Below are 72,089 nucleotides of genomic sequence, written 5' to 3' on the forward strand. Positions count from 1 at the left end.
AATCCCTGACCAAAATCTCAGTGAATGTACCCTAGAGATTTATAAGATATACACAGAGGCTTGCTTTTTTTTTTTTTTTTTTTTTAAAAATCATTTTAATGGTTTGATTCTGGAAAGTAAAACTTAAAACATCTTGTCAAGTAGTTCTATGATGGTTATTACAAATACATTTGTATATCAGTGTAGATTTAAACCATATGTTCTTATTTGTTCCCAATAGAGCATTAAACTAGTATTTTGCAAGAGACAATCAAAATTCAAAAAGCCACAAGAGAACTCTCTTAAAAATAGTTTCATATGTTTCTTCTTTTAGCATGAAGTGACACTTTTTCCCCACCTGCCAGTGCTGAGCACACCTGGAAGGGTTTATATTTAGCTAAAACTTAGACCTCATAAAACCAGAATCATATTGAGACTCGGCAGGTTTTTATTTGTTTGAATGAGGACTGAGAAGTTAGAACACTGTGTTAAATTTCTTTTGGGCGTTTTTCTTCTTTTTCTTTTTTCCAGCTATTTAAACAATCAGAAGATTGGATATCAAGCAGCATTTATCTAAGTATGTTAAAACTGTGCCAAAATAAAAGCTAATCATTTTGTAATCGTTTTGTAATCAGTATGCATAGAAGAGAAGAAGCAGCAGTAAAGCAGTTGCTGCATGTTTGCTGACAAAATATTTAATCCAAACATTTAATATCAATCTGCCACTGTTCTCAGTCAGTATAATTACTTTAAGCAAATACCATGTTGGAAAAAATGGTCCAAGCCACTGAAATGTAAATAATACAATATAATCATCACCACACTTAAATTCATATACTATAATTTATTTGGATCAATTTCATAAACATGGGTGTAATAAATGTTTAAATTATTATAAACATGTGGATCTAGGCAACGCTTATAGGAGTTGATTTACTCTTTCTTGTTGGCTACACATACCTAAAATAAAAAATTGCTAACTGAGACAAATCCCACGGATCTTCTTATAATATTAATAGGAATGAGCAAAATTAGTTTTATACCTTTTTGTCATTTAGACAAACTATCTAATTTACAGGAATTGGCAGAATCATTGATCTAATGTCTATTTGTTGAATATGTTAAATATGATATGTTAAAAATGATAAATATATTTGAAATAGGTTTTTAGAAATATATATGTATATATCTATGATACATATGTTTTAAATAAAATTTTCTAGAAATGTTATAGAAACAACAGATATAGTCTCTACTTTAAATGGGGTTACCAGCAATAAAAGTGTTAATTTAAAAACAAAGATCAATACAGTGTGACAGTATGAAAATAATAGATTATCCTAGAGCGGGGCCTTTATCTTATTTATCTTTGTATCCCCAGCATCTACAAAATACTCAACACACAGAAGGTGGAGGGACAAGATGTGCCCATTATGGAGCCCAATCTGCTCTCAACCATTCTTGCTGAATCTGCCCTACCCGCCATTCCCTCATAGGCAAGCAGTATTTGAATATACTTTGTGAAAGACAGATTAGTTATTGAACTAGCATGCCACCTGACTCGGGCTAGTCAGGAACCCACAAAATGATCTCATAAACAGGGCTTCTTCATGGAGTTCTGAACCAATTGGATAAGGTCCCTCTAACCTTAACTAAAATAATGATCAATAAATACTTGTTCCATTAATTAAAATAGTATACTTTTAAAGTCTACTTAAAAACTAAAACTGTTAAAATCTTATTTTGATAGTTGAGATTTGGTTCAAAATAATACGTGAGCAGTGAAATTAATAGATATTTCAGATAAAACAAAGTTGGTCCTTTGTTGATAGTTCTTAAAGCTGATGATGGGTTTATAAGAGTTTATTACACTATTCTCTCTACGTTGTACATTTTAGATAATTTTCCATAATAGAAAATTTTAAAAGTCTATTCTTACACCTAGAGTCAGCCCTAGCTCCCTGTAATGTGGGAACCCTTCTTCTCCATAATCTACTGAATTATCTGTTTGTATAACATTCCACTATCTCCCAAAGCTACCTCTGCTTTTATATTTCCCTTTATCATATAGTAAAGAGAACTGTATTAGTGCTTTCAGTTGCCTGTAACAAAACACCCAAATAAATGTGGTGTGTACAATAAGGACCTTTATTTCTCTCAAAATAAGATGTCTGGAGATAGATATTTCTAGGGACGATTAAAAATATTATCAAAGACATCTTACTATCTTTGCACTTTGTCATCCTCAGTGATATTTAGTCATAATTTAGGCCTCATAAATTTGCACTGCTGTATCAATTTCTCAAGTGTGAAATTCCTACCGTTGTAGTAGACAATCCCAGATTAAAGAAGAGAGCATTTTCCCCCAGGTTTCTCTTTTTGCTAACTAAGATATAAATAAGTTGTAAAGATAGCACAGGGAGTTCCCATATAGCCTTTTCCCAGGTTCCTCTAACGTTGTCATCTTACATAGCCATAGTACATTAAGGAAAACTAAGAATTTAATATTGGTATAATGCTGCTAACTAAATTACAGACTATTTAGCTTTCATCAGTTTTTCCACTTATTTATTCAATTTTTTAAAGATGGGACATCATCCTGTGTACTTAATTTTTGTATCTCTTTAGTCTCTTCTAATTTATGACATTTTCTCACTCTTTCCTTGCTTTTCATGATCTTGTTCAAGGGTCAACTGTATGGATATTAATGTGTAATATGCGAATATACACATTCATGAATATTTATTTTATTATTTGGGTTGTAATCTAATATTATCATCCTTTATTTTATTGCTCAAATTGTTATAGCTTTGGCCATTGGGAGTTCTCCTAGTTAAGCCCCTATGTCCTTTTCATATAGTTTTATCACTTTTTTTTAGTGTTTCCTATATGACTTTATGTTGGCACTTTTTTTTTTTTTTTTTGTGGTACACGGGCCCCTCACTGCTGTGGCCTCTCCCATTGCGGAGCACAGGCTCCGGACGCGCAGGCTCAGCAGCCATGGCTCACGGGCCCAGCCGCTCCGCGGCATGCGGGATCCTCCCGGACTGGGGCACGAACCCGCATCCCCTGCATCGGCAGGACTCTCAACACTGCGCCACCAGGGAAGCCCTGTTGTCACTTTTTATTTAGCCTTTTAATGGGATATACTATTACATGATGCAAAAATAAAAACCATATACATATTATACGTGGGGAATATAATACCAATATAATATATATATTATTATGTGATATATAACAATAATTTTACTAGAACTCACATTCTCTGAAATTAAGATTATGGCTTAAAGTAAGTCATTTTGTATTCTCCTTGTTTCCTTTTGTATGTTTTCTAGGAGAAGAATTTGAAAGATGCTGACATAGACCCCTATGTTCACACTGGGTGCCTTTACATGCATGCCAGTCTCTTCCACTAGCAGGGACTCTCAAATGTGGCAGTACTGACAATTCGGATCAGATGCTTCTTTGTTGTGGGACCTCTCTTGTGCATTGTAGGATGTACAGCAGCACTTCTGGTCTCTACCCACTAGATGCAAGCTGTAATAATCAAAATTATTTCCATATATGGCCAAATAGCCTCTCAGAGGCAAAGCTGCTTCCAGTAGAGAACCACTCTACTACACCAAAAACCCAGTGAGAACTGGGGTGTCTTCTTTGTTAAACTTCCTGTTCCCATTACCTAGCATAGCTTAACCCATAGTAAGAATTCAATAGTGATATATAGATGGAATGAATGACTATATAGTGGAGAGAGAATCATTGAATTTAATTGCCCTTCTTAGGATCCTCATGTATTAAGAAAAAATACTTTATGATGCAATCATATTTACTGACTGTATGCCTTTCCCTAGTGAAAATATACATGGAAGCATAACTATGATAGAAATTTTGAGATGATCTAGTACAAAGCTTTTATTTAACAGATGAAGAAATTGACACCCAGAGAGTCTATGATTTCTTCTTTATTACACAGAGATTTAGTGGTAGAGCTGGGACTAACTTTCCACACATTAGGGCTTTCTCAAAAATACTATGATGTATTATCTTATCGACACTACACATATTTAGTAAATACACAGACTGAAACCTCTGAAAAACAGAACAAAATGAAATAAAACTAACACCTAGATTTACAATTAGGAGAATGTGATAATATCATAGAAAAATGCTTTCATTTAGCTTATTAGAAAACACAAAGCACCCTGTACTTTAAATATGCAAAATTGTAAAGGAGGTAGCAAAAACAGAGTAAAAAGTCTGTAATCTTTTCTAAGGATCTTGATTATTTTGATAAAGCATGAGTTCTCTTTTCATAAAGTATCTAAATTTGGTGTCACTAAAGAAATAAAAAAGTTGTCTGGGAACAATGTATAGAGTAGTGTATTTTAAATGATAATGGATTATATCACCGGAAAATGCATTAAATTAAGAAACTCTGTTTTAAAATATTTTAAAAACATCAACACCAAAATGGCCTATTGTACTTTCAGAAGCGTTTCTCTCTGTTACTGATGTGAAATGGGACAACCTTATGCCCAGTTAGGCAGGCTGGCTGGCACAGGTATGACCAGGTAATATGTCAATACTCTAACATAGTTTATGTAATATATATCATTCATACTTTCCTACATTGAACAGTTGGGGGGATGAGGAAAAGATAGAACCTTTTCAACAAATATTGACTTATTTTTCAATTATTGATTCATAAAGAACCCTTTTTGGACAACATCTTCTGTGGAAACCGCTATTGAAATTTAAACCACTGAGTGTAACTACTTATTTCCCATTGATTCACTTGGTTGAAGTAGGTAAAGTTTGGGACACTCACAAAGTCAGTCTTTCACTGAAAGCACTGTATAAATGGACATGGAACAATTCCTAACTGACAGAATTCAAAATTTGCTTATAAATGATGCCATGCTTGAGAACAGAAACTGCAATGTTTTGCTGAATTTTAATCATGACAAAGACACTGAAGGATTCATAGGAAGATGAACACACCAGATGTCTTATCAAAAGACAGTAATTTCTAGGTTGAGGGGAAATGTTAATCTTATTAAGGATGAAATGAGTAGAAATGGTGTGTACTACAAAAATATAGAAACAAGTCTATGAACTATATAAGGCAAAAATTATGGTCAATATAAAGACAACTATTGCAGAAACAATGCTAAAGTTTTGAGGTCCTTGAAGGGAAGAACCCTGTTTAGGGTGCCTTTGTGTCTTTGATGACAAATAGATAAGCTGCATTTAACAGGTATTGAATAAATGTTAGTAGAAAGGAAGAATGAATATGCAATTAGGTTGTTATAGATTTCCAGTACCACATTTTCAAAGAGAAAATACATTCTAAGAGCAACCTCATTTTGAAGTTCTTTGACACAAATAGTGTACTTTCAGTATAGAAAAGTTAGAGATTGCAAAAAATGAAATAAAAATTACCCGTATCTTATCATCTGGATATAAGCACTATTAACATACAGACATATACTTTTCTAGACATTTGTCTTGTTACAACAGGCTCGATAAGTGCTTCAAAAGAGATGAAAGAGTTAGAGGAGAAATAGGTTGTCTTGAACACCTACTGTCATTCATTCACTTGGGGAACGGTTAGGTTGGGCTACTGGTGAAGATATACTCTGAAGAGAATATAATAGTTAAAAGAGAGACTATGCACTCTGCTGCTTCCTTGGTAGACTTCCTCAATGCCCACCATCATGATGGTTTTTTTCTTTTTGGGGAGAATTTAGCCTGATTTGCAAGCAATACAAGAAAAGAGAGGGAGACAGAGAGACAGAGGTAGAGATAGAGGACACAGTTTTTCTAAAAGAATAAGGACAACTTCAATTTAAATTTCTGGTTTAACATAATATTTTGCTGAGAAATAAAATAGTATTCATTTGCCCTAAGTAAATCAAATGGAAAATATCTCTTAAAACTTATTGCCCTCGTTAGTTATCAAAATTAAACAGATTTTACCCGATTTCTTTGTTTTCTCCTTTCAGCAAAACTGTATCTGAAGCAAGCTTGGGATTCACATCTCATAATGCCAGATATTGTAGAGTCAAAAATATGTGAATAAGCACAACTAGAAAATATCCAGCATATGGCATGAAACACATTTTCATTCCCTTTCCAAAGGGGGAAAAAGACGTTTCAACAGAATGCAAAATATTGTGCTCTGATTTACTTGCCAAATAGAGCAGAGTATGAATTTTAGAAAGAAAATCAATGGCTAGTTTAAACTGGGAGAATGTAGAGCAACTGCTCTGTAAGCAAATAATTTGGACAAGTTAGGTGGGTGTGGGAATTTAAGAAAGAGCTTCTTAGAGCTGGCCTGATTTTCCTTTTTACTTGCTGACTGAAAGGTTTTGTCCTGGTGAATTTCACTTCTGCAGCCATCCCAGTTTCTGGAGACCAGAAAGCAAGGGAGCCAGAGTTCCATTCATATACCCTGATACTCCTCTATTATCAGGAGATTTCTGGACTCTTGTGTGTTCCTTGTTTTATAAAACACGATAGATAAAAGAGATATTCATCCCTTTGTTTATTAGCATCTGTTTCCTTCTAAACAGAATTGTGAGCATTCCCAATGTAACTGGACAAGACTGGAAGACATGAAGTATTAAACAACTCAGGCTGCACAAATCCTCAGGAATAACCAGTTTTAATTAGCTAACTGGAAACCCATCATCCAATAGTAAACGGACCAACTGAATCAAATCTATTTCAAAAGGCTGCCTTGAAGTGATGTTACTTCCAGAATTACAACGAGAATTCTCAGAAATGAAGGGTGTGATTCTGTTTACTTTTTAACCAGACTTACCTATATTATAGGTCAAGCACATGTGTCAAAAATGACTGCACAGCAATGACTACTCTTATTTATCAGATTTGTTTACATGTGTAAACAGAGTTCATCTCTCCTAAAACCCAGCACAGAAGAAAAGACTGCGTTTGCAGTGGTGAGCAGGATAGGAACAAAACCGACTAGGGCAGGCATGGTTCTATATTTATTGCTCCCAGCAGGTGTTAGATGCCATAGTTTCTTTGCAACCATCAACACCCTGGGGCTTTTTAGTTCCATATCCAAGACAAGGAAGAGAGAGGATGGCGACTAACCCCAAGGGATTAGGTAGGTACCTGAATCCTATCCCAACAACTAGCAGACTCCAGCTGGTTTTTGTTTTGAAGAATTTCTGATGCTCAGTGGTTGCTGATTACTTCCAGATTTTAGTTCTACCCCAGTGGAGATTTGCTACAAAGAGTTTATCTGTTGCTGTTAAAATTGCAGTTGCCACAGGAAATGTCCTCTCTTAAGCCAGTTCCCCAAATGTGAACTGTTACAACAGTTTAACAAACAAACAAATAAACAAAACAAAGTCTACCTACTATTTAAAAATGCATTCATTGCACTGATGGGAGAATTAGTGAGACTGTGTGGGTAAGACTGGTGGCGTTGGTTTGTGATTCTCATCTAACACTCTCAGAACCAAGATGTGATTACTAAAGTATTAATGCCTGTAAAGGGCTCAAGTATGCATTCTTTATTCAATTATATCTAAACTGACAGAGAAGATTAATTTTTGGGGAAAAATTATTCAGACTTTTCCCCCTGGAGTTTATTTAGTGTTTTTCCCTCAATAGCAAAAAGCACTCAAACACTCAGTAGTTAGTTCATAATATTTCATTGACAATTGGATCATTTAAGAACCAAAACTATTTTCAAAGATGGTGTGTGTGTATATGTGTGTTTGCGTATACCTAAGTGTGTGTGTATATATACATACATACATATTTATATATATATATATACATACCTCACTGTGTGTATGAGTGTATACACACATCTTAGGTACTTAATCGACATTTTTAGATGGGTATGAGACTTTAAAACACCCAAATGCACTAAATACATCCTTCCATGGTTCAAACTTGTTCTGAACATCTCTTAATGTACAAATGCTGCTTCTGTTGTTGCTGCTGCTATTTTTAGAAATGTGGGTTGCTAGAGATACTGCTTCTTGGAGGCCTGTTCTACCTGCAGGTTTTCTTCTAGAAACATTTCTCTATCCTGAACCAGGCCTAGCAATTGCCCTTCTGCTGCTGTCCATTCTCCTCCCAACCACGCTGAACAGACAGCTAAACATGTCTCTCTTTTGAGCAACTGGTGAGAATTTTTTTTAAGTGGGTATGGACTAATTAAGCACCACATGACAAAAGTCAGTATATTTCAAACACAAAACCGTCCCATTCCAGAGACAGACATTTTATGTCCTTCCAAAGGAAAAAAAGTCACTCAACGTACAATGGTTATTAAATCTTAAATCACCCCTTTTGTTGACTTAAATCACTTTTTGTTGGCCATGAAAGAACAAACATTTGACTAGATCTTATTCATCGAGCTTGTGACATAACTATATATAGTCTGAATTACAAAGATAAATGGAGCTCATGTCCACACATACAATGTGAAGATGAAAACTGAGGCATTTAAGCTAGTGATGATCATTCTTGCTTCTACCATTCTTCTCTGAGACGATGTAGAGAACTGAGGGAAAAGTGTGGCCTCTTTTCCTAGATCATTGCCTCAGTTAATGCTTCAGTGTCCACATGGAGGTAAGAATGGAGTCAGCTAACAACACATCTCTTCAGGTCCTCACCCTTTCTTTCTACACCCTTAGAGTGTGTCACAGTGTCCACATCTAGAGGAGCATGCTAGATAGTGCCCCCTCTCAGATACCTTCATAGCAAGCCTGTCCCAATCATAGCACCTAGAAGGGACAATGTCCTGGAAGAGCCCACTGCCCCTGCATGATAAATTCTTATGGAGTGCAGCCTATGGTTTTCAGTGTTACAAGGCTTGAATTGTCCAGAAAAGGATTGTATTTCACAAAATCTTATCACAAGCTTCTGTACTAGTCTAGCCTTGCCATTGCAATTTGTCACACTTCTCTGTAGTTTATAGCTCATTGAAGTCAGTTCTTCTCAGAACATGATGCTTGTACTAGAGAAGAGACAACTTGCTTTAAAAAAAAATCAAGAGCAGAAATAGAGATGCAATACCCATAATTTGTGCAGGATAATCATCACATTAATACCAGAATAATTATATCCATTATTACATTATATCTACAGCTCACACTGCATTATATATTGTCTCAACATTAAAAGGCAAGGGAATTAATGAAAACTTAAATACACAAATATTTAATGTTAACTATGCTCAAATTGGGTACTTAAATATAGCATTAATGATTAGGACATGGGCCCTGATTTATAGGGCTCACAGACTGGTGAAGAAGGCAGATATAGATGCAGCTAATGATCATATAAGGCAAACTGTAAGGCCTGCCAGGCTCAGACTAGCACCAGACTGCTACGGGGCATAGATGAGGGGTGAGTCATCCAAATAGGAAATCGTGGCTGGTAGCACAGAAGAGGAGACGTTGGAATTGGCTCACATAATATGAACATGGAACTGATAATTGTATGAGTCATTATCTTTGGTAGCTAGTGACATAAATTAAATTCAAACTTTCTTTGGTAAGAAAATACAAGTTAGTTACTTCACAAATTGAGAACTTTAAGGGTGAATCTGGAGATTAACGCTAAAGCAGGAACTTAAAGCCAAGGGGGATCTTTCTCCACATCTCATTTAGCTTTTCATTGTATATCAGTTTCATTCTATCAAAACACCTTCTCTCTGTGGTTGCAACCATGGCCAAGAACAGCTTGAGCTCACAGTTACCACTTTATGACCAGAGAAGGAAGTGTCTTCTCTATCCTTATTTCCTTTTGAAAAATCCAACTTAAAGCTCTTACTAGCTCAGCTGGCATCACCTACCTTTTAGACCAATTACCAAGGCATGGTAGGAAGGGTTTTTAGGAAAGACAAAAGTAACAGTTTTCCACCACAAAGAATTTGAAGAAACTGGAAACTAGATTAATTAAAAACGCTTGTGGTATAAGTCTGTAGACTAAAGGGAAGGAAAATTGTAGGAAGTAGTAAAAATACCACAGCAAATATATTTGGGGGGCAAATTATGTGGCATATTGAGTATGATTTATAGTGATTAAATATTTTCCTATAGACCATAGGGAAACATAAAATGTTTGAGGACATGATTAGCTCTGTCATAGACTGTAGATTTGGGGGGGGGGGTCACATGGAGAGGGGAGGAGAGTAAAGAGAGGGAAGTCAGGGAGAATACGACTAGAGTCAAGAAAAATAGCTTCTAGTCCTGATCTGCCAATATTTAGCTAACAGACTTTTGGCAAATTACCTCTCTTGGCATCAGGCTCCACATTTAAAGAAAGGAAATCAGAATATCTCTTCTGTCTATCAGCTAATGTTACTAAGAAAGAATGAGCATGATTGCACTTGAATAAGTTAGAAGTACTAAATAAATGCAGGGTGTTATTGGCTATAATATCAATGCCACTCAAAATTTCTTTCAATTAAAGAATGTAAAACCTGTTTTTAAATTTACCATCATGGATCTTGTCTAAATTGCAAACTTATCCAGACAGTAAATAAAGTGGAGGGGAAAAAATCAAAATATCATTGTAAATTAATAAAACCAAAAAATATCAGATATCAATATTTCATTTTAATTGCTCAAGAAAGCAAGCTATGAAAATGAAAAAAAAGTCAATATGATTTAATGGAAAGATGTTGGGCTTTGGCAATAGACGTGTCTGGCATTTAGTACTTACTCTATGCAACACTTCTGATTCCTTGGGAAATAATCTCTCTGAGCCATAAACAAATGGAAATAAATTTATTTCCACGGGTAATTAATGTTAACTATGCTCAAATTGGGTACTTAAATATAGCATTAATGATTAGGACATGGGCCCTGATTTATAGGCCCATGTCCTAATCATTATTAGGACTATTTTGCCTCATCTGCAAAATAGTAATATCTTGAAAAGATTAAAAATAACAAAAAATTATCTGTCATTCAATAAATGTCAGTCCCTCTGTAACCTTAGGTCATTATATTGACCTAAGCTTTCCTGTTCCAGACCCTCACCACAAATATTAATCAAATATGGTAAAATAAAGTTGTGCATAAAAGAAATCCATCAACTTGCAAACTCTTCAAAGATCTCTCCACAACCTTTCAAGCAAATATTATACATATGAAGAGCACTATTCTCATTGATCTGGATATGCTTATTAATAGGAAGAAAGCAAAGAATTAATAGTCATTGCAGGGAATAAGATATATAAATATAATAAACCAAGGGAAAAAAATTTAGGGAGGAATCATCCTTCCTTGCTTTCCTTTGGAAGTGAAAAACAAAACAAAACAGTGATCTATTTGAGGAAACTGTTGTATAATTTTGAAATTATAAGTAAAAGTTGGGGTTTAACTTAAGCATGTATTTTTCTTTCTGAAGGAAATTGCTATTACAAGTCATTAACATATGGTCATCTTGTTTTTAGGCACACAAGAAGTCTAAGGTAAACCATACTATTTATTAGATGGTTTCAGATTGCAATGATAGGAAAGCTAAGAGCTGAGTAAGAAAGTTTGACCTTTTCCATCCCATCTTTTAACTTTTTGATTCTGGTTTAACATTACATAGAAAATGATTGTAAAATATAATATTTTCCATTGTGCAGGGCACACAAATGCTTGCATAGCTAGTGCTTATCGCAAACTCTGCTGAACTTTTGAACTGTTTTTGTTGTCTGATCAAACTTTGGTGATATTACAGTTTTCTACTTTTGAAAATACTTTCATAGTCTTAATTGTAACTTGACAGTTTGATGATGCTGAACTCTGGATGATAAATAATATTTGAGGTCTCATCATTTTTTCCTGAATAGATGAGGGTGGTTTTCATAAACCCCTAGTAATGGCTGTCCATCTTCAAAATATAATCCCCCTGGAATAGCTATATTGACTTCTTTTGTGGTATACCACAGCATATCTCTATTTAATTCTGTGATGCAGCTATTTCTATTGGTAAGTAACACAATAAGAAAGAGGGATAAAAGTATGATATTATAGGCCTGCTCTCCACAACTAGAGAAAGCCTGTACGCAGCAACGAAGACCCAATGAAGCCAAAAATGAATAAATAAAATAAAAATTTATTTAAAATATGATACTATAATAATTCCTCCTGATTAACATTCAGTGTACTTACCATTGATGATGTTCTTTAATCATTCTATCGGATGTGGTAAGATAGTCCAATGGCAAGGAAAAAAAAGTAAAGAAAAATAGAAAAGAAAAAAAAAAAAAAAAAAGAAACAGAAAGAAGAGAAACTGATAGACTTCCAAAACCATAGCATCTGGTCTTCAGTAATTCAGTTGAGACTACTGAAAAAGAAGAGAGACTCTAGACTCTCTTTTTATCTAACCTCCCCATCTTAAATTTTGGTCATGCTCTAAATAATGAAGTCTTAGAAAAGGTTAGTTTGGGGAGAGGGGAGAGGAGAGACTCTATTACCTGCTCTTCATGATAGAATCAATAAGAAAAAAAAGAAAAGTAACTTCACTTGGTTCACAGTATGCCAGAACATCATGAAGCTCTTTGAAGTCATTGTTGAATACAGTGGGGCTCAAAAGGAGTACGAAATACCATAGTTTCTAGATTGAGCTATGAGGCAGCTGTGATGAGATGGTCCATGAGAAAAGGCTGTTCTACTAGGTCTAAGATTTGAATATTCTCAACTGGGACAAACCTCATTGAGGCACATCAAGTAGCAGTATAGTCCCATAATGGGAAAGGCAAATTTGGGGAGACAGGTAGACATGTGTTCCAATCTGTCACCACCAATGTTTGCTCATTTAACTTTCCACAAGTTATTAAAATTATTTGGACCTGTTTCTTTATTTGCTAAATTGGGGAAAAAGTATTTAACTCACAGTACCTTTGTGAGTATTAAATAAGATAATGTGTATAAAGTAGTAGTCTTATGATGGGTTCTTAATAATTGTTCATTTCTTCATGCAATTATTCTACCCAGACCCACTCTGCTGCGCTGTCCTCAAGTGTACCTACCTGGAGCCAGCAGCACAGGGTAGTTAAGAGCAAGCTCTCCAGTTTATCTGTGTTCGAATCCTGGCTCTGCTTCGGGTACTTATCTTTAACATGGGGACAGTGAGAGTACCTTCTCCAGAGGGATATCGTGAGGAATAAATGAGCCAAGATATATACATAATCCCTTTAAGGAATTAACTCATGTGATTGGGGGCCTGGCAAGCTCAACGGCTGGGAAACTTGGGCAGAAGTTAATGCTGCAGTCTTGAGGCAGAATTTCTTCTTCTCCAGGAAATCTCAGTATTTGCTCTTAAGACCTTCAACTGAATGGAGGAGGCCACCCACATTATCAAGGGTAATCTCCTTTATTTAAAGTCAACTGATGGTAAATATGAACCACATCTATAAAATATCTTCACAGCAACACCTATATTAGTGTTTGATTATATAACTGGGTACTCTAGCCTAAGCCAAGTGATCCATAAAATTAAGCGTCATGTTACTCTTAATGGACTCCTTTGCTAGAAGAATCTAATTTTTTTCATAAGGACCATGATTCATTTGTTCAGCTGACATTTACTGTTACCTATGAGAGGCATCATTATCTGATGATTAAGCCACAGGCTCTGGGGCTGCACTGACTGCATCCAAACCCTGGCATTACCACTCACTTGTAGTGTGACCTTGGACAAGTTACTTAAATTCTCTGTGTCTCAGTTTCCTATCTGTAAAATGGGGGTAATAATAGTATCTACTGCATGATGTTGTGAGTGTCAAATCAGCTGATACTTGAAAAGTGCTTTGATTAGTGCCTGCCACATGAGATGTGTCTATAAAAAGTTGTCAAATAGCGCTCGCTGGACTGTGAGGACTCACGGCCTCAAGGAGCAAAATAAAGTATGAATGACCAATTGTGATACAAATGCTATAAGGTAGATATCAGTTCTATGGGATTAGAGGAAAAACCCATTAATTTTGCCTGGGTGCTAGTGATGGGGATGTTTTCTGTGGAAGTCTGAGTACGTATGCAAACAGAAGGAAGTACAGATATGGCAACCAGGTGGGTGAAACTTGTATTTTGAGATTCTTATGGATTTCTAAAAATAAATAAGCTTTCAAAATTTTGGAAAGATAGATATACAGACATAGTTAAAAATTTCAACCTGTTAGAGCACGTTAAAAGCAAAAACTGTGCTCCTACTCGCAGATCATGTATTGATTCAAAATAATGATGCTCAACTCTATTTACATAAAATAGAACTGTATTCATTTTATACCAGGAAAAAAAAAAAAACAATATAGCAGTCCTGTCACCAATCATAAGAGATGGAATATTAGCAGGCTAGATAGGCACCCAAGACTGAGTATTAGAATTCCTAGATGGTCCAAGTTATTTAAGTCAGACATTCAAATCATGCTAAGCAAATACCTGCCTTCAGGCACACAATCCTGTCACCCACTGAACTCACCCACGTGGTCCTGAGATTAGTCTTAAAACTGCCTGTCACTTTGTCTATATGCACCACCAGTTCAAACAACCTGCCTATTTATTGGTTTATTTGTTTATTGTCAGTTTTGCCTATGCTACTGAAAGCTCCATGACAACAGTGTCAATCAGAGTTGCCAGGCCCATAGTAGGTAAGAAAGTCTTAGTTAATTGAAAGAATAAATTGATGTGTTTTCTGAAAGTCATTTTAGTAAAGTTTATCTACTTAGGCTATAGACTAGTGTTTCTCAAACTTGAGGAATAAATGAACCACGTCTAGTGACAAATTATCTTGAACTTGTGAGACTCTCTCTGTTAGACCCTAGAGGTCCAGAAATACCAGTTTAAATCCAAAGTCTTATTCTAAGCAAATATCTTTCTTTTTATTAATTATTTTGGCAAAATAGATGTTTCCTGTTTAAAACTAGCTAACAGTGTATGTGTGTGTTTTTAAATTATCACAGGAGTGAAAGTACAACATTTAGAAAGTTTCATGGGCTGCCCAAGAATATGTCCTCAGACTTCTGATGGTTCACAGACATCAGTCTGGGAAACTGTAGTGACTGAGAAAATGGAGTAAAGTGAGCCTAGTTTACCCAAGGTTAAGTGGATTATATGATTTAAATAACTTGAGAAAAATGTCTTCAGGGAACAAGCAGTCATCATCCCAACTTTATTATTATTTCATAAACAATATGGGAAAGAACAGTGGACCAAATCATCATTGCTTTTCAAAAATTTTTCTCACTTCACTGATTTGAAAGTTAACTTGATACTTGCAATTTTATGTAGCAGAGAAGCAACAAAAATTAGCCAATGCAGCAAAGCAATAGAGCAGGAAAATATCATAGGTAAAATTGAAACAATTTTAATCACCTCTAAAAGACCTAAGGAAAGTGCTTTGATAATGATGACAAAATGTTTACTTAACTAAAATTACATATCTTAATTTTAAAGAATTTAACTAAAGTTGCCTAATACCTTTCTCTATATTTATAGATGTATAAAGGACCTTGAAATATATTTGTATTTCTATAAGTTCAAAAACTTAATTCTCTAGATCAGAAGCACAACTTATGAATGAAGAGGCAGAGGGAAAAAAATATCTGGAAATTAAAAAAAAGTGTCTAATAGAATTAATAAATATTGAAAAGATAATTTTCCTTTAAAAATTTAACAAACCAAATAACTTTGTTTGTTGTTGTTTTTACTGCTATTATCTATTCAAAAAAGCTTAAAATATTCTGTTTTATGGAATATAAAAATTTTATAGGAATACAAAATGCATGGAAAAAAGCAAAATATAATAGCAGTGATAATAATTAAGAGAATTAAAACTTTGTATTTATTTAAATACTCTGTGAACAGCCTAACTGCTCCCTATAATAACAGTAAGAATAGAGAGGGAGACTGGGATCCAGAGTGGCTTCTTAGCCTATATATCATCATATTTATTCATTCAAATATTTGTTGATTGTTTACTTTTGTCAAGGTACTACAAGGTGATTTGAGGGTAACAAAGATGGATAGGATACCATCTTTGCCTTTTGGAGGGGTAGAAAAATTACTCATATTAAAAACAAATACAAGGGAAAATGATACGCGGCATTATACATGTAAAACTAAAATTCTAGGAAGTTCCGAGGAGTAGGCTGAGGAAATCAGAGAAGGCTTCAAGGAGGAAGAGTATGTGACCTAGGCTTTGAAGGATGAGTCCAATTTGGACCTTTGGGAAGGGCATTTCAGGCACTAAGCTAAGGAAACAAGGACAATATATAAAGAGTCTAGAATTTAGCATGCTGGAATATTGACTTTACATTGGAAGCTTAATGCTATTAAAACGAAAACTTTAGCCTTTTATTTAAGTTAGTACTTCTTTAATCTACCATGCTGAAAAAGTTATCTAATGCTGCATAAAAGGCCACCCTAAAAACCTAGTGGGTTATCATAATAGCTATTTCTTTAGGTCACTATTCTGGAGGCTGACAATTTAGGTTTGGCTCAAAGGAGTGGTTCTTTTGGTTTGAGTTAATCTCCAGTGATTTTGTCTGAGCTTGCTCAGGAATTTGCAATTAGTCAGCAGATTAACTAGAGGTTGACTTTTCTAGGAAGGCCCCAGTTGGGATACTTCGTCTCTACTACCTGTGACTCTCACCCTCCAGTAGGCTAACCCAGGCTGTTCACACGGCAGCCGGGTGGGTTTCAATAAAGCCAATAGAAGCCTGGGCTCCAAACTGGAGACTGTCATTTCCATCACCTTTTCTTGGCCAAAGTAAGTCCCAAGGCCAGTCTAGATTCAAGAGATGAGAAAATAGAATTAACCATCTGATGGGAGGAGCAGCAAGTCACATCACAAAGGTCATGGATGCCAGAAAGGATGAAAAATTGGAGCTATTTTGTAATCAATCTACCACACAGGCAGTAAAAAAGAAAAGTTATTCTAAAACATTTAGAAGCAGTCCATTTTTCTAGGCTAGCTACTAGATTTTAATCTCTATGCACTCATAAACATATAAACACAAACACAAGCAGTCCACACTCCTATTCTTAGAAAATTGGGTACTGTTTCTGTCTGCTGTATTTTAGAGCTAATTTTTTTCCCCAGTCACTGGCAGAAGCTGTAAAGGACTGGTCAAAGCGTTTTATTTTCCTTTTTCAATTTAGTGTCTTTTAACATCAACTGCCATTACAATGAAGGAACATCAATTAATGCTAAATTACAAAGGAATTCTTGTGGGATTGCCTATAACAGCTGCCCTGATGCCAAAACCATTCAAAGTGATAAATGTTTTACATTGAATACCAAATACACTCATAATTATTTTGCCATTTACTGAAAGTGTTGCCAACCTACCTTTGATTCTAAAGAAACTGCACATCTTTATCCACTCAAAAAATAAAATCTTGTGCTCATGAGATCTATGCAAAGGCCCTTTTATGTATGTCAAAATCATGCTTCCCCATGCCCTTTTAATATGTTTTCTCTGAAGTTCTCTGTGCTGCCCTTAGGGCTGTCCACATACTGGAGATAAGCATGTAACTTGCATAGCAAACTCCCTCCCTTCCAAACTCACATCGCAATACCGAGTTCAGTATGTCCCATAATAAAATCATATATTTTTGTATGCTCTACACATACTGCTAAGGTACTGCTTTGTGAATAGAGCCCTACAATACAGATGCAGTTTACCAGGAACTTAGCATTTAAACGACTTTCATCTTGACAATGACTGACATGTCTGGCTGAGAATATTATATATTTAGAAGAGTTTTTTTGAAGGCTCCATACTTAAGAATCATGTCTCATCATATTCAGTGAACTTCTGAACTAAGTCTTAAATGTTTAAAGAAGGGTCATGAAGCCACTCTGCTACAAAAGTCTGCAACTTGCGCCCAACTCATATCACAGAAGAAATACATGCATAGAATAATTTTTCCAAAGTTTTCTTTCCATTTAAAGAAAAAAAGGAGAACTTCCCTTGTGGTCCAGTGGGTAAGGCTCTGAGCTCCCAATGCAGGGGGCCTGGGTTCGATCCCTGGTCGGGGAACTAGATCCTGCATGCATGCCGCAACTAAGTCCACATGCAGCAACTAAGAAGTCTGCATGCCACAAGTGCCGCAATGAAGTTCTCGCATGCTGCAACTAAGACCCAGTGCAGCCAAAAAATAAATAAATCTTAAAAAAAAAAAATAATAATTTAAAGAAAAAAAGAAAAGCTCTTCTACTTTTAGCTTTGAATATTGATCACTGAGATGAGAACTTGTGCTGGAGTCCGACAAAGTAAAAGACAAACTCTAGAGGATGAAGGGTACATCACATTCTTGATAAACTTTGTAGGAATTTCTTCAACACATGCCTCTCCATTTATACAACAGATCAAGGCAGGCTAGAATCCAATTTCAAATCCAATAACCCCCATATCGATGTGCAGGATAGCTGACAGTGCACTCCCATCAACTCTGTGCTTTCTGGTGGGTAATGTGCACAGTGTAACCTAGAGTAGCCATTTGGCAGAAGACCACTCTAGTCAAACTGAAATAGCCTTTAGAGCCTTGGTTAGAACGGAGACCATAATGTATGCGTGTCATCTGATGAAAAATAGTGCGTTTAAATTAAGGGGAAAAAAATCCTGTCATCCAGATCCGAGCCTGCACAATGACACGAGTGTCAAGATCTTATTTAAAAGTGTTAAGGTACAGTACTGCTCAGCGGCACAGTTTGTAAGGAAACATGGGGTCGTGTGCCGGAGACGGAAGATGTGCCGCCTCGTACCAGCCATGCGGAGTGAGAAAATATGTTTCTTCCAGATAATTACTTGCTGCTCAAGAAAAGTGGCATTTCTAAATTCATACTGCAATGTAGAATAAACAGATTATGCCGCGCAGGTAGACACAGGCTAGTTTTTGTCAAGCGATTGGACTTGGGATCACTCAATGCCACGTAACACTATTTTTGTTTTATGCTTACAAAGCAATATAACTTCTCCAGAGTTAAGAAAATGTCCACTTATGTGGATATAGTGAAAGATTTAAACCTCAGATGGCAAAAGAAAAGAGTTTTTAAAAATTTTGACTGTTTAAAAAGTCTAAGAATATTCATGCTAGAAAAAGCTCTCTGAACATCTAGAAGAGAAGCAATTCCGTGGTATTTAGAATGTCTCAGTTTGATGAAAGAATGATTTATCTTCAAGGTACCATGCTAAGGGATTTATATACATCTTATTTAATCCTTAAAGCAATGCTGTGAATTAGGTAGTAGTATTATTCTCATTTTATAAGCAACATAACTAAGGTGAAAGGGTCTAGGTGACTTGCCTAAAGGTCTCACAGTTGTGAGGCTAGACACCAAACTCAGGTGCCTGACTTGAAATCTGTGTTATCTAATATTATACACTCAAATGTTCACAAATAGAATTATTAAGAAATGTATTTTAAGCTTGTTATCCACATATATAAGCAAAAATGCTATAAGCAAAGACCACTGGAAAAGATAACAGTTTTTCCTACTCTCCTAATAATTTTTAAAGTAGAAACTCACTACAGAACTGTGTGAAGTATTGTAAAATCCTAGTTTAAAAGATAGCCTTGGCCTTTAGATTCATGGACAGCTGCCCTAATTTTTTTTTAAAATACATCTGTAAAAATTTGAAAGGTGGAGTAAAACATGGAAGTTCAGCTTTACCAACATGGAGTACAAAATATGATGTTATCTCATTTACTATTCTAAGGAGTACAATTCTGAGCCCTCCACACTTCCTTTTTCAAAGGAAACTATTCTGAAGTTTCCATTAACGTTAAGTTCCTCAGGGTGCAGCTCGAGGAGGGGTTGGAGCAGCTGCCATGAATGGGGCCCAGAATCAGCTCCACGCTTCCAGTTCATTCCAAGTCCCCATGTCCCCCAAAACATATATAAAAGCAGACTCCACTACCCAGGTGACAGCACAGTCAGTAGTACTTGATTATACAGGACAATCCATACTCCATTCTAAGAGCTTCCTCTTGAAGTCTGCATTAGTTTACTCAGGCTGCCATAGCAAAATACCAGAAACTCGGTGGCTTAAACAACAGAAATTAATTTTCTCACAGTTCTGGAGGCTAGAAGTCCAAGATCAAGGTCTACTGTTTTTTTTGAGTCCTCTCTCCTTGGCTTGTAGATGGCCACCTTCTCACAATTGCCCTCACATCATCTTTCCTCTGTGGGTCCAAATTTCCTCTTCTTATAAGGACACTAGTCTGATTGGATTTGGCTCCATTCTAAGGGCCTCATTTTAACATAACAATCTCTTTAAAGGCTCCATCTCCAAAAACAACCACATTCTGAGATACTGGAGGCTTCAACATATATATTTTATAGGGGGAAATGATTTAGCACACAACAAAATCCATTTCTACTTTCTTTCAAGAGCACAGTTTGACTAAAAATAAACCCATTGTAAGTATCACACTTATTTGTAGCATCTACAAGATGATTTAAAATGATCTCATTTTAAATGGGTATTTGACTTATATGTGTGTAAATAAACTATCTTGATGTGTCTCCTGAAACAAAGAATGTGTCCAAATACAAAGATTTATTATCTTTAGGTGGCCCCAGCAACTAGCAACTTTCGACTGTCATTCTCTTGGGGGAAAATGAGCTCTGTCTTCATACCTTCATACCCAATAAAGGAACAAAATTTAGTTATGTGATTTGCCAGCTGCTGAGTTGTTTTTATACAACTTTATGCTGATATCATTATGTGACATGTCAATTTATGACTTGAGGCCTCAGTTTCCTCATCAACAACCTGAAAGTTCTGGGTGATGATAACTTCCAAGACAGTTTCTAACTATAGGATCCTATGATTTTTGATATGGGGCAAACGATTTGTATCTCCCTCTATGTATTTCCTAAGGTCAAGTCCAGTTAGCCTTCTGAATTGTTGCTCTAACTATAACCCAGAAAAATAACCTTGAAGATGAAACTAGCAACCTATGAAAACACACAATTTCCCCCAAATTTAATAGTCACCATTATTTTGGCTAATTTTTAAATTATTCTGTTGGATAAAACGGTTTCTCTCTAAAAAACCCAAGTTATTCTTACATCAGTTAACTTTTTTCTAAAAAATCCCCAAGTAGGGCTTCCCTGGTGGCGCAGTGGTTGAGAGTCTGCCTGCCGATGCAGGGGACACGGGTTCGTGCCCCGGTCCGGGAAGATCCCACATGCCGCAGAGCAGCTGGGCCCGTGAGCCATGGCCGCTGAGCCTGCGCATCCGGAGCCTGTGCTCCGCAACGGGAGAGGCCATGACAGTGAGAGTCCCGTGTACCGCAAAAAAAAAAAAAAAAAAAAAAAAAATCCCCAAGTACTTGTTTTCAATCATGAAAACATATCTTAGTGGAATTGATATATTTGCCTTATAAGAATCAAAATATAATGATGAGCATTCACAGAAAGGATATTCTTACCCTAATGCCCTACTCCACATCTTACCAATCATTTCTGCTTTCCAGAGGCAAACGTCTTTAGCAATCACTGTTATTTCTTCTGGTATTTACCTTGATATTCCATTTAGGAACATTTAAGACTCCTCTTAATTTTATTTTTATTAGATAAATTTTCAAATGAAAATGTAGAGAGAAGAGTATAATGAAGGTATCTACATATTTAACTATTATAACATTTTTCAGTTATGCTTCAGGTTTTTTTCATTTTTTGCTGAAGTTTTAAAAAATTAATTTGCCATTTTGTGATTTTCTAAAATTTTAAAAATATTTTGACTTTCTGCCATAGATTTTAACTCTCATATATATTCCACTGTGCCTACAATTGTTAATTGCTTTAATTTTCCATCTGCTTAGTTTTGTATATCCCAATCACCTTTTCATCCCTAAATTCTTTAATGGAACTCTATATATCTCTTCTTTATATTCAAACATACCAAATAGTATGACAGTTTAATTATGGCTTCAATCTGGGCTGGTTCTCTAGGACTCTAACATGGCTGTTGACTTAGCACCTCCCAGTATTATTATTCTGGGAATATTTCTCAACTCTTTCTGATGTTTAATTCATACCTTTCTCTTTTTTTTTTCATTTTATTTTGGTGGAGCATGCAACTTCAAAACTTTCTAGAAAAATGGTATATTGGAGGTAAATATTTTGAAAACTTGCATGACTAATTAATGATAAAATGACTTTAGGGCTTCCCTGGTGGCGCAGTGGTTGAGAGTCCTCCTGCCGATGCAGGGGACACGGGTTCGTGCCCCGGTCCGGGAAGATCCCACATACCGCAGAGCGGCTGGGCCCGTGAGCCATGGCCGCTGGGCCTGCGTGTCCGGAGCCTGTGCTCCGCAACGGGAGAGGCCACAACAGTGAGAGGCCCGTGTACCGCAAAAAAAAAAAAAAAAAAAATGACTTTAGAGTTGACTAATAATTTGAGTAGGTATAGAATCCTGGGATGGACATAACATTCCCTCAGAACTTTAAAGGATTTGGCTCATTGGTTTTCCCTCTGGCAAGACTGTAGAGAAGTTTGATGCTATTCTGATTTTTCATCATTTGCATAGGTCTGTTTCATATTCTCTTAAATTTTAGGATCTTCTCTTAACCACCAGAATAGTGAAATATCACAGCAATGTGCTTTGGTGGGGTTCTTTTATTATTCCTTGTACTGGGTCTGTTGAACCTGTCCCCTCTTGTTCTTCTAGTCTGGAAATGTGTCTCTAAATTTTTTATTGATGATTTCCTCCCTGCTGTTTCTTTGTTCTCTCCTTTTGAATTTTCCATTATTCATATGTTAGATTCTATGGGTTTTTTCTCTATTTTTGTTTCTCTCTCACTCTTGAGTTTCCTTGACTTCAGTTACCAAACCTACAATGAAATATCTGCTAACATATTTTGAATTCCCAAGTTCTCATTTTGTTGGAGGCTTTCTGCTCATCAGTATCTGCACATCTTTTATTCTAGATGGCAAATTTCTCGATTTCTAACACTGGGTAAAGTGGGTGGAGGGTTGGCATATGCTCAACATAGCCAGTGTTCTTAGAGCCAGGTAGAGTAAGGGGGATTAGTGGTCTCAAAATTCAATATGTAGACTGTCAATACTCCTTTTTAGTAAGTCTTCTTCTTCTTCTTCTTTTTTTTTTTTTTTAGCGGGGTACGCGGGCCTCTTACTGCTGTGGCCTCTCCTGTTGTGGAGCACAGGCTCCGGAAGCGCAGGCTCAGCGGCTATGGCTCACCGGCCCAGCCGCTCTACGGCACATGGGATCTTCCCGGACAGGGGCACGAACCTGTGTCCCCTGCATCGGCAGGCGGACGCTCAACAACTGCGCCACCAGGGAAGCCCAAGTCTTCTTGATTTTACTTGTGCTTAGTCTTGAAAACCCAGTTTTAAGATGATCTGGGAGGAGTGCTGACCTGGATGAATAGGTAGAAGAGACTTGAAAGCTTTAATGTTTCTTACAAATGTCACAAAATCCTCCTATTTTCTTTAATTCCTATCTTCTTAGGCCCCTAGTATCTTTAATTTCTAATCATATTCAGGATTCTGCTTTGCAAATTTGCTTGCTTTTTAGCTTCTTGCTCTTAAAGCAGTTAATTTTCAGTTTTTTCAAACTGCCAAGTCAATTATGATTCATTCACTACCATTCTATTTTCCAAAGTTGTGTTGATGTCCATTACAGAGAACAGAATATTCTGCTATCTTGTTTACCACTTCTTTACCCTCATTTTTTTGTACTTTGCCTTAATTTTTTTATTAAATTAGCAAGTCAAACAACCAAACTTTCCTGGCATTTTAGCAAGGTTTTGGAGGGAACAGAGGTAAACATACATTCGATAAGTGATACTTAAATTAAGTATGCATTTTTTCTAAGGATTTCCTGGAAATGATATCAAAGATAACCCATCATAGGCAAAGATATCAAAATAAAAATTATGCATTTAACTTGAATACATCCCTTTGGCTTTTACTGTCTCATTTAATGAATGATGCATCAAATTGTTAATAAAACAGGTTTTTTGTTTTGTTTTTGTGGTATGCGAGCCTCTCACTGTTGTGGCCTCTCCCCTTGTGGAGCACAGGCTCCAGACGCACAGGCTCAGCGGCCATGGCTCACGGGCCCAGCCGCTCCGTGGCATGTGGGATCTTCCCGGACCGGGGCACGAACCCGTGTCCCCTGCATCGGCAGGCGGACTCTCAACCAGTGTGCCACCAGGGAAGCCCAAAACAGGTTTTTATTGACATTTTCTAAGTATTTAAAAATGTATCTTCTTCCTATTATCTTTCTTTTACCCCATTTCTTCAAAAGCATTTGAGGGGACTTCCCTGGTGGTGCAGTGGTTAAGAATCTGCCTGCCAATGCAGGGGACACGGGTTCGAGCCCTGGTCCAGGAAGATCCCACATGCCTTGGAGCAACCAAGCCCAGCACCACAACTACTGAGCCTGCACTCTAGAGCCCACGAGCCACAACTACTGAAGCCCAGGTGCCTAGAGCTCTGCAACAAGAGAAGCCACCGCAATGAGAAGCCCATGCGCCACAACAAAGAGCAGCCCCTGCTCGCCGCAACTAGAGAAAGCCCATGTGCAGCAACGAAGACCCAACGCAGCCAAAAAATATGTAAATGAATTTAAAAAAGAAAAGCATTTGACACTCAGTGTCTAACTCCTTCCTTCAGCCGTTAAAACCAGAAGTCAATTTTGTATCATTTTTCTACACCCACCAATTTAAACTGCTCAAACCACAGGCCTTTTTGAGCCATTATTTTATGCCTCCTCTGAACATTTGATACCCTTCTGCTATGACTCTCTAGAAGTCTCTTCTTTTTTGTTTTCTGTGACATTCTAGTCCTGGTTCTCCTGACCACCTTTCAGTTCCTCAAGGCTCTGCTTTTTGTTGTTTACTTTTCCCCTGAGAAAATTAAAGGAAGGTCTTTGTTAAGACTCTGCTCTAGGTCCTCTAGTATCAATTTTATACTCTTATTGGTCTAAAGTACAATCTCTGAGTAAGTACCTTCTAAACCCTTTCGCTTAGGCCTTTGCTAACCGTTCACTTATGCTGCAGATCATCTTATCTGCTACGGAGTTCCTCATAAATGTTTCTTCAGAAGCTCAAATCAACACATCCATAGCTAAATCCAACCTTGCAAATTTAGCTTGTGTCATTATCTATTGTAAAGCTGGTTGTGTAAAGCTGGTCTCAACATCATGTCTGGTCATTGGGGCCAGATCTCAGGTGAGCACACTGAAGTGATTGGCCATGTGTCACCAGCATTGTCACCCAGGCTTGTTCACATAGTGATTGGTCACAGGACTCCTAGAAGCTGTAATGGGGTTTACCCCCAACACATAAACGCTCTCTCTGTTTGTGTCACGTTTGCTATTTTCCAACAATCCAAAGCAAGTCACATGGCCAAACTTAGAGCTGATGTCAGAGGAGACTATTTAAGGGTATGCATACAGGAAGGCACAAGTCCTTGGGGACTATTAATGCCTAGAGTCTTCACTAGTCTTCAGTGCTTCTTCTTATGCTTAATCGTCTTACCAGGCTCCTAATCATCCAAATGTGAAACTTCTATATTTCAGCATCTCCTCAAGCACACTGTGAACTTTCCTACCCTCTGTCTTAATTCATGATATTGGACTTGCAGTGGTTCTTTTTAAAAATACAGCTTCATGAGTCTCACACAGATCTTTCAATTCATAATCTTCATGGGTAGATCTCAGAATATCCAATTTTGACTAGGTCCTTAGAGTATTTTTATGCACAATGAAGTTTGAGTATCACTGCTCCAGTCTCTGCAGAAAAACTTTTAAAATATAACCCAAGCGTGGGAATTTTAACTTAACTTGAAATTCATAGCCTTTTAGGAGGTCTGTTGATGTTCATCAGGAAATACATAAATCTCCTAAGACTGTAAACAATGTAAATGTGGGCTCATGTGAATTTTTCAGTGTCCATAGTCTGCATCTGTCCTAGCCTGCTTCATCTGTGCTCTTATTCCTTGACTGGCTTCTCATGCTTAATCATCCATCAAATCTGAACTCTATACGAATTTAGAACAATGCTGTGGAGAACCAAGAGTTTGCTTTCATTTAAATTCCCTTCCTCATACCTTTTCTACTGCCCTCTCCTGCTGGTTCTTAAAAACAAAACTGTCTTATATTTGTAAAGGAATTGAAGTGGCAAAGTGCTTTCATGTGAATTAACTCATTTGATCCTCACAAACCTCCCTGTAAGATATTAAAGTATTTCAGAGAGTAAGAAACCGTTGTTACTAGCTGAGAATAGATTTAAAAAGAACGAAGGGGCTTCCCTGGTGGCGCAGTGGTTGAGAGTCCGCCTGCCGATGCAGGAGACACGGGTTCTTGCCCCGGTCTGGGAAGATCCCACATGCCGCAGAGCAGCAGGGCCCGTGAGCCATGGCCGCTGAGCCTGCACGTCCGGAGCCTGTGCTCCGCAAAGGGAGAGGCCACAACAGTGAGAGGCCCTCATACCGCAAAATAAAGAAAGAAAGAAAGAAGAAAGAACGCAGGTCTCCTGAGTTTGTTAACACCCGATTGCTGAACCATGGGGTTTCACTTAAGACTCCACACATCTGGACTTATGACAAAATTTTGTTTTTCAAATACAGGGAAACACGGGGGAAAACTAGAATTCTAACACTAACATTTGGCTCTTTGCCCCAAATTTGAAATAGTACACCTTGAGGAACATACATTGTCATTTATCATTTACCATGAAGGGTAGTCGATAGCAGAGGTTTCAAAGCAAAACAATTGCTACACAGGAAAAATGCATTAAAAATTTTGCATTAGTCCATAAAGTGTGGAAAAGGCTGGTTGTTTCTGAGGTTTGAAAATGTTTCTCTTCTTACACTACTAGTGTTCTGTTTATAAAAAAAGAAAAAAATATTTTCCTACAGGTGGAACTTGCTACACTGTATCTAAGAGTGTGTGAAACATGCTGTGAATTTGAATCAACTATGCAAACAATTTAAAAGGACGATGTTATACCCAAAAGGCTGTATGTTGGGCAACAAGTAAAGTTTGTAGCAAGAAGTGGGCTTGTTGGTCCTCTCTTAGCATGAAAATACACACTTTCCTGTCTGGGGGAACCTAGATATAAAATCCCATTGGAAATCATATTTCTCTAGGTTTTTTTTTCCCCAAACTAGACAGATTGGCATTTCTTGGGCTCGTGACAGCTGGACATTACATATTTGACAACTCAAAGATGGGTAATAAGTCATGTAGGAGGATAGGCACCTGGTGGCTCTACATAAACACTCTAGTATCACCTAAAATGGAAAAAATACACATCAGTGCTAGTGTTTCAACACTTGCTAATTTGTCTACTGCACTGAGATGTTAAAACTGTCATGCTAGAAAAACCACTTTGGTCTTACTATCAACAAACATTGCATACATTTTTGAGAAATAAATAGATGAGGTAGAAATAAGACCTATTTCTTATAGGAATTAGATACAAGGAAAAGCTAATATCTCGAATTCCACTGCAGGGCAAGCCACTGCCAGTGACTATTATGGGCAGAAGATCCTGGTACATAGGCCAGATCTGAACCCAAAAGGTGTTTTTACAGTATTCAGGAGGTTTCCTTTTAAAAATAATAATATCCGGCAACATAGGGTTTATGTGTCAACAGTGGTGGAGCATGAATACTTCAGTTTGCCAGAATTCCTACCCAGCCTGCCTCTCATTTAAGTTTCCCAAGCCCCTGTGGCTTATTCAAGTTTTGTTATCAGCCATGGTAAGAGTAATTTCACTACGGAAATTGGCAAACGCTACAAATCAGAGCCATATTTATTTTTCTGGAGAGTCAGTGTTAAACATTTACCAGCACACCACTATTATCATATCTATATATCTATATCTATATCTATCTATCTATCTATCTATATTAACATCTTTATTGGAGTATAATTGCTTTACAATGGTGTGTTAGTTTCTGCTTCATAACAAAGTGAATCAGTTATACATATACATATGTTCCCATATCTCTTCCCTCTTGCGTCTCCCTCCCTCCCACCCTCCCTACCCCACCCCTCTAGGTGGTCACAAACCACCGAGCTAATCTCCCTGTGCTATGCGGCTGCTTCCCACTAGCTATCTATTTTACGTTTGGTAGTGCAAATATGTCCATGCCACTCTCTCACTTTGTCACAGCTTACCCTTCCCCCTCCCCATGTCCTAAAGTCCATTCTCTAGTAGGTCTGTGTCTTTATTCCCGTCTTACCCCTAGGTTCTTCATGACCCTTTTTTTTTTCTTAGATTCCATATATATGTGTTAGCATACGGTATTTGTCTTTCTCTTTCTGACTTACTTCACTCTGTATGACAGACTCTAGGTTTATCCACTTCACTACAAATAACTGAGTTTCGTTTCTTTTTATGGCTGAGTAATATTCCATTGTATATATGGGTCACATATTCTTTAACCATTCATCTGTTGATGGACCCTTAGGTTGCTTCCATGTCCTGGCTATTGTAAATAGAGCTGCAATGAACATTTTGGTACATGACTCTTTTTGAATTATGGTTTTCTCAGGGTATATGCCCAGTAGTGGGATTGCTGGGTCATATGGTAATTCTATTTTTAGTTTTTTAAGGAACCTCCATACTGTTCTCCATAGTAGCTGTATCAATTTGCATTCCCACCAACAGTGCAAGAGGGTTCCCTTTCCTCCACACCCTCTCCAGCATTTGATGTTTGTAGATTTTTTGATGACGGCCATTCTGACTGGTATGAGATGATATCTCATTGTAGTTTTGATTTGCATTTCTCTAATGATTAATGATGTTGAGCATTCTTTCATGTGTTTCTTGACAATCTGTATATCTTCTTTGGAGAAATGTCTATTTAGGTCTTCTGCCCATTTTTGGATTGGGTTGTTTGTTTTGTTGATATGGAGCTGCATGAGCTGCTTGTAAATTTTGGAGATTAATCCTTTGTCAGTTGCTTCATTTGCAAATATTTTCTCCCATTCTGAGGGTTGTCTTTTGGTCTTGTTTATGGTTTCCTTTGCTGTGCAAAAGCTTTTAAGTTTCATTAGGTCCCATTTGTTTATTTTTGCTTTTATTTCCATTTTTCTAGGAGGTGAGTCAAAAAGGATCTGAACATACCATATATTTTTAAACAAAAAGTTGGGAAGATATGTATGAACATAAGAAAATGGGGGGTGGGGGAGCTTTTCCCTAAGGTATTAACAATAGCATTTTCTTTTTTTCTTCTGTTTTCTTGCCTTTTCTAGATTTTCTTCAACAGATATGTCACTTTTGTAATTTCTTAAACTAATGCAATTAGGTTTAAATAAAAAATATTCCCTACATAATTAACTTTCTAAAAGGCAATTCTTCATCCAGCTGCTATTTCTATATTTTATGAAGTTCTCAAATCCCAACATTTCCTTGAGAATGCCTAGGATTTAGCTATGAGGTAAAAAATCTCAAATGAATTCACATTTGCCCATAGCCCCCTAAATTTTTCAATAATGCCTAAAGTACAACAGATTAGCCATAAGGAGGAGAAGACTGTGAAATACAGAAGAAAGCACTTATCTCTCGACAGTGCTCAGGGCTCTGAGAGAGTATGGTTTTGAAAGAGTCCTGACCCCAATACCTAGAATAGTTCTGGATATCCTAGAAGTGCTGGGATTATCTGGTTTAAAGGGTTGTGGAATGTGGGCATACCAGCAACACTGGCAATGCCAGGCAAGAAAAGGTAGTTAAGACAGGGCAGGGGTGACCACTGAGATCATTTTTGCTCTGGTTATGGCCCCTTCACATTTGCTTACTCCTGACATTGGCATAGCGGTGAAGTCTGGACAGCCTTGAATGACTTAGAGCATGTTAGGTGCACGCCCAAGTGCCCAGACCTGAATGTAAATTTGTTGTCAGTTTTCCTTACACAATTTCTAAATATAAATATATTTATATTTAGAAAAAGAAAAGTGATCACAGACATCCTGAGAGGGCTTTAAAATGCTTTTAAGTAATATATCCTGTAAATAATTTTCAAAAATTTGGGGTGCTAAATTGTGTGTGTGTCCAGTGCTAGAAGTATGTAGAAGTAGAGGGGAATTGGTAGGATTTTAAGCAGGGAAAAACGTGACACATCTTTATTTAGAATCGTAATACTTTAAGCCTTTTTTTTTCTTTTCTGGCTGTGTAAGAACTCTTTTTTTTTGAGTTTTTGCTTTCACTAATCTAAATTCAACCTTCAGAGAATTAGTCTTAAATTTGTTATCCCTGAAATGGAATAGTGGCTGGCATGGGAGTTCACAGTCCTGTGCACTGGTGGTTATTAAATAACCTCAGGGAATTTTTGTTTGTTTGCTTGATTTTTACCTTTTGGCTAAAATTTCTTTTGGAAATTATTTTACCTTTCTGTATTCCCTATTCGGTTTTCATTGACTGTTGCTTTTCGCCTCTTGTCTGTAATGTTGAGTCAATTTTGAAAGTAAGCCCAGATTTGCCCTAGAGGTGGCAGAATTTCTGTGGTGGGTAACTGAAATGATTGCTCCATATAGCTTTAGAAAGTGTAAAGACCTCTGAGATGAAAGGAGCTACGTAAATGTAAGGCTGTCATTTGAAATTGCTATTACCATTTGAAATTCTCAAGAGAAGCATTACTGAAATCCGGCGTATGCACCATATTAGATTGCTTAATATCATTAAAGCATATGCAGCAAATGAAAATACCAATTTCCTCTTATATGTAGCTCGTGTTTAAGGCTGCGTTTCCAAAGCTAGCAAGTTTCACAGCTCATTCCCGCATATTAATACTCACTGAAGGAAGCAGAAGTTAACGAAGTATGAAGACAATGGTGTTTCTCTAGCCTATTGATTGCTTGTTTTTGTCATGTGCTTGTGAAGACAGAAACCGATTTCAGAAACCAAATGAAATGAGACATATATACCAGAGAAGGTTTGATACGACCAGCAGAGAAGCCTGGACAGAAACATATATAGCACCTCACAAGGTGATTTATGTTTAGCTTTGGCAATAAGGAAACCAAGAAATAACATGTATTTAAAACAGCAGAAAAGAATTGCAGGAACAGAAAAATTATCAAAACAGTGAAAATGGCCTGACCTCCAATGTGAGACCAGCTGTTCTTGTCACCTCCATTTGCAAGTTTGTTTTAGGAAGAGTGAACGCTCCGTATTATTGGAGCCACGCACACCTAGCAAGATGGAAATTCCAAGAAATAAGCAAGTGAGAGGGAGGCATCAGTGGCAAATTGGAATCTAAGGCCTTTTGTGCTTGTTAAATGGTGGAATGATTATAATTGGAAAAAGTGATGTGCATTAGTTCTGAGTGAATGTACAAGAAATGACAAGCGTGTAACTTAATGGTTACTTCACAACACTCAGAACTGCCTTCTAGTCTCGCACTGAGGCGTTCAGCCCTACAGCAGAGAAAGCCACATGCTTTCCCCTCCTATTCATGAGTATTCTCCACAGGTCACATGGAAATAACCTTGAAGTGATAAGTCTTGGTTTATGAAGTCTGCTGCTTAAGCTGGTGTAAGTCATTGTGACAAAAAATGGTGGGATGTATTTTCTCTTTTTCTGGCAAACCATCACAATCATTGGCAAGCAAATGGACAGGATCTTGTTTTAAAGGAAATAGCATATGTTTACTCTCTTGGGAAAAGGGAGGATATGAGAAAGTTTCCTGAAAATCAAAGCTAATATTCAAATGAGTGAGAGTGTGTCAACTTTCTCTTCACTGTTAAAATAGATGTCTACAGAACATGTTGATTTTATAATAGCTTAAAAATACCTCCTTACTTTTTCTGAATAATTAATTTACTGTATGAATTTTTACCATATAAAAAGTTAAATTTTAATGAGTGAAAACAAAAGTAATTTTGAAAATATTTCCATATTGAGAAACTTATAATAAATTATAAATTTTTAGAACCTAAAGTGTAAATAATAATTATAATATAATCAATAAACTTATTAACTAGAGTCAACAAACACACATGAAAGGGTCAGAATACAGCTTCTATTTTGTTTTATCTTAGAAACTGGTTCTGGAATTGCTCTGTAACCCAGACTCAGATGCAAGTAGGGTTGTCTAGATGACATTTTCCTAAAACCCAAGCAAAGTCAGAGTTTATAACAAATAATTATAAACACAGGTTAAAGACTGGCCCTGAGGTGAGGAAAACATGTTTAAGAGAGGAAGACATTATATAAGTGAGAGGAATGTATAAAATTATTCACACACTGTCATGTAAAAGGTGAAGGTTAACCCAGAGATGTGTTTAGAGCTTGTATTTAGTGGTACCTCACAAATACTTACACTGAAGTTCTGCCAGCTGTCACTAGGTGGTGTATGTTGCAGCATGGCAAAATCAGGAATGCTTTATCAAGGCCTATTTTGTGAAAATGGATTAGTCTAGTGTCGGATACTAAACAAAACTAGAAGAGCCGCAGAACTATTCTACTCTCCATAATTAAAGTTACATCTTTTTTTTTATCCACATCTTCAACAACATAGGATCCCTAAATGCTTTGCCTATATATATATATATAAATAAATAAAATTTAAATATATATATATATATTTAAATTTTATTTATTTATTTTTGGCTGTGTTGGGTCTTCGTTTCTGTGCAAGGGCTTTCTCTAGTTGCAGCAAGAGGGGGCCACTCTTCATCGCGGTGCGCGGGCAGCTCACTATCGCGGCCTCTTTTGTTGCGGAGCACAGGCTCTAGATGCGCAGGCTCAGTAGTTGTGGCTCACGGGGCTAGTTGCTCCACGGCATGTGGTATCTTCCCAGATCAGGGCTCGAACCCGTGTCCCCTGCATTAGTAGGCAGATTCTCAACCACTGCGCCACCAGGGAAGCCCCGCTTTGCCAGTATTCTGAAAGGATGTTTGCTTCTATTACTTTAAAAGGCTCAATGATATTCAGGGTAGCAAAATTTTATAAGAAGGTTTTCTTGGCATAAAGGAAAGAAAGTCCTTTATTATCTCTTTTTTTTGAAAAGTAATCTTCCTTTAGATATATGATTTACTGTGGAAGGGTTTAATAAGAGATTTTTTTCTTTTTTAACATCTATTAGTAAGATGAAGCGAAGATAGTTACAATGGAGAATATATTATCAAGACCACCGTGCAGGTAATATCCTGCATATTGAGTCTAATCACCCATTTAAGTTAGAGTTGTTAAGAATATGGAGAATCACACTCTAATGATTAGTGATGAGAATCACCTAGATAATGAAATTAGTATTGAGAAACATATTTTTAGGCAGAATGATTATCCTGGGAGATTGATTAAAAGGATAATTGAAGAACAATGTAACCTTTTTCATAGTTATCAAGTTGAACTTGTTTAAGGCAATTTATCATAATAGTGTGGCTATGCCATATCATAAAAGGACTGGTCACTGCTTAAAAAGATGTTTATTATATATTAACCCAGACATGTTGTGGTACCAATCAAATATCTTCATTAAAAATGTGGAGGATGATAAGTGTAGTGGAACAATATCTCAAGCTATCTCAATAACTTGAGAAGCAGCTGAATGGAGTCTGCAATGTATAGAAAGGTTACTAAAAAGGAATCACAGTTTAATGGCTCTGTCAGTAACAACAGAAGAAACTACTGCTTCAGTCTACCTGAAATATTAACAAGGATTGCCTGATAATAATTTCCTTCTTTGAAAGTAAAACAAAATCAAATTCTTACTTGCAGTCAGTCCTGAAAATGGATTGAGAAAGGAATTAATTAACGAACTGAAACTGGAATATAAAGATGGCAAGATATCCATTGCAAAAGTCTGCATTTTCCTGGTCCCTCTCTCACTGGGCTTTCTAGTCACTTCCATTTTGGGCTAATTAATTAGTTATCCTCTCTATGTCTCTTTTAAATTTTTATTTTTGAAATTAATATATAGTAAAATTAATTTTTGTCTTTTAATTAATAAACTTTGTATTTTAAAACAGTTTTAGGTTTACAGAAAAATTGAGCAAAGTATACAGAATTCCTATATACTCCCCGTTCTATCCACCCGTCTTCACACACAGTTTCCTCTGTTATTCTTCTACTATTAACATCTTGCATTGGTATGGTACATTTGTTACAGCTGATGAGCTAATGTACATGATTATTAACTATTAGGATTCACTCCCTGCGTTGTACATTTCTATGGGTTTTGCCTAGGACATTCAGTATGATGCTAGATTGAAGTGATGGGAGTGGGCATCCTTGCCTTGTTCCTAATTTTAGGGGCAAATCTTTGTCACTGTTAACTATGATGATAGCTTCTTTTTTGCACGGAGGGATGTAGATACTTTTTATCCAGTTGAAGAAGTTATCTTCTATTCCTAGTTTGCTGAGAGTTTTTATTTTGAATTGATGTTTAATTTTTTTGTGTGTTTTTTCCTACATCAAATGATAGGATCAGGTGGCTTTTCTTTTTTAGACTGTTAATATGGGCCATTACATTGATTTTTAAATACTGAACTAGACCTATAGTCCTGGGGAAATCCCCACTTAGTCATGATGTATCATTCCTCTCATATATTTCTGGATTTCATTTGCTGGTATTTTATTAAGGATTTTTGCTTATGTTGTAAGTGCTATTGATTTTATACTGTCTTTGCCTAGTGTTTTAGTATCAGGATAACATTGGCCTAGTTGTGAAGTGTATTATCCTCTTGTAATTTTCTGGAAAAGATGCTATAGAATTGATGATATTTTTTCTTTAAATATTTGCCAGTGAAATCTCCTGGCCATGGGGGATTTCTTCTTTTGAAAGGTTTTAAAATATGAATATAATTTAGCTAATAGTTATAGAACTATTAAAGTTATCTATTACATCTAGAGTGAGTTTTGGTTGTTTGTGGGTTTTGAGGAATGGTCCATGTCATCTATATTGTTGAATTTATGGATGAAGAATCACTCATAGTATTTCATATTTACTTTAAAAGCCTGCAGAGTCTGTAGTGATATCCCATCTTTCTGATATTTATAACATGTCTTTTCTCTTTTATTTTTTTCTTTACTAAGCTGGCTAGAACTTTACCAATTGTAATAAGCTTTTTAAAAGGTCAGTTTTGGTTTCATGTATTTTCTCTATTGTTCTACTGTTCTAGATTTCATTGATTTCTTTTCTTACTTTTATACACATTTCCTTCTGCTTGCATTTTTGCTTCTCTTTCTCTAGTTTCTTCTTCTTTTTTTTTTGCGGTACGTGGGCCTCTCGCTGTTGTGGCCTCTCCCGTTGCGGAGCACAGGCTCCGGACGCGCAGGCTCAGTGGCCATGGCTCACGGGCCTAGCCGCTCCGCGGCATGTGGGACCTTCCCGGACCAGGGCACGAACCCGTGTCCCCGGCATCAGCAGGTGGACTCTCAACCACTGCGCCACCAGGGAAGCCCTCTAGTTTCTTCTTTACAACAATTTGCTAGAATTCTGATACATAGATAGAGTCATAGACTCAAAGAATGCCAAAATGGGAAGGAAACTTGAAAATCAGCTGGCTTAATATTTGTCCATGAGGGGCACACATCAGAATCCTCTGTGGAACCTAAAACATGCAACTGAGCTCTACTCTCCAAGACTCTGATTCAGAGAACTTAGTGGTGGGGTCTAGTAGTATATATGGGAATATATGGTAGGAAAGCTAGTAGTGTATTTTGACATGCGTTCCCAACTGAGAGATTTTTTAGTGCTATAGAGAACCAACCAGAGTTAGGACCAGAACCTTAACCTTCTGATTTTGAAGTTTTTGCCACTCTCCAACCAAATGTGCATCCTATCCTTTCTTACATACCCTATGTTAAATGTGTACAAACAATGAACTTATGGTCCAAAGACTCCTATTGTTTATTTTCTTTAGAATCTTTTGATCACACAATTTTAGAATTAGAACTCTTTGCAACACCAGCTATCAGAGCAAGCAGCCAAAGAGAAGAAAAGAAAGAGATCTTGAGTAGCTCAAATAGAGGATATAAGTTCCTGGCATTAACCTCATGTATTAGGTCCCCTCTAGGCTTTTGGTCACTTTACTGACTTTTTATTTAGACCCAGTTTGGAGACAAACAAGATATACACTTGGCTGGTTGGGAAACACTTGTTTGTGAATTGAGGGAGGGGAGGAAAAATGGTTATGTACCTTCTCAAAAAAACCCAATTGTAATTATCCTTATTGGTTAATGTTCACAATGCCATTCTTATTTTAACTAGAGAAGGACTAAACATTAATTTTTCCTGAATGGGTAATTATCACCTGTGTCTGAGAATGTAAAGTAACCTAAAATATAAAGGACTTTCCATGTTGGACCAAATTCCCTAGTCTCTTTTTGGCTTTCAGTTATTCCTGCCTCTGAGAAATATGATACAAAAGCAGCTAAGAGCTGCTCAGTTCTCTGAAGCCAGAGGTAGAAGTGGTTTGGAAGACATTTTGTTTCATCTCTTTTTAAACTTCTTTAAAAATATTTCTAGAGAGAGTAGCTAATAATAAGATAGGTAGGTGGATGGCAGGGAGTTAACTAAAATGTTCAGAATAGCTCTGAGTACAATAACATTTAAAAATAGAGAGAACGGGCCAGGAACAAAACCCCACTAACTCAGTCTATCTAGTTCAGATGTAGCTGACATCCCTATTTAGCATCTTTAAGTGGCTCACACTTTCCTCACCAACCTAAGAATGTACCTCTAGCACTGGAGAGCCTGCCAAGTCCAAGGACACAGGAATGTGAATTATCAAGCAAGCTCGGGATGAAAGGTGCTGAAATCATCTTTTTAGAATATTGCCAAAAAACAGCTTGAGTTTCTAGGGTGCTAATTGCTGAAATATGTTTTAGCTTCCGAATTCACTCTGAGCTTATGACCTACTAACCAAAAGGTAAGAAGGATGTTGTAAAAGAGAGAGAAGAATGGCAGTAAGAAGGAGAAGGGTAAGGAATTGTTTAGCCCAATGACTCCTGGAAAACCACATTATATGAAAGAAAGTGTATTTTATATGTGCCATATGCTGCTGATACAATTAGATTTGACTACCGAAATAATGCAGTCCTCCACTGTCTTCTGAGCTCCTAACAGGAGAAGGTTAGCCCTAGTCTTGAAAGTGAGGTGATATAGATAGCTAATTTGAATTCATTGTCCTTTTTACTGTATTTCTTATTTAACTTTTCTAAAAACTTATTTATGCCTGTTACCACGTTTCAGCCTCCCAATGATTTGTTAGAGCAAAGCAAAATTCTCAGTAATTTTCTATATGTGAAACTGAGACACAAAGAGCCAGAATAAATTGCCTTAAACTCTGATCTTATATTAGGGACAGAATTAGGGCTGGACTGGGATCTCCACTCCCACTGTGAGAACATTCCAATCTGCTCCACTGCCACTAGCCATAAAAGTCCCTGGAACAAATCACAAAAGTAATTTGCAGAAGACTATTCTGATATTTGTGAAAGAAAGCTTTAGCCAAATTATTTTTTCTGAAGTAGTTTATTAGACAGTCTTGTAAGAAAGCAATTGTACCAGATTAAGGTCCCTTTCAACATTATGAATTTAATACCATGGAGGGATTTGTGGACTGAATTATCCAGACTCATTGTAGACACATATAGGCAGTCAGTAAATATATGAATTAATGTTCAGTTGTGGGTTGGGCAGATATATACTTAAATATTACCATTTAAATATACATAAATGCCTTTTTTTTAGTTTAAGTTTTTAGAGAAGTTACATTTTTATATGTGATATTTCTTCATAACACTTCTTTTTTTTTTTTTTTTTTTTTTTGCGGTACATGGGCCTCTCACTGTTGTGGCCTCTCCCGTTGCGGAGCACAGGCTCCGGACGTGCAGGCTCAGCGGCCATGGCTCACAGGCTCAACCGCTCCATGGCATGTGGGATCTTCCCAGACCGGGGCATGAACCCGTGTCCCATGCATCGGCAGGCGGACTCTCAACCACTGCGCCACCAGGGAAGCCCCAACACTTCTTTTTTTTTTTACAAGTTCTGGAGTATTTCTACACACAAGGTATGGTACTTAAACTTCACTTAGGGGCTTCCCCGGTGGCGCAGTGGTTGAGAGTCTGCCTGCCGATGCAGGGGACACGGGTTCTTGCCCTAGTCCGGGAAGATCCCACATGCTGTGGAGCGGCTGGGCCCGTGAGCCATGGCTGCTGAGCCTGCACGTCCAGAGCCTGTGCTCCACAACAGGAGAGGCCACAGCAGTGAGAGGCCCGTGTACCGCACAAAAAAAAAAAAAAAAAAAAAAAAAAACTTCACTTAGAAAAACACTCGTTTCTAAAACAAAACTTTTAGACCTAATTATTTAAAATGACATATAAAAGGATGGAACCAACCTTTTATTACCAATAATTATTAACTTTGTATTTTTTTAAGATCTGTGCTTAAATTTCATTCCACACATGAAGACTCTGGTCCAGCTAAAAAATGTAGGAAAAGATACCTGGCTGAGGTGTCTCTGTATGTTAACATGTTGGTCCACTCTCTCTGTTCCAAATACATGATGGTAACAGGTAAAATTTTCAAAGATAAAGCCAAAACATATACCTGTCCTTAAAAAGAAGACAAACATTTCTATGGAGGCAATGGAACAGAAATGAAAATGGCTGAGTGGGACTGAGCCAGAGACTTCCTGAATCCAGGTGTTTGGCTACTGGAGAGTAAAGTGGATTAAAGCTGTTCGTGCAAGGTAGTAAGATAGGAAGTGGGATCTGATCTCACTGCTTGAAGCCAGGGGCTTGGGCCGGAAGTCCACTGCTCCACTCATGAAATGTGGCTGGGAATAAAAGGGACTGTTGCTACTCACAGACCAGGAATAAGCAAAAGCGTGTACTGTCTCCTTGAACATGTCTGACACCTCCCCAGTAGTCCGCACACCAGGAGTACGTAAGCATCATTAAAAGATTTGGTTCTGGACCAGGAACCCAAGGAGTGTGTGGTGTCAGTTGTAAAATCACAGGAATGGGAGGTGTGTGTGTGTGTGTGTGTGTGTGTGTGTGTGTGTGTGTGTGTCAGGGGTGGGGTACAAGTTGCTTGAGGAGGAAAACAATAGATCAAAGTTAAAATAGTTTCCACTCAAAATGAGTCTGAAAACAAACATCCCAAACACATGAAGTCATCTAAGGCTAATAAAGACAATAAGGGACTTCCCTGGTGGCCCAGTGGTTAAGAATCTGCCTTCCAATGCAGGAGACATGGGTTTGATCCCTGGTTGGGGAACTAAGATCCCACATGCTGCGGGGCAACTAAGCCCGTGCACCACAACTACTGAGCTTGTGTGCCTCAACTAGAGAGAAGCCCACACGCCGCAACAAAAGCTCCTGTGTGCCACAACTAAGACCCGATGTAGCCAAATAAATAAATATTGACAATAAAAAAAAAATACCAAACAATAGATCAAAACTCTAGGACCTTGACCCTTGGACTAGAAGCATCAGCATCACCTTGGAGTTTGTCAAAAATGCAGAGTCTCAGCCTCACCTCAGACCAGTTAAATCAAAATTCATGTTCTGATATAACCATCAGGTAACTAATATGCACATTATCATTGGGAAAGCACTGCTGGAAAAGATAATATATTTTTACAACTGTCTGACAAGTACTTGAACATAACTAAGGCTGTCTCTGAGAGATGAAGGAAACAAGTTTAATTTTAAAAAGAGCAAGAAATTAAGAAAGAAAAAGAGGCAAACATGATACAGTATCTGGTGGATGAGAAAAGAAACCAATTCAAAGCTTTGAAAATAACAATTATAGGGAATTCCCTGGCAGTCCAGTTGTTAAGACCCTGCACTTCCGATGCAGAGGGCATGGCTTTGAACCCTGGTCGGGGAACTAGGATCCCGCATGCCGCACGCAAGGCCAAAAAAAAAAAAAAAAAAAAGACAATTATAGGTACTGGGAGTTGGAGGGGGGTGGGTGAAGGAGGGGAACATCAATAACTAGTATATACTGTGGACACAGGTGAAAAGAAAATTAGTAGGTTAAAATATTTTCCTAAGGTATTTATGCAGAACATAGCCTGAGCAAAAAAGAAAGAAAAGGAGTGTTCAAATATGAGGAATAAACTGAAAAGCTCCACCTTATACCCAGTTATATCAATGGCGTTCTAAACGAGACTGAAAGAAATGATAGTCATATTTTTAGATAATGTCAGTTAGTCCATATTTAGGGATAATTTTTCAGATTTGAAAAAAGAATGTTACATTGGTAATACGCCCTGGGTACCAGGCAGAATAAATAAGATGAATCCACTTTTAGAAACATTGCAGTTAATCGGCAGAACATCAATGATAAAGAGAAAATCTTAAAAACCACCAAGAAGAAAAGAGACATAACCCAAACAGCAACAATAGTTAAATATAACAGTAGGCCACCAGGAAAAATAGATGATAGAAGACAAAGGAGTAATGTCTTCCATGTGTCAAAGTAAAAAAGCTGATACCAGCTGAGAGGATGGCATTATTGTTCCCAATTCTTCTTCTTTCCCTGTAACCATGCCCTATGCCATGTAATTTTACAGTCTGCCTCAGTAAACAGAGTCATAAAATATTGGTAATTTTAACGCTTGTATCTTTTAAAGGATAAGATTGGATATTAGGATAAGATTGGACTGTTGGGTGTTCGATTGATAGAAAAAGGTTAAACTCTGTGTTGTATAAGGACACAACAATAGAAGGACAATAGAAAGTTGTATAAGAAGGACAACAGAAATATAAAATAATTTTAACTTCTTGAGGAAGGTTGAACTTAATATGTATGTTAAAATTTAAGAAAAAAATAAAAGAAATGCCACCTAATGCTTCCAAATAGATAGATGAATAAAATAAAGAGGATTATGAAAGTCTATTAATTTGACAAAAGATGTGAAAGAAGAAAAAGAATCAAACCAAGAGAATAGTAAAGAAAACACAAAATATGTCTAAAAACTGGTAAAAACATTAAGTTATCCTTTTAAAAAATCAGATCACTGGATTGTCCACTAATATGCTCAATCTCTTTAGTTAGCAGGGAAATGAACATAAATCCACAGAGATAGTAACATAATAAAACCCAATAACTACAATAAAAACCACATCTGTCACAGGCAAAAACGTCAAACACCTTAATAAAGATAATGGTAATAATACACTTAATGAATACTCACTACTTAGACTCACAGTTTAAATTCTGACAACAACCCTTAAAGGAAAATATTATTATTCCCATTCTTTAGGTGTCTCATCTAAGTTTTACTACTGGTAGCCAGTTTTGTGTGTCTAGAGTATTCTGAAGTAACTATCCTACTGAAGTGTGGAGAGAAAAAACCTTCAACTTCTCCATACACTGCCTTTCTTTCTTTCTTTTTCTTATTCTAGCAGATTTTTCTTTTTTTTACTGAGCAGCAAGACCAAAGGAGCTCAGAAAATATTCATACTTAAGCATATTTTTTTCCTATAGGTACACCAGAGGCCTATGGAGATACCATGATGCAGTAGTTGATTTCAGTTATACACTTAAGCTGAGGGTGGTACACAGTGTAACACAGTATCTTTAGAGGACAATGCAGAATCACCAATTCTTTTGCAGCTAGAGAAGTTTTCTTATTTCAAAATATGGCTATAGAATCCTCTTAGGGAGAAAACGGGATTTTGTTTTTTCTTGCAACAAGATGATAAAAGCAACAATATTTTCCTTACTTTTGACTGAGGCCCAAGAATAGGTGGCACCCATATGTATATTTCAAAACAAAATGTGAGGTCCCTAAGGAGAGCTTCCAAAGGAGGGGTTCTGAGTAAGTACTGCCAATTTTAACTGAACCCCTACTACCAGTCTTTAAATAATGTTGGACCAGATGGAAGAATGACACTGGAAAATGGAGGGAAGTTTCTTTGAAAAGGGTTACAATGCATTTCTTCTAATTCTCCCATCATGGTGGTAGAGAGGGGACCTCCTCTTTACCTTAAGCTGTGTGAGCAGGGTTTCAAGTTCATTCTACAAGGAGCTTAACTAGTGTTTCAGGACCTGCCCCTGAAAAACTTTCCTAAAGGTGAGTGTTTGTGGCTGGCTGGTTTCAGATGGTGGAGCAAGGAGAAGCAGTTCTTTCAGGAATACCTAAAATACGTGGGTGTTGAGTGTTTCCCACTGGTGCATGTGAGCATCAAGGGGGAACGTGGACTCAACTTAAATGGACTTTCCCCCTGTGTGGCACTTGGTGAAAGAGACAGTCCACGTAGAGTGGACCACAGGAAACTAGTGGCTGGCAGGGGAATACTATGCTAGACGAATCCGTAGCCTGAATTAAAAGAACAATTTTAATTTAGCCTCCTCCAGAACAAAAGGATCCTCCAAAAATTCATGAATACAACACAAAAGAAGATAAATGACTCAAGTTTAAGACATCTGTTATCCTAGATGAAACTAACGCTGAATATTTTGGGTTCCAGTCAAGCCAATCTTTCCTCCTCTTTACTTCTCTTCCCTCCCTCTACTTTTAACACTGAAAGGCCCAGAGCTATTCACTGTGGAGAAGGGCAGTGGGGTGTGGAGCCAAGTACAGGTGATGCTCCAGGCTTTCCGCCCTCATTGAACCCCCAATGGGGCCTGGGGAAAAGCTTTAATTTAAAAAAAGCTTCAAAGTATTTACTGGTAAGAGTACGAGGCAATTTAATTGCTGAACTAAGTCTCTTTCGTGATTTAAAGGTGTTGATGATAGGAAAGGGATCATAAATATTATGGAATCCTTACTAGATTTTACCCAGGGAACAGGGAAGAAAAAGTCCCTGGAGAGGATTTGGGGGTGTGGAGGGAGCTGGTGGAGCATCGGCAATGGGAAGAGAGTAAAAGATTTGTTTCCTTATCTCTTTTTGAGTCTTGCGTGCTAAATCAATTGACTGTTTAATCTGTTTGGCAAGGCTGTTTCAAAGGAGACATGAGCAAGCTTCCAGGTGCAGTGTGAGTGTCTGGGGTTATCTGTGGAGAGGAAGTAGTTAGTAGCAGAAAAGTCTGAAGAATTTTTAAGAACAGGTGTGTATAGGATTCGATTTCTGGTTGTTTCTGGTACTGTACTATGATGTAACTCCACCCCACCCCCCAATATACCCAGACATTGAGGAAAACTCTTGCCCTACTACAGTCTCATTTTCCTAACTGATTTAGGGAATTGCAAAGAGTCTGTGATGCAACTTTGGATGAGCACCAGATGGGGAGAAGAGATCAGCTGCAGGAGGTGAGATCCAAGCAACATCTAGAATACAGTGGAAGCAAGTAATCGGAGCAAGAGGTGACTGGGAAACTAAGACTCAGGAAATTCCTGCTTTTTGAAATTATTAATGAGGAGTAACTACCGGTTACTACATGCATAGTATGAGAACTTAAGTATTCGAATGATAAACCAAAGAGAGACTGAACTCAGAAAACTGGAAAATTTGGGCATATCCAAGTGACTGCCACCTCTGTTAGATATACAGAAAATATCTTATTAGTACATTAATAGGAGCATATTTTAATAAATCACTTTCTAAACAAAATGTAGGCATATTAATGGCTGGCACATACACCCAACTGATACCTTGTGCTGTTTAACATTTATTCTATCAGTCAGAAGAAAATGAAGGCAAAATCACTGAGTGATAAGGTGCTTATTTATTTGGTCTTATGCCTTATATAGTGTTTTGGCTGCTGTGCAATCTTCATGAGACTCAGAGATGCTAAGTGAAGCTAGATTACAAGTGTCACTCTTGGCAAGTGAGATATTCCTTTTATAAAAATATCTGCTAAGCTTTGACACTTAAACTGAAGTGTGTATCCACATATCTGCTATAATGTGAATATGTCTTTGTTCATTCTGATTCACAGATCCTTCAGTCAACAAAAGTGCTTTACAGATGAGCAATTCAAGACTGCGAAATCAAAGGTGGTATGTAAAGCTGTCTGTCTCCAAGGACCTCCAATCATCTTACCTTGAGAAACTAGTAGCCCAGATGTTGCTATTTCATTTCCAGATCTACGTCAGAATGTTTATGTATTGTTATTGTCATTCTCATCCTCTGAGAGAAGAAAGTTTCCTGGAGACCAGAGATAGCACCAAATTAGCCCAGCATTTGTTCTGCTAGCCACTGATTCATAGGAGAACATCTTTTTTTCCCCATCTAATAGCAGTCTGTGCAGAATATCAGGAAACATTATTTCTTTGGGGGGATTTTATGAAATGCTACATTGTGAGCTGACCTTGACCACTTTTTTATTGATGAAGATGTTTGACAATATATATTTTAAACCATAACTTGATTTACGTTCTCATACGATACTGTTTTTCATTTTTAGTAACAAAAGTAATTTCAAACCAGATGTCTATAAAAGTCCAAAACTGTTATTTATGTATTTATGTTATTTATATATATATTTATTGTTATGGTCAAGCGGTCACATGATAGAACCTCTGAATATATTTAATGATTTTTTTTCATACTTGATAAGACCAAAATGAAATTTGTGAGTCTATATGCTTTTACATTTTTCCCGTGGCATTTTTCTGGCAAAGTCCTGAGTTCTGCTAAAGCAAGGACGACTCTGGTTGGCAGGCATCATCCTGAAATATTCTTGTAAATATCAGCAAGTCTCCCAAACAAGTTTGAGATCAGAATTTTGGCTTGAGTGTCTAATCCCCAAGCAACACAGGCCATCAAGGAAACAACCTGCGTTTGCAGACACAATAGTAGGGAAGAACTCATACCTGTCGCTGAGTACTCAGTGCCTTGTGTTGCGTGTTGAAAACTATCTCTCTTCAATTTTCAGGTGACCTAGCCTAATTTAACATGTCGAAGGTCCTAATTTCTAATTTGCTAAGCAATTTATCACATATTACCTACATCCTCTCAAGTCAGATCAAATGCTACCACCAAATCATGGCAATGAATCCAGATGTGAGGAACGTTGTGATTAATTCACTGGGAGAATTTTCCATTAAATATTAGAAATATAACTTCAATTTGAAACATAAGGTTTGTATTCTATTAAGTAATTGTTTAAGTAATATTTGTGTAAATGTATGTAAAAAGGTACAGGGCAAAACCTAATATATCTTTCCTGAATCCATTAAAATTAAATTAAAAGTTATTTAGAATTTAGCTTCACATAAGAAACCTCTCGGGTTATGCATAGAAGTATCTGAGAGTACTTAGAAATTTTGCACAAATTTTTCCAATAGAAAGATGCTCTGAAACAACAGATCATATGTCTAAATTTAAGAGATAGAGATTTCCTCTTTATCTGAACTGCATAAGAGGACAAAAGGCAGAAAGAGGAGAAATTATATTCCTGTTGTTTGCTTAGTAAGAACCACTGACACCTGAAAATCACTATCTCTGGAGTCAGACAGCTTGGATTCATACCCCTGAACTGCCATTAATTATTAGTGACTTAATTTTATAAGTCCGTACAAGTGGGATAGTATAGAATGGTCACTACCTCACAGATGTGGAGACAGAATGATTGCCACAGCATTGGTTGTCATTTTTATTATTAAGCCCCAGTGACATTTATGGCGAAAAGGATGATAAAAGGATGATGTTCCAAAACCCTACAACAAAGTGATGATAGTCATCAGGTAGAAATGGTGAAAAATCATGAGAAAATGGAAATTGGATATAGTAATGTGAGAGTAAGCAAAGAAGGTAAAGTATTAATTAGGACTCCTAACAGGTAGGTATACGTCTATATCTAAGGCTTTTTGTTAGGTACAGTACAAAGCACACGGTACCAGAGAGAAAGAGTATTTTTAAAAAAATATTCACCCACTTATCTAATTTTCTCTCATGTAGTTATCTACCTCATAATTTAAAAGTAATGTGTTAATAATGGAAACTCATCAATTGCTGGAAGTATAGGTTACCCCCTGAATCTCCCTGCATAAATCATTTAGTTATAGTGTCATTAAGTCAATCTTTGAAAACAGAACTGAATTCAAATTCTGACTTTTCCTGTTGTTACTTTGCATATTATTACTTCTGAGTCTTAGTTTTCTGTCTATAAAATGGGAAATGTAGGACTTCCCTGGTGGTGCAGTGGTTAAGAATCCGCCTGCCAATGCAGGGGACATGAGTTCGAGCCCTTGTCCAGGAAGATCCCACATGCCGCGGAGCAACTAAGCCCATGTGCCACAACTACTGAACCTGTGTCCTAGAGCCCACGAGCCGCAACTACTGAGCCTGTGCCCTAGAGCCCGCAAGCTGCAACTACTGAAGCCTGTGCACCTAGAGCCTGTGCTCTGCAACAGAGAAGCCACCGCAATGAGAAGCCCACGCACTGCAACTAGAGAAAGCCTGCGCACAGCAGTGAAGACCAATACAGCCAAAAATAAATAAATTAATTAATTAAGTTAAAAAAATGGGAAATGTAATACCACTTTGTTGAGCTGTTATAAAGATTGGATGAAATACTATATTAAAGTTCTTAATACAGTGTCTAGTCGTGGTAGAAACTCAACAAAGTTAGTAACAGTTATTATTATCCCTGCCATTAATATTATTATCACTATTTTTAGCAATAAAAATGACACAAAATCATCTCTTCCATCATCAAATATAAAATCCTAAGAATTAAAGCTATTTTCACAAATTAAGGTTATTTCAGTGGCAGCAGACATTTGTGCATCCATTAAACAAATGTTATTGAACACATGCTATGTACCAAGCATGGGATGGTAAACGAAATGCACTTGGTCCATGATCTCATGGTGCTTTGATTCTTGTGAGGAGATTAAAAATCTACAATAAATGGTGATTAGTGCTACCTCTGGAGGAGTAGACGTGAATAAGGAGCACCTAACCCAGACTTGCAAGGAAAGCTGAGTCTGGATATTGTAGAAAGAGTTAAGTAAGGAAAGAGAAAGATACAATTTTTCTAGGAAAAACACTATGAAGGCTGAGAAACCACAGAATGTTATACATTCAAGTAACAGAAAAAAAGACAAGCGTCTTCAGATTCGCAGAATGTGGAAGGGAGGTAATAAATGAAGTCAGAGAGGTAATTTTGAGCCAATATTTCAGGGTCTTGTAAATCTTCAGGACGTGGGACTCTTCCTTAAGAGTAATGTACAAAGAACAAATTAGAAATAGAATTACCATGCTATCCAGCAACCACACACCTGGGTATTTATCCAAAAGAATTGAAATCAGGATTTCAGAGAGATATCAGCATTTCCATGCTCATTGCAGCACTGTTCAGAATAGCTAAGATGTAGAAACAACTAAAACATCCATCAACAGATGAATGGCTAAAGAAAATACTGTATATACATACAATGGAATGTTATTCCATCTTAAAGAAGAACATTCTGAAATATGCAACAAGATGGATGAACCTTGAGGACATGCTAAGTGAAATAAGTAAGTCACAGACAAATACTGCATGATTCCACTTATATGAGGTATCTACCGTAAAATAGTCAAATTCATAGAATCAAAGAGTAGGATGGTGGTTGCCAGGGACTCAGGGGAGAAGGAAATGGGGAGTCGCTCATCAGTGGATATAGTTTCAGTTAAGCAAGATGAATAAGCTCCAGAGAGCTGCTGTACAACATCATACCTATAGACAAAAATATTGTATTTAAAATTTTGTTAACAGGGTAGATCTCTTGGTAAGTGTTCTTACCAAAATAAGTTTTTTTTTTTAAAGGAATAAACACCGTTTACTGTTAAATTATATTTTTGACAAAGCTTTTTCAGAAGCACATTTCGTAAATCTAGAAATGCTTATAAGAAAGCCCAAGATTTGAAATCTCCCGTGTAAAGAGCAGTAATGCACAGGACACCAGAACTTGACACATCTAAGCTTTTCAGCTCTGCACAGTATAATGTTTACTTTGAAAAAAATTTTTTAATACCAAGGTATGCCAGTGGCTTTTCTAATGGGTTAAAGGTAACTTTTGTCTCCTCAGATGGAGTGTATCAGAAATAAGATGTTTTCTTTTGTGAGTTGGGCTATCACTGAACAAGGATAGAACTGTTCAGTTGGAAGCCACTCAAATGGTGACACCAAGCTTGAGCACAAATGCTGACCTCTGTCTTGCTTCTAAAATGCCGTTTCCTTTCTCCACAGCCAATAAGACCATATTTTTATTTCCTTCAGTAACACATGATAGACTTCAGTGAGAAAAAGTAATTCTGCAGCAAATTCTGCAGGCAAGGAATTGAAGAAAACGGACGGTCCTGTCCATTACTCATCTTAAGTCCAGGATAAAAGAAAACTGTGGCTTTAAGAAGAAATAGAGAAATTGGACCAAACTCATTCTGGATTTTAACTTTTAAAAGTCTCACTTTCTGCTGATTCAGTTGAATAAAGCATTTTGCCCTTTGCCTTCCACTCTTCTCAGTTCTTAATTTTTTTACTGTCATTCTATTCTACACACTGACCACTTACATTTCTTATTTTGAAACAATCATTGATTTTTACAGGGAAAAAAATATCAGACACACCATTAATAAATATCTTGAATAACTAATAAAAGTAAGGGACTTGAAATTTTGCTTTCTGAGATTTTACCTATTTACCCACCTTAGAGAACTTGTAAACATAAAAGTTTCCAAGGAATACAATTCAAATCTTATAAATTTTGCTGTTTGTATGGTATTCACACTAATCAGCTTATCTGATTATCTTAACTTAAATTTTCTTTTATATCTATTAACCCTTTTGATCTCTTAAAGATTTCCCATAAATTGTTGATACTTCCCTTTAGGCTTTAGGTTCTGTTCCTGCAATCACAGATTCGAATTAAGTCGTGAAAGCCTTTGTTAATTCAATAAGGGGTATTTCAGTAGAAAATAATGAGAGGTCCCTAAAGTACCATAAAATGTTACATTTAGATTTAACATCAATACCTGCACTGGCTGAACTCTATCTCCACAGATGAATCTTCCCAACCAAAGATATGTGTCCTAGTGTGTTGAGGATGGTCCTAGGGAAAGAGGGGTATATTCTGGGTAACAACATAGATTTGGCACATGGGAGATGCTTTCTCTCTTAGTAACTTCTGCTTTGTAGTGGGATTGCCTCAAGATTCATGCTAGTGGTCCTCGGATTCCTCAAGGTTCATTGTCTTTAGTAACTTTTCTTATCTGGCCAACTATAAACCTAATGTTTCCACTTCTCTTTGGGTCTACTCTTAAAAATTTTTTTTTAAACCTTTTTTTTGAACTTAATAAATACAACAAATAATTATTGCGTCATTCCTCAAAAATTCAGGGGTTGACAGGCCGTAAATCATAGGCCAACTAAAAAAAGACAAGAAAGAAGGTTAAACAAGAAACCACAATTTGAACAGATTAGCCTAACAAGTTAAACTGTATGCTGACAAACCTATAATGCTTGGATCATTAGCTTGTGATAGTTGATTGAATTAAGAATTGCTTATACATTAAACATTTCCAATAATGTTACAAAACAAAAATAACATCTTAAAAAGTTTTCAGCTCCTCTTTAGGGACATTTTTGTCTCCCTGTGCTGTTTCTTATGAAATACTGAAAAAACTGAGTGGCTTGCTTCTCTTTGAACTTATCAGGTGTAGGCATTTTTCACTAAGTAACGAGCCTTCATGATATCAAGTCCTCAAGACATGTACTGACTTAGGCACACTCAGAATAAATAAACGAAGAAAGAAAAAGAATTAAAGGACCAGGTGTTCTCTTGCTCACACCTATGGCAGGGAAAAAGAGCTCTAAGAGCAGACTATGAGACAGACACAGATGTGAGAACGCAAGGTTGCTACCAGCAACTGCCATTCAGTAACGTTCATGGAGATAAAGTTTATAATGCATTACACTTTCATACTGTATTCTGACATAACATGTACATAAATCACTGAAATTTTAAAAATTAGCTTGTAATTTCTTCCTTTTTTGTTAAGTGGAGTCTCTGTTGTTAACAAAAAGTGTCCATAGTTGTGTGAGCATTCTCTTGGTGTTTGGGTTCTTGTGTGTTCATTTGGTGTGACTACGCATATATTTGTTAGCGTCTGCTATCATATTCACACGGTCAGTGATAAATCGAAATTGTTTGCCCCTGAAGAAACTCAAGCAAAACAGAATCGAAAAAGAGATGGAAGAGAGGAAAAGGAAGAAAAAGAGCTAGAACGTTTTTGTATTTGTTTTACTCAGAGTGCTCTAAATTAGTAGTAATGAAATATGCTATACAACATGTTAGTTTATATTTAAGAAGGAATTGGATGAAGGTAGTCAAAAGGTACAAACTTCCAGTTATAAGATCAATAAGTACTGGGGATGCAATGTACAACATGATCAATGTAATTAACACTGCTGTATGTTGTATGTGAAGAGAACAAATCCTGAGTTCTCATCACGAAGAAAAATATTTTTTTCCTTCATTTTGTATCTATATGAGATGCTATATACTTGTGGCAATTATTTCATGATGTATGTAAGTAATTATGCTATACATCTTAAACTTATACAGTGCTGTATGTCAATTATATCTCAATAAAACTGGAAGCAAAAAAATAATTACTATTTCCAAAATAGTATTACTTCTATATATAAAGAGAAATATCTGTGACTTATCACACTTAAGGAATTACTTAACTTTGCATAGTCTGGAACATGACATAACTCTGTAAGAAAAGGCTACCCAATGTTAAAAGTAGACAAGAAACCAGAATGAGGGTATTCTGAGAGCATGATGATAATTTATAAACCACCAAGAACCTGATTATATGATTTCTTCCTACTTTAGGAAGCTTTGTTGTCAGATGGATTTCTAAATGTAAAACATTCATCTCCCTTTTGGTTCTCTAAGTTGACCTCAGTTTCTCCAAAATTTTTGGACAAAACATTTCTGATCTTTTCTCCCCCAGGTTGTTTACAATGAGGCCATCTGCTGTAATCTCTATACATGAAGTGTTAATGCCATCCTCATATTATCTCAGGACCAGTAACAAGGTGCATGACTACCTGACTTTGTATTGCCCATTATGGTTTTGAATTAACCAGGCAGGGTAGAGGAAAGGTTAGGAAGTAAAAAATGATATATTTAAAAATTAGTGAAACTGGGAAAATAGCTTAGAATAACATTACTTAGAACACTTCGTTTCACCTTTCCAAACCAAATTCACAACCCCTTATCCCAAACCTTTGGATTCATTGTGTTTCAGAATAAAGACTTTCTTTTTTTCAATTTTAGAAAGTAATATAGTGCCTTCACTACATATTAGGGAAGACTCACAGCGGGTTCTAGGACAACATTCTATAATCAAGCACATTAATAAAACTGCAACGAAATAGTTGATTAATCACACTAAGTAGAATAAAAACTATCAATAGCACATGACTGCTCTGGTCAGGTTTTGCTGCCAAATGAGTTAATTGTTTGGCTTTCTCTGGTTTTGTATACCAGATTGTGGATAATGAGTGGTAGACCCATAACTGTTCTTCTTCTAGATATTTTGAAGGTAATTCTTTCATGATAGATGTAAATATTAATACAACTTTAATAAAATCCCCCAAACTTGTTGGCTTGAGTCCTTAACATTTAGTTACTGAAATCTCCTATTTGAATAGAGGTTTTTTTTCCTCAGAATAGGAAAACATTCTTTGATTACTTCAAGTAGCTTAAAGATTACAATACAGGTGCCAGAGTAGCTATTCTCTACTTCTGAAGACAGGACCAATTAAAGTGACATAAGGCTTCAGGAGATTGGACTGAAAGAACATTTACTAACATGCTATGACTTTTAGGAACTGTAAGACATTAAAGGAAAATGGTCATAGATGCTTAGAAAATAGTCCTTTCCATACACAGAAAAAGAAAGATACAGACAATTGTCTATCTGGAATGGTTATATTCAGTTTATAGTTAAGGGAATGAGCCCACTGTATTTTTGATACAATAATAACATTTTAAAACCATGTATCCTGATGTGGAGAGACCCATCACCATCACTTCATTAATACCAGCGTTTTGCCTGTTGCCTTACATTAGTCATGCCCACCATCCAGAATAGATCCATCATACCATCAGTACAAAATGGTGACTGTGTGGCTAGTCTACTACTGTATTTCCACTTACAAGTTTTTATTTTTATTGGCTTAACATTTGGTTAAAGTGTCTTATTTAAGAAAAATATATTGTTGACAATAACAGAGTAATTACACAGTCATTGCTTCAATCTGGCTACATAAATCATTGTGATTTAACCTACAGTAGTAATAAAAATAAATGATATTGTTTTTGGTTCATTACTGCTGATCTAATAAAATGTAATGAATTAAGAAATTTCCTGAGTGAAACAGACTCATAAAAATAACAATTTACTAATGGCGCTGTAATACTCAATGTGAATGAATAAAGAAAAATAAGCATTATAATAAAAATATATCTTTAAGAAAGTGTCTTTCCCATTTCTTTCATCCCCTGTCTTCTAGTGCAAATGTATGTTTTGATGGCATCCACAGAGATCATTACCAGGAACTATAATCTCAAAATGATTGCTTGTTTATATGAAAATTATAATAAAAATTCCAGGAACTTAAGAGTTTCTGGGTAGCCTATATGAATTTAAGGAGAAAGACATATTCCATCTTCTGGGAATGCTTATGTGCCAAGAACTAACTCTTATTAATGAGCCAACATTCAGAAAGGGAAAATCTACTCCTCCTCCCTTTATAGTGTATTCTAGAAGAGTCATTCCAACTTTCTTTTATTGGGTGGCTGATTTCTAGATTAGAGTCTTCCTCTCTCTCCCCACCTCCCTCCTCCCTAACCTTCATTCCTGCCCCTTTTGCACATATACCCACAAACAGTCATAGCAGGAACACTAGGTCTTTTCCTTCTCATACGAAAGGTAAAGAAATTATTTAAAATTTATATTTCTATATGGCTTTTACTTCAAAACATAATTACATGAATTTCAGTCAGTACGGTTTAAGTTCCTAATTGAATTACTACATCCCTTGATAATACATTGCTCTTTTTTTCTGTTTATAAAAGTGATGTATCTTAATTGTGGAAGGAGAAAATAGACATGACTCAAAACCCCCCTGCTTTGTAATAATCACTCAATATTTGGTATATTTACACTCTTCAAGCCACACATTCTGATGTGCAAAAAATACTGCTCTTTCTTTTCTTTTCTTTTCTTTTTTTTTGTATGCAACTATTCTTCCTTTATGACTTTGAGTTCCCATTTCACCAGACTGGCAGGCCGACAAACTTGACTTTGGTTCTTCCTCAAATCTCCTATCTGCCCTAGGGTTCTGTCATGGTTCCTGGGTCATACACAGCATTAAGACAGTAAGGGTCCCACTGATCGTTGATCATACAGAATACTGCTGATGAGTGATCACGGCTGATGGTTGGTGTGACCACTGAAAAAGTCAGGAAGAGTGAGAGTCATATAAAATGACACACACATACCTAAAACGGTTTGTTTTAACTGAAAACAAAGACAAAGGCATAAATATTTAGTAATATCTTGACATGGAACCAAAACTTTTCCTATGACTATCTCATCCTTGAAGGTATTTTCATATAATTTGTCCTGTATGGTCTACAATTTGAAGTATTGGTTTCTTAAAAGTGATATGAAAACTTAAAGATGTGTATAATCTTAGTGAGAATTATTTTAAAATTTCACATTACCCCACATTTAAAAAATCTTGTATCACCTGTGCGTAATTAAATAAATCTGTTTTTAGAGATTCACCATTATTTAATTTTTCTAAGTCATCAGCTTTGTTTTTTTCAGAATAACACTTTATTTTCACATTCTAATTCTATCAGTTTATATAAAATTTAATTAAATTATTTAATTACAACTGTAAGTTCAAATGGCATAAAGAGATCTTTGAATACTTATGTAACTCAAGCTTAGTGAGCAGACAGTTTAAAGGATAAGAGTAGAAGTAGTAAGCCTAACAACCTCAAGCATTCTCTGTGGGGTGCAATTCTGTGACTAATTTTATGGAGGGAATAGTAGTATTGCGTTAATCCAGTGAGTTGGTTAAATAAAAGTTATCTAAGAAACTTCTACTGTGTATTACGCATTAACTCTTATCATTTTAACAGAATTCTGTTTACTCCACCTAATACTACATTATATATAAATATGCCATAGGTTGAAATGGTCCTCAGAAATGGAATTTCTAACACTTTTATGAGGTTTAACAGCTGCCATCAATACAGTTTAACCATTCCACTACTGGTTGAAATGAGAATATTTCAAATAACAATTTTACATTATTGTTAGAATAATTTTAGAAGTGTAACTATTGAAGCAGGTGGAATACATATTTTTAAATATTCTTAATACCTATTTCCAAATTACTCTTGAGAAAGCACTTTTTACATATCTACTATTAGGGGCAGAGGGTCTTTTATGGAATATTTACCCAGGCATTATTTTGTCTATTTTTAAATAATTTGGTAAGCAAAGACTTCTATTTCCCTTTTAATTTTAATTTCTTTAATTATTTGCAAGATGAAACACTGAAATATATCTAACGTTATTGATGTATTCTACTCAATACTTATTATTGTTTCACATTTTTCTACTGGAGTTTTTATTAATTTTCTTATTGACTTGTATATGCTCTGTTCATATATGGAAAAGTCTTTGTCTATTACATTTTAAGACATGTTTTTCAGAAATTTTGATTTTCTTTTAATTTTATGTTTTTATTAATGTTTAGAAATATGTTATTTTATATAGCTAAATCCATCAGCCTTATTCTTGGTATATTTTTAAAAAATTTTAATGGATGTTCAGCCTTTTGAAATCAAATACACACCCATATTTTCTTCTACTTTAATTATTAAATGATTACATTATTAAATTAATTTACTAGAATAGCAAGTTAAATATATTAAATATCGTTTATTAATTATTTAATTATTTGAGATTTTACTTTGCATTGTTTTAATTGGGCATTTCCTATTTGTAACTATAATTGTTTTTTAACCAATGAATTGTGATTCCATTACTACAATAATACACATACACTAACATGTATATACACACATATATAAAAATCAGTACTTGCTAATATATGCCTTCTATACTGAGTATTTAAAAATCTGCCCATTTTAAAAAAATCAATGATATTCTCTTTTTATGCCTATGTTCTTATTTCTGTTTAATACCTTATAATACAGATAAACATTTCTTGGACAAAGTTGGGTAATTAGAACAAAAAAAATCTCTATTATAATTCTAATTATTTTAGTAATTGGACTCTAGAGTTTCATGTTCCAAAAATTTTTTTTCTATTTGTTGTATATATATTTTATTGTACTAACAAGGGTCTTTATATTGCTTTATTAAGAACTCTTTGTGCTTGAGCATGACTTGTTGAAAGTACTATACTTTCCCCAATCAACTGTCTTGGAAATCCGGCAATTCAGAAATCTATTGCCCATAAATGTAAGGGTTCATTACTATGCTCTCAACTTCTTACATTGATCTGTATGTCTATCCTTATTCTAGTACCACAGCTGACTGTCTTAATTACTGATGCTTTGTAATAAGTTTTGAAATAAGGAAATATGGATATGCCAACTTTGACCTTCTTTTTTGTTTTTTTTGTTTGTTTTTGTGGTACCCGGGCCTCCCACTGCTGTGGCCTCTCCCCCTGCGGAGCACAGGCTCCGGACGCGCAGGCTCAGCGGCCACAGCCCACGGGCCCAGCCGCTCCGCAGCACGTGGGATCCTCCCAGACTGGGGCACAAACCCGCGCCCCCTGCATCGGCAGGCGGACTCTCAACCACTGCGCCACCAGGGAAGCCCCTGACCTTCTTTATAATGATTGTTCTGGATATTCTGAGTCTTCTGCCTTTACATGTGAATTTTAGGATCCGCTTGTCAATTTGTGTAAAGAAGACATGTGGGATTTTGATAAGGATTGCACTGAATTCATAGATAAATTTGGGGAGTATTGCCATCTTAACGATATTAAGTCCTCCAACCTATGAACATGGAATATCTTTCCATTTTTTTAGGTCTTTAATCTTTTCAACACTGTTTTATGGATTTGTGAGTACAAGTTTTGTCTTATTTTTGTTAAATGTATATCTAATTATTTTATTCTTTGATGCAATTGTAAATATTATTTTAATTTCATTTTCAGAATGTAATTGCCTGTATATAGAAAGACAATTCATTTTTGTACTCTATTCTTGTATCCTACATCTTGCTCAACTCATATTTTATTTTATTTTTTTGGTACGTGGGCCTGTCACTGTTGTGGCCTCTCCCATTGCGGAGCACAGGCTCTGGACACGCAGGCTCAGTGGTCATGGCTCGCGGGCCCAGCCGCTCCGCGGCATGTCGGATCTTCCCGGACCGGAGCACGAGCCCGTGTCCCCTGCATCAGCAGGCAGACTCTCAACCACTGCGCCACCAGGGAAGCCCTCATTTATTAATTATAATAGCTTTTTAGTGGTTTTAGAATTTCATGTATATTGGCTCACTTTGTATGCAAATAGAAATAGTTTTACTTCTTCTTTTCCAGTCTGGATGCTTTTTTTTTTTTTTTTTTTTTTTGGCTTAAATGTTCTATCTAGAACCTCCAGTACAATATCAAATAAAAGTAGCAAGAGTACACACTTTGTTTTTCCTGATCTTTGGAAGAAGTTTTTCACCTAAGATATGATGAGACCTGTAGGATTTTTCACAGATGCCATTTATCAGGTTGAGGATGCTCCTTCTAATTTGACTATTTTTTTTTTTTTTTTTTTTTTTTTATGCGTTACGCGGGCCTCTCACTGTTGTGGCCTCTCCCGTTGCGGAGGACAGGCTCCGGACGCGCAGGCTCAGCGGCCATGGCTCACGGGCCCAGCCGCTCCGCGGCATGTGGGATCTTCCCAGACCGGGGCACGAACCCGTGTCCCCTGCATCGGCAGGCGGACTCTCAACCACTGCGCCACCAGGGAAGCCCTAATTTGACTATTTTTAAAATCATGGTGTTGGATGTTGTCAGTGCTTTTTCTGCATCTGTTGTGATGATATTATTAAATTTGTCCATTGTTCTATTAATGTGGTGTATTATATCAATTGATTTTCAGGTGTTAAACAATTCTGAAATCCTGACATAAAACCCATTTGGTGTTGGTATATTAACTAACCTTTTTATATATTGCTAAATTCAGTTTGCTAGTATATTGCAAAAGGATTTTTGCATGTATATTCATAAGAAATATTGGTCTGTGGTTTTCTTTCTTGGTATATTTTTGTAGATTTGGCATCAGAGTAATATTGGCTCATAAAATAAGTTGAGAAGAGTTTCCTCCTCTTCTAGAAGTTTTAAAGTCTCTTTATCTGATATTAGTTTAGCCAATCTAGCTCATTTACAGTTTTTTTTTTTAACCTTCAATGATAATTTATTTTTTTTTAAACATCTTTATTGGAATATAATTGCTTTACAATGTTGTGTTAGTTTCTGCTGTATAACAAAGTGAATCAGCTATATGTATACATATATCTCCATATCCCCTCCCTCTTGTGGCTCCCTCCCACCCTCCCCATCCCACCCTTCTAGGTGGTCACAAAGCACCAAGCTGATCTCCCTGTGCTATGCAGCTGCTTCCCACTAGCTATGTATTTTACATTTGGTAGTGTATATATGTCAGTGCCACTCTCTCACTTCATCCCAGCTTACCCTTCCCCCTCCATATGTCCTCAAGTCCATTCTCTATGTCTGCGTCTTTATTCCAGTCCTGCCCAAGGGTTCATCAGAATTTTTTTAAGATTCCATACATATGTGTTAGCATACAGTATTTGTTTTTCTCTTTCTGACTTACTTCACTCTGTATGACAGACTCTAGGTCCATCCAACTCACTAAAAATAACTCAGTGTCGTTTCTTTTTACGGCTGAGTAATATTCCATTGCATATATGTGCCACATCTTCTTTATCCATTCATCTGTTGATGGACACTTAAGTGGCTTCCATATCCTGGCTATTGTAAATAGTACTGCAATGAACATTGTGGTACATGACTCTTTTTGAATTATGGTATTCTTAGGGTATATGCCTAGTAGTGGGATTGCTGGGTATATGGTAATTCTATTTTTAGTTTTTTAAGGAACCTCCATACTGTTCTCCATAGTGGCTGTATCGATTTACATTCCCACCAACAGTGCAAGAGGGTTCCCTTTTCTCCACACCCTCTCCAGCATTTGCTGTTTGTAGATATTTTGATGATGGCCATTCTGACCAGTGTGAGGTGACACCTCATTGTAGTTTTGATTTGCACTTCTTTAATGATTTTTGGTGTTGAGCATTCTTTCATGTGTTTGTTGGCAATCTGTATATCTTCTTTGGAGAAATGTCTATTTAGGTTCTCTGCCCATTGTCGGATTGGGTTGTTTGTTTTTTTGATATTGAGCTGCATGAGCTGCTTGTATATTTTGGAGATTAATCCTTTGTCAGTTGCTTCATTTGCAAATATTTTCTCCCATTCTGAGTATTGTCTTTTCCTCTTATTTTTGGTTTCCTTTGCTGTGTGAAAGCTTTTCAGTTTCATTAGGTCCCACTTGTTTATTGTTGTTTTTATTTCCTTTTCTCTAGGAGGTGGGTCAAAAAGGATCTTGCTGTGGTGTATGTCATAGAGTGTCCTGCCTATGTTTCCTTCTAAGAGTTTTATAGTGTCTGGCCTTACATTTAGGCCTTTAATCCATTTTGAGTTTATTTTTGTGTATGGTGTTAGGGAGTGTTCTAATTTCATTCTTTTACATGTAGCTGTCCAGTTTTCCCAGCACCACTTATTGAAGAGGCTGTCTTTTCTCCACTGTATATTCTTGAATCCATTATCAAACATAAGGTAACGATATGTGCGTGGGTTTATCTCTGGGCTTTCTATCCTGTTCCATTGATCTATATTTCTGTTTTTGTGTCAGTACCATACTGTCCTGATTACTGTAGCTTGGTAGTATAGTCTGAAGTCTGGAAGCCTGATTCCTCCAACTCTGTTTTTCTTTCTCAAGATTGCTTTGGCTATTCAGGGTCTTTTGTGTTTCCATACAAATTGTGAAATTTTTTGTTTTAATTCTGTGAAAAATGCCATTGGTAGTTTGATAAGGATTGCATTGAATCTGTAGATTGTTTTGGGTAGTAGAGTCATTTTCACACTGTTGATTCTTCCAATCCAAGAACATGGTATATCTCTCCATATGTTTGTATCATCTTTCTTTCATCAGTGTCTTATAATTTTCTGCATACAGGTCTTTTGTCTCCTTAGGTAGGTTTATTCCTAGGTATTTTATTCTTTTTGTTGCAATGGTAAATGGTAGTGTTTCCTTAATTTCTCTTTCAGATTTTTCCCCATTAATCTATAGGAATGCCAGAGATTTCTGTGCATTAATTTTGTATCCTGCTACTTTACCAAATTCATTGAATAGCTCTAGTAGTTTTCTGGTAGCATCTTTAGGATCCTCTATGTATAGTATCATGTCATCTGTGAAGAGTGACAGCTTTACCTCTTCTTTTTCAATTTGGATTCCTTTTGTGTTTTTTTTCTTCTTTGATTGCTGTGGCTAAAACTTCCAAAATTATGTTGAATAATAGTGGTGAGAGTGGGAAACCTTGTCTTGTTCCTGATCTTAGAGGAAATGGTTTCAGTTTTTCACCATTGAGAATGATGTTGGCTGTGGTTTGTCATATATGGCCTTTATTATGTTGAGGTAGGTTCCCTCTATGCCTACGTTCTGGATGGTTTTTATCATAAATCAGTGTTAAATTTTTTTGAAAGCTTTTTCTGCATCTATTGAGATTATCATATAGTTTTTATCCTTCGATTTGTTAATATGGTGTATCACATTCATTGATTTGTGTATGTTAAAAAATCCTTGCATTCCCGGGATAAACCCCACTTGATCATGGTGATGATCCTTTTAATATGTTGTTGGATTCTGTTTGCTAGTATTTTGTTGAGGATTTTTGCATCTATGTTCATCAGTGATATTGGCCTGTAGTTTTCTTTTTTTGTGACATCTTTGTCTGGTTTTGGTATCAGGGTGATGTGGCCTCGTAGAATGAGTTTGGGAGTGTTCCTCCCTCTGCTATATTTTGGAAGAGTTTGAGAAGTATAGGTGTTAGCTCTTCTCTAAATGTTTGATACAATTCACATGTCAGGTCGTCTGGTTCTGGGCTTTTGTTTGTTGGAATATTTTTAATCACAGTTTCAATTTCAGTGCTTGTGATTGGTCTGTTTATATTTTCTATTTCTTCCTGATTCAGTCTCAGAAAGTTGTGCTTTTCCAAGAATTTGTCCATTTCTTCCAGGGTTTCCATTTTATTGGCATACAGTTGCTTGTAGTAATCTCTCATGATCCTTTGTACTTCTGCAGTGTCAGTTGTTACTTTTTCTTTTTCATTTCTAATTCTCTTAATTTGAGTCTTTCCTGTTTATTCCTGATGAGTCTGGCTAATGGTTTATCAATTTTGTTTATCTTCTCAAAGAACCAGTTTTTAGTTTTATTGATTTTGCTATTGTTTTCTTCGTTTCTTTTTCATTTATTTCTGCTCTGATTTTTATGATTTCTTTCCTTCTGCTAAATTTGGAGTTGTTTTGTTCTTCTTTCTCTAATTGCTTTAGGTGTAAGGTTAGGTTGTTTATTTGAGGTGTTTCTTGTTTCTTGAGGTAGGATTGTATTGCTATAAGCTCCCCTCTTAGAACTGCTTTTGCTGCATCCCATAGGTTTTTGGTCATCATGTTTTCATTGTCATGTGTTTCTATTTTTTTTTTTAATTTTAATTTATTTGCAGTACGTGGGCCTCTCACTGTTGTGGCCTCTCCAGCTGTGGAGCACAGGCTCCGGACGCACAGGCTCAGCCGCACGTCTACTTTTCTACTCTCCCCACCCCACTCCACCTCCCACCCACTGGGTCCTTTTTCAGCCAGAGACTAGGAGATTGGAGGCTCCCTCTCTGATTTCTCCTGGAAAGGTACAGTCTTGGGCATACACACTGTCTTCAGACTGCTAGGGATGAGTGTCATTTTATTCTTAAATCTGACTTTCTATGAGTTGCTTCTGGGTCAAAATACTTTATTATTAATCAGTGTTTTGTCAGAGGTTGTATTTAATGCCAGTGTGGCCTCAGTCCTGTATTGATGGTTCCAAGTGTCCTTTGGGGCATGCTATCTCATCTGCCCTATGTTTTGCTGTGAATACTCCTGAATGGGTGCACTCAAGCAAACAAGCACAGAATTGTCTATGATCACAGGAGGGCTCTTCTTCACTGTCTCTATTACACTTCTGGCTGCACTGATGCTTTGCTTGTATCAGAGCATGAAGTTCTCTACTCTCTATTGCAAATAAACTTAGTACTTTCAACAGAGCTGAAAGGACAAAGCTGAAGATCTTTGCCCTTGGAATCTCCTTTCTCTCTCTCCTCTCCTGCAGCACTACACCAGAGCTGGGGGCTGTAACCTGTTTTCCCTGAGGTAACATGAGTGGCACTGGGGTGTGAATGGCAACTCATAGACTTCTCTTTTTGCCTCTTCTGACATAGAACTTCTACCCTATGAGAGAGCTGGGAAGGGGCTATCAGGGACCCAATATTTCAGCTGAGTGGTGGAAGAGAGCTTTGTTCTCAGCTGCAGCTGCCTGGGATCGAACTTCTGCAACACAGGCTGTGAGAGTGTGGGGGTGGGATAAGAAATGTCAGCAGTTTGCCCCTACAGGAATGAAACCATAAACTCAGACTGGGAGCTGTTGGGGAGGGGGACCCCATCCTCTTGGCTGCACATGGCCAGGGTAGAATTTCTGTAATACAGGGCTGATGTGTGTAATTAGCAAGTCATGGCTAACATGCCACAGACACTTGCTGTTCCTACTGAGATTTAGTAGATTTTCTTCAATGTGTATTTCTTCATTTGCTGTGTGCCCTTAGGGGAATTTCCAGAAACTTTGGAAAATAGTTTTTTAATTTCACCACTTAACTTATTGTTTTGCTGGGGAGGCAGTCCACTGTACTCCTTACTCCCTCATTCTGGAGGTCAGACACCATTTGGTTTTCTTACTGTGTTATTTCTTCTCAGACTTCTCATTCCTTTGCTGAGATTTTCAGACATTGGAAAGTTTTTGTTTTACTTTATTGAGAGTACTTATAATAGCCAGTTTTAAAATCCTTTTCTGTTAGTTGCAACACCTGGTCCATCTTGGAGTCAGACAATTGCTTTTCTCATTTGAACACGCTCCATTTTCTTGGTCCTTCATGTATCAATTTTGGATTGTATCATGGACATTATGAATGCTGTGTAGGTTCTGAATTTTGTTAGTTTAATCCAATGAGGTTTTTTTTTTTGGCTGCATTGGGTCTTTGTTGCTGCATGCAGGCTTTCTCTAGTTGCAGCGTGCTGGGGCTACTCTTCATTGCGGTGTGTGAGCTTCTCATTGTGGTGGCTTCTTGTTGCAGAGCACAGGCTCTAGGCATACAGGCTTCAGTAGTTGCAGCACATGGGCTCAGTAGTTGCGGCACACAGGCCCTAGGGCGTGCAGGTTTCAGCAGTTGTGGCACACAGGCTCTAAAGTGCACACTCAGTAGTTGTGGTGCAGGGGCTTAGTTGCTCTGCAGCATGTGGGATCAAATCCATGTCCTCTGCATTGGCAGGCGGATTCTTAACCACTGTGCCACCACAGAAGTCTCTCCAATGAGTATTATTTCCATGTTTTTAGCAGATAATTTTCAGGGCTGACTTGAACTGCAAACTATTTCTTATGAAGCAGATCCAATCTCAGTTCAGATCTTCTGTGTTTTCCTGGGCTGCTTAGAGACTGTTTTTCACATGCAAAGGTATGCCTTCTATACTGTACTTAGCCTGGACTAGAAGTCACGGTGGTGGGAAATTGCTTACATAGCTGCCTATTTTCCCTCTGCCAAGCAAGTAGGAACCCCCTACCTGAAACTGTCTGCTTCTGTTTCCTCTCAAATACTTTTTAGTTCCTCTTTTATTATGTCCAAATTTTATACAGTAGATATGTTCTGCAAGCAGTCTTATCCAGTAGTATCTTATTCTGTCATACTCAGATATGTGAAACATTTATTAAAAGATTTTTAACCAAACTTCAGTCTCTTTTATAGATATAGTGGCTTCATAGATGCACTATTACTATGTTTGATAGTAATATAGCCACTCCTGCTTTTTAAAAATTAGTCTTAGGATGTTATATTTTTGCTATCCTTTTACTATTAACTTATGTCTTTATATTTAAAGTTTTTTTAATTTGTAGACTTCATATAATTGAGTCTTGCTTTTTTAAATCCAATATGATAATTGACTTTGTAGTGTTTAACCATTTGCATTTAATGCAATTATCAATAGAGTTTAATTTAAATTCTGCTATTTGTTTTCAATTTGTCCAACATGATGTTTGTTCCTTTTCCCTTTTTTGTCTTCATTTGTATTAACTTCTTTTATGATTTCATTTTATCTTCTTAGTATTAGTTATGCTTCTTTATTTATACTTCAAGAATAGTATAAGAACCTTAAAACTCAATAATTCCATTTCTCCACTCCCAGCCCATGCTAGTGTTTATATACTTTGTGTTCTTTCCTATTTACAAAGCCCACAATATATTGTTATTATTTTGCTTTGACCAGTTAGTTTTCTTTAATAGGAAGAATGTCTTATTTTGATATTTTCCCACATTAAAAAATTTTCACAATATCTACCATTTCTGACATTCTTCCTACATTTGTGTAGAGCCATATTTCCATCTGGCATAACTTTCAGTAATGACTTCCTTTAAAGTTCCTTGTGGTGCTGGCCTGCTTGTAATGAACTATTTCAGGTTTTGCATAGCTAAACTTTGCCTTTACTTTATAATGATAATCTTTTCTGGGTTTAGTTTTCTAGTTGTTCTCCCCTTCCTTCCCCTCTTCCTTCTTCCTATGATTTAAAGATATTTCTCCATTGTGTTTTGAATTTTATGTTCTCTGTCATGAAAGATGCTATTATTTTTATATTTGTTCTTCTATACCTAACATATTGTGACTACTTTTAAGATTTTCCTTTGTATCATTGCTTTTCAGCAATTTGTTTATGGTGTGATTTGGTGTAGTTTTCTTCATGTTTCTTCTTGGAGTTTAACTCCTTGAATTTGTGGGTGTGTAGCTTTCAACAAATTTAAAAGAATTTTGGACACCATTTCTTCAAATACTATTTCCCTATCCTCCCTCATCTCCATATGGGACTCAATTACATATATGTTTAATCTCTTGATATGGCAGCAGCTCATTGTCACTTGATTTTTTCAGTCTTTTTACATTTATTTTGAATATTTCTACTGCCACGTCTTTCAGTTAACTTTTCTTTCTGTAGTGTCAAATCTGTTGCTAATCTCATTCAGTATACGTATTTTTTTTAATTGTGGTTTTTATCTCCAGAATTAGAGTTGGGTCTTTTATATATCTTCTACTTCGCTCCTTATCACACTTATGTTTTCTTATATCTTCTTGTGTTAATGCCCTTGTTTACAATTTCTATCATCTTCACCATTTCTGGGCCAGTTTCTACTGACTTTTTAATCTTTTGCTTCAAGTCCTATCTTCCTCAGCTCTGATATTTTGCAGCACAGATTCTAGCCAACTTTGCCTCCCAGCATTTTGAACTCTTCAGCTAAGCAAGACTGCCAGTCTGTTCAGTTCCCCCTTCCTGTGCTGTAATATGGAAGCTTTCTCTAGACAGTGAATTGGAGTATTCATAAGGCTCACTTGATTTGTATCCTTTTTTTTTCAGAGATGTCCCTTCTGTTCTGCTTACTGTCAAATATCTGAAAATTATTGTTTTATTTGTCTAGTTTTGTATTTGGTTATGGTTGGAGGGTAGATCAAATTTCTGTTGCTCCTTCATGGGCAGAAGTTAAAGACTGAGTTTTGTCAGTCTTAATGTAATTTTGGTTCTTGGTTTGTCTGTTTTTACTTGCCATGTTTTTGTTGTTTACTTTTGTTTTAGAAAAACCAGATCCTGGACTTGAAAAGTTATAATTTTTCATCTTGCCTCATTACTCAATTTCTTTTTTTCAAACCCTGCTTTTCTTTAGTGTTACTTTCCTGAGGGTTTCTCCTAATGGTTTCTTATGTTGAATTATTTAATTAATTTTGTTCTTAAATAAAATCTTCTAACACTTGGAATTTCTTTGTGTGCAAGTTTTAGTTTCATTTCACAAATTTATACAAGTATTGGTTTTATTTTATAAATTGTTCTGTTATTGTGTTAGTAATTTCTTGTTTGACTCACTTGTTATTTGGCACTGATAGTGTTTTAAAGTGTCCAAGTGGATAAGTTTTGCTAATTTATAATTTTATAATTTTTCCTTTCCAATTTTAAAATTTAGTAATTTATTAAAGTATACTTTATGAGTTTTTATCTGAGAGGTTAAATTAAATATATAAATTCTATTTGCGTATGTATAGCTAGAGGCAGATACAGATATATATTAGTGTCCGGTGGGGCAGATATTTGACCAGTGGGAAATGGGACATGATGGGGGAAATAATTAGGAAATGATTTCCCCTAAATTTTCCTGGATAGACAGTTCAATGGTACATTCCAAATGGTTTGTCAGATGGCCCTTCGTATCTAGTAAGCCCTAATGTTAGCCACTGTACTAATACATTATTGTATTGGCTCTCCCTCATTCTTTGAATTGCTCCCATGTTCCTCCTAGTTGCTCCCTGGGATCAAATTCTCCCAAAAAGTACCCACCTTTAAGCTTTGTCTCAGATTCTGCTTTCTGGAAACTCAAGTCAACACACAGATCAATTTGCTCACTAAAACCTCCAATGGCTTCCTGTACACTTAGAATGATATCCAAGCTACTTTCCCTCATTTACAAAACTTTACATGTTCTGACTTCATCTCCAATCATATTTTAACAGAATCTCTTTGTCCACTAAGATTCAGCCATACTAGCCTTCTTTCCATTCTTTGAACACATTGAGCTTGTTTCTACCATAAGGGTTTTGGCACTAACATATTTTTTCTTAGAATTTCCCCCTTCTCTCTGAAAGGCTGGCTCCTTGCCATCTGTGTCTCAGTTTCATGTGATTTTCTCAGAAAGAACTCCCTTGACCACCCAATCCTTAAACTGATTACCATTTACTTTTTTTTATTTAAATGATCTTATTTATTGTTTTTTAAACATCTTTATTGGAGTATAATTGCTTTACAATGTTGTGTGAGTTTCTGCTGTATAACAAAGTGAATCAGCTATACGTATACATATATCCCCATATCCCCTCCCTCTTGCGTCTCCCTCCCACCCTCCCTATCCCACCCCTCTAGGTGGTCACAAAGCACCGAGCTGATCTCCCCGAGCGATGCAGCTGCTTCCTACTAGCTATTTTACTCTTAGTAGTGTCTATATGTCAGTGCTACTCTCTCACTTCGTCCCGGCTTACCTTTCCCCCTCTTCGTGTCCTCAAGTCCATTCTCTATGTCTGTGTCTTTATTCCTGTCCTGCCCCTAGGTTTGTTAGAACCATTTTATTTTTAGATTCCATATATATGTGTTAGCATATGGTATTTGTTTTTCTCTTTCTGACTTACTTCACTCTGTATGACAGGCTCTAGGTCCATCCAACTCACTACAAATAGCTCAGTTTCATTTATTTTATGTATGGCTGAGTAATATTCCATTGTATATATGTGCCACATCTTCTTTATCCATTCATCTGTCGATGGACACTTAGGTTACTTCCATGTCCTGGCTATTGCAAATAGTGCTGCAATGAACATTGTGGTACATCACTCTTTTTGAATTATGGTTTTCTTAGGGTATATGCCCAGTAGTGGGATTGTTGGGTCCTATGGGTCAAACTATTTTTAGTTTTTTAAGGAACCTCCAGACTGTTCTCCATAGTGGCTGTATCAATTTACATTCCCACCAACAGTGCAAGAGGGTTCCCCTTTTCTCCACACCCTCTCCAGCATTTATTGTTTATAGATTTTTTGATGATATGGCCATTCTGACTGGCATGAGGTGATACCTCATTGTAGTTTTGATTTGCATTTCTGTAATGATTAGTGATGCTGAGCATCCTTTCATGTGTTTGTTGGTAATCTGTCTATCTTCTTTGGAGAAATGTCTATTTAGGTCTCCTGACCATTTTTGGATTGAGGATTAATTTCCAAAATATACAAGCAGTTCATGTAGCTCAATACCATTTACTTTCTATTATACAGTTTACTCTAATTCTCCTAGCATTGATCAGGATCAGCTGTTTTGAATTTTTGTCTGAGTTCCTCACTGCCATACAGAGATTAGATTAATCCTAAAATTAATCTTAAGAATAGAGACCTCAACTCTGTTATTACTATGTCTTGTTCACTGCTTGTACAGTGTCTGGCAGAGTAAGAACTCAATAAACATTTGCTTAATGAATAAATGAATAAAATCACCATCTGAAACTTAATCATCTGTGTAGTTTTCAAAATATTGCTATGGCTTAAATGAGTTCTTTAAAGGTATTTTCCAGTATTACTATCACTTCTTATGATATCCAACTCCCTTTGCATTTCACTCTACTTTGTTTTCATCTCATCCTCTCCTCTCCTTGTGGATTTTGGCTCCTATTTCCAAGGGGTCTTATGATTTTTGTTTGGTTAGTTAGTCCTGCCAATGGAGAGTTTTAATACAAATGGTACAGTTTGTCTTTGATCCTGAGGGCAGTAGATGCCATCTCTGACCTTAATTGAAGATGTCAAACAATTTTACAAAATTTTCTTCTGGACCTGGCTAAAATTTTTTTAAGATTTTCTCTGGGTTTCCATGGCATGGTACCCTTCCATCTCCTTTCCTCTTTCCCCCTTTAAATTGTTGTTTTCTGTTTATTCATCCTCAAATGAGCAGGGATCTATCCATATCCAGTGTTTATCATGAGATATTACATTGATATATTACCCTTTCCCCCAAGTCTAACAAACTCAAGTGCTCTCACATCCTCAGATCTAGACGTGGTCAATGCTTTGAAGTGCAAAACTTCCATCACAACTTCTACTGTCTGAAATATACTCAGTTAGTGGAGGTTATGGTGACCTGACATGAACCCTTTCACTCTTGTTGCCCAGCACTCTGTATAGATGGAGCACATATTAAATTACAATTCTTAGTATGTATTATGTTTCTAAGGCCTATTCTAGCTCTACATTTATTTTTTTCCCTTCCTAGCATTTTATTGCTGATTCTACAGCTGCCAGGATAGTCTACCAGAATTCCAGCTGCTTTAAAAAAATAGCACCTTTATAGTTGTTTTGGTTGGCAGTGACCTTGTGTTTCTAAACCAGGAAATAGTCTGAGGAGAGAGATGAAAGGTGCTCCTGACAACTTTCAAGAAAACAGGATCGCTTCTTTTCTAAATTATACCAAGAAAGAGTTATCAATTGTTTGCTTCAGTATAGTTTCGTCAGCCTTAATGTTATTATAGGACATTTCATCCAGATTCTGGCAACAAGATAACCATCAGCTATAGTTTTCAGAATTGATATGAGTTTTCTAACTTTCCTGTATCTTCTTAGATATTTTAGTGGGTTACTTCTAGGCTGTCAGCTAGCAGATTCCATTTTAAATTAAAACTTTCACTTAATTACTCATGGAGGTTTAATCCCTCATGGAGATTCAATTTTATTTTTCCTATATTTGTTTCCATTCGATTTTTTCCATTCAAAGGTTAAAAGTGTGTTAACACATGCAGAAACTAGAAAGAGATGGGAGAGAGCCAGAAAACTTATTTTTTTGAGTTCATAATATGTGCCAGGCATAGTACTGTATGATTTATTTTGCCTTATTCTCATTTAACCATTGGAGTTAGGTGAAAATTATCCCTGTATTACACTGAAAAAATGAAGCCTCAAAGAGATTAGGTAATTTGCTCAAGGCTGCACAACTATATATTTGTTCAAGTTTTATTTGAAAGTACTATAATAAAGTGGAATAACAAATTATTAAACATCTGTTCATTCCTAACCCACAGCTTCCCCTTCCAGATTTTAAATGAATTAACAGAAAACCAAAGCAAAAATTCCCTCTTCCTAATCCATTTGCTTTTATTTAGAGAGATTTCCCTCTTTGATAGAGACCCATACATAATTTGTAACTAGATATGTAAGTACAATTCTACAATCCAAACTGAAAAAGGATGTTCACAACATCTGTGCAACTTCATAAGAACCCTGTTGTATCCCCAGACTGTAAAATTTGGTCGTCTCATTTCTTACCGTATCAACAAATTTCCTGGCCAGGGACTGGACATCTAAATTATCAATTGAAAAAAAGGTCCCCAGGACTCAAGAAGCATGCACATCTAATAGGAGAATCACTGCCCAAACTCCATTATAAAGAAAAATACATTTCTCTCTCAAGAGCCCCAGCTTCACTAAGGATTTTTCTGGAAGAACTCATCATGGGAAGCTTTGGAAGAGGCAGGTCTTGTGTCTCCTGTGAAAGGAGAGAATCCAGTGAAATCAAAAGGCAGGAGGCAGGGGTGTGTATATGGAAAGTCTCAGGAAAAGGGCTGGGGGTAGTAGTGGAAGAACCCACTGTGAATCTACTCTAGAGAGAATGTCACTGATAGGCTTGAGATTAGAACACATAAGTGGAATGAGTCCTGCTAATGGAGAGCTTTGAAGGCAACAGTCAGGAGTTTATCTTTGATCCAATGGATGGCAATGGATGCCATCCTGGACTTAATGAATAGGCTCTTTCCCAGGCAGTGCGGTGACAATGCAGGGCTGTTCTATGACACGGTTACTCCTAGAATGCTGCAGCCAGCAAAGGGGAGAAGAGACAAACAGGCGACTACTAAATTCAGTGAGGAGGGGAAAGAGGTCCATTGTCATGTCGTTGATTTCTACAGTTTGTTCACCTGTTTGTGGAGGGTCATTTCATTTACTTGCTATTCCCTTCTTCCCTATGCTCAGCACTTCTCCCAAGTATTGCTTGGTTATTGACTGTGACACTTCCTGCTTAAGTTAGGCAACTGGGATAGGAGGAGTGCATAAAGAAGGACAGTAGGCTCTGTTTAGTCAGTTATTCTACTCGTGCATAAAAACTTCATTGACCAGAAAGGGTTAATGCCCCTCCAAATGGCTTAACTTAATCCCCAAGTGCAATTGGCTCATTTGAAGGATTTGGCCCATTGAGTGCATGTTAGCAGAGAAGCTGAAACACCTCTTCACTAAGTCCGGTGCAGTGAGGTTAAACCCAAGGGCATATAACAGGTCAGTAGCAGAGTCAAGAATAAAATCTTAGCCTTCTGAACCCCCTGAAAGTGCTCTCTTCACTTGACTAAGTTTCTTTCTTTTACAAGGTATGAGAAGAAAAATTAAGAAAAAAGGCATCCAATAAAAAAGTATGTATAGTAGATTTTTTCAGACACACAGAAGGAAGAAATTTGGAAATATATGAAACAGACTTCAAGTACAAGTTAAGCAAAAATTTTATAAATGCTTAAAATGCAGCAGGGCAACCACCTCTGTTTTGGGATTGTGCATGGAACACCCTTATGCCCTGCAGCGTGAAAGCAGCCATCTCTCCCTTGATCAGCTATCGAGATATTAAAATTAACATTGTTTATGAATTACATACAAAGCGTATGTATTGGAAAGGCATATGGATACAGATGAAAAAAATTTTAAATAAAAATAATGGCTATTAAAAAGAGGACTAAACAAAGAATTGTGCATATGGGTAGTATAGTGGAGATGTTAAAAGTTCTTGAAGAATCAAAGGCCTGAGTTTGCATTCCTGCTCTGCCACTTTAGTAGTGGTGATCAAAGTCACTTAACCTTTTAGGCCTGAGATTCCTTATTTGGGGGACTGGGAGCAGTGATTAAAATAGGCACTTTGTAGTATTCCTTGAGAATTAAATGAGATACTTTATATAAGGTACTTAGGACAGGGCCTGACATACAATAGACAGTATGTGTTAGCTCTTATTGTAGCTCACCAAAGGGCTATCTAAGTTGAGATTGTGGTGGACAGAGGACAAGTGTAGGTTTAGGGAGATAACTTATAGTTTTCATGTATGTTTTCTGTTGGCAGCACCAAAGGTAAAGAGTAATGTAATCATAAGCATTTATATCCAGAACTAGGGAAATCAAATAGAATTTTAAAAAATGGAAAGCAAAGGTAGAATATCCAAAGAAACACACACACAAAAAACTGATGAAACAAATGTAGATAAGCTTAACTTATGTTTTAAGAACACAACCTATATCTGTGTTAAAAATTTTTTTTAAAGGCAGGTCTTAAATTACTATATGGCCTAGCAAATCTGTTCTCCTATATCAGATTCTAAAATTTTGTAATTAAGGGAATAATGATGTGGTATAAACTGGAAAAGGAGATTTTTAGAATGTTATTTAGATCAGAGCTGTGTCCACAGGCAATATGAATTGAAGACTCATGAATTTGATCAATAAAAATACTTAAAAGATAATTGAGGTCAAACATATCCTTTCTTCAAAAAGACTTCTGAATCCAAATTATCTATATGACTGCCCACACTATCTGTTTTGATGTTATTATTTCATTTAAGACATTATCCCATGTAGCAATGCAAAGGAGAATTCTTTTGTTCAGTTAGTTACACTGGCTGCGCAAATTTTTGCCCAACAGCCTTGCCTTATCCTAGATTAATAATCTGTGAAGGCCCACTGAAACTCTAGAAAAACTTGTGTGTGTTTGTGTATGTGTATCCATTTCTTTGGGTTCAGGGTACGTAGCACTTATCAGATCTTTGAAGGAGTATATGACATCAAAAAGTTGGAAACCATTAACTCTTTGGATCTTCTTCATGTTGCCCAAGCATTTTCTGACCCAAGGTTACACTTTGTCTTTAAAATGACTTCTGCTTCTGGCCCCGTGACCATGCCTAGCCCACACCCTCATCACTGCTCACACATGATCCTCTTATTCCTGGTTTCTTGTCTTATCCCATAACCTTAGCTAGCCAACGCCAGGTACTGACAAGATTTTTTTCTTTTCTGATAGTTTACTTCATGGTGTCCGTAGCTATGTGGAAAATGGATTTATTTGAATACATGGAATTTACCTAATCCAGATGAAAAACCTCTGATGGAGGGAGACATCAGGCTTACAGACTGAGAACAGAAACA

Source organism: Phocoena phocoena, chromosome 7, assembly GCF_963924675.1.
Source record: "Phocoena phocoena chromosome 7, mPhoPho1.1, whole genome shotgun sequence".
NCBI lineage: Eukaryota > Metazoa > Chordata > Mammalia > Artiodactyla > Phocoenidae > Phocoena > Phocoena phocoena.